The 72,089-nt window shown below is 33.9% G+C and overlaps 4 protein-coding genes across 4 annotated transcripts; 1 reads left to right on the top strand and 3 right to left on the bottom strand.

The window, feature by feature from the left end:
• Positions 1 to 8,679: 8,679 nt before the first annotated feature.
• On the bottom strand, positions 8,680 to 10,585 carry LOC116109002 (cytochrome P450 78A9-like). The gene is made up of 2 exons (XM_031395251.1): positions 9,566 to 10,585; positions 8,680 to 9,466 (listed from the first exon to the last, which is right to left on the bottom strand). Exons 1-2 carry the CDS (start codon positions 10,535 to 10,537, stop codon positions 8,840 to 8,842), a joined length of 1,599 nt encoding a protein of 532 aa, XP_031251111.1. The 5' UTR covers positions 10,538 to 10,585; the 3' UTR covers positions 8,680 to 8,839.
• Positions 10,586 to 17,076: 6,491 nt separating this feature from the next.
• LOC116109076 (uncharacterized membrane protein At1g16860-like) lies at positions 17,077 to 19,833 on the bottom strand. Its single transcript, XM_031395333.1, has 4 exons — positions 19,488 to 19,833; positions 18,163 to 18,318; positions 17,470 to 17,681; positions 17,077 to 17,373 (listed from the first exon to the last, which is right to left on the bottom strand). Exons 1-4 carry the CDS (start codon positions 19,800 to 19,802, stop codon positions 17,160 to 17,162), a joined length of 897 nt encoding a protein of 298 aa, XP_031251193.1. The 5' UTR covers positions 19,803 to 19,833; the 3' UTR covers positions 17,077 to 17,159.
• Positions 19,834 to 35,265: 15,432 nt separating this feature from the next.
• LOC116109008 (homeobox-leucine zipper protein ATHB-12-like) lies at positions 35,266 to 36,855 on the bottom strand. Its single transcript, XM_031395262.1, has 2 exons — positions 36,238 to 36,855; positions 35,266 to 36,133 (listed from the first exon to the last, which is right to left on the bottom strand). Exons 1-2 carry the CDS (start codon positions 36,760 to 36,762, stop codon positions 35,768 to 35,770), a joined length of 891 nt encoding a protein of 296 aa, XP_031251122.1. The 5' UTR covers positions 36,763 to 36,855; the 3' UTR covers positions 35,266 to 35,767.
• Positions 36,856 to 68,835: 31,980 nt separating this feature from the next.
• Positions 68,836 to 69,752, top strand: LOC116108881 (auxin-responsive protein SAUR32). The gene has a single exon (XM_031395118.1). The coding sequence runs from the start codon at positions 69,140 to 69,142 to the stop codon at positions 69,470 to 69,472; it is 333 nt and encodes a 110-aa protein (XP_031250978.1). The 5' UTR covers positions 68,836 to 69,139; the 3' UTR covers positions 69,473 to 69,752.
• Positions 69,753 to 72,089: the final 2,337 nt, after the last annotated feature.

Here is a 72,089-nt window from a genome sequence, read left to right on the forward strand (position 1 = left end):
CAAACAAACAATAACATATAATACAAAACTACAAAAACCAACCAAAATAAACAAATACAAAATCACTAATACACAATTACACATAACATAAACAAACAAAATAAGTCAATAAACTATAAATACCAACTAAAATAAACAAATACATAATCCAATATTAAACAAAAAAACATTCTTAAGACAGCAAATGTTCATCCTACAGTGGACGTGATAGAGTTTCTTGATTCCACAGTCTCGAGATTAGTTAATGGCACATCAAGATCATCATCCGAATCATCATTCACCTCATCATCTACAAAACAATGATCAACTACAAATATTAATAAATGTAAATAATAAAATATATGAAATATTATATTAACATGTTACCTTCAAACTCATATCCATATAGCCAACGTAGTAAAATTAAATATTAAACATAAGCAATTCCAATTCCAATTCCGTTTATGTTTCATTTTAATTAGTAGAATAAAATAAAATTAAGCCAGCTTAATAGCAATTTGTAACTGACCAATAACTTCCAATACTGTCAAGTCTGTATTAATCACTGTAAATGAAGACCAATTAAGTTGATCGTGTTGCAAAAAGTTAATCTAAACCTTTGATAACATCTACTGGGTAAATGAATTAAGACCAATTAAGTTGATCATGCTCTTCTTCAATTGACTGGAAATGCAGAAGGTTTGCCCGTTCCAGTTACAAATTTCCTATTAGTACTTAAGAGTTTCTATAGTTAAATTTTCATTTGGGATTTTGTGGATGAAAAAGGGAAAGCTTAAGGCAAAGCATTGAAGCAGAGGAAACTAAAAGATTAAAGGATTTCAAGAAGGCGCTTCAAATTAAGAACAGCTATGCACAGAGATTCTATGGACAAGATAAACTAAAGAAGAATATTGAATTCTTATTATTGCATTAAGAAAAAGAGAACAATATATATAAGAAAGGATTAAATTTCATTTAACACTGGAAATTATGTATAAACAATCCATGGAATGTAGATTTAGAACAACACTCACCCTTTCGAAATCAAACAGACAAGAACCTGCTCTTTATTGATCTTTCATTCTAAGGGGAGATAAACCCACGTTATTGGCCATGATTTCACCATCGAAAAGAAACCATTTTGTTTGTATCAATTGAAAAATGTTTTTGGATCATTGAAAGGGAAACACAAACTTAAAATTTATGTATATAATTTAATGTGTTCAAGATGCTTTTGTCTAGTTTATGTGATGAGTTTAGTAGTATTGGTGAACAGACTTTGAGCACAATCAAATAACATATTATACATACTGCATACATGATACATCAATACATCATACATCCCTCGCTCAGGATTTAGATTACACATGTTGATACCTATTTCTATTCAATGCAAAGATCTACACAAAGGTGAATAACACTCTGTATGAATGCTGCACAGGGAAATTTGGACCAAGCCTCACTCACAATGTCTAGCCCAAAAGAGTTGTACATGTTTTGCAACAAATTAACTCAATTCCGATTAACTCTGCGAAACTGAAATTTTAGTACCTCTGTATCAAGATTAGGGATCTGTGAAGAAGGTAATTCCGATTCTGCCTTGCCAAAAGAGATTATCCTTCCACACTTCACAGTATCTTTTACTTGGAAGTCTGTCTTTATATCAGTGTAATAATCTGCAAAGAGGAAACCCATCAACCAGGGGAACCCAACACAAACACACTCAACCCAAACAACTCTACAAATCTACGTATAAGGAAAGCTCAACCAGACAACAATATAAGTGTAAACAATGTTAATCTCACAAACAAAAATTAAAATACAAAATATTAACCATTCAAACAAAAAAGAAAACACAAAATCTGTCAAAAAAACAAAAACAAACACACAATATTAGGGGTTAAGGACTCATTACCAGCCGACGAGTAACGAACTGACTATTAATCGAAGATGGAGACACCAAGATAGGGAGTTGATTCAGTTGAACTTCAGACGAAGAAAAATGATGAGAGATTGAGATGTGACCGCGATAAAGTTGCTGAGAATCTGAGAGTGAGAGATCAGAGATGAGATGAGAGTGAGAGATCAGAGATGAGATGAGACTGAGAGAGTGAGAGGCATGAGTGCGTGACTGCTTTGTGAATGGCTGAATGGCGAATGCGTGAAAAAATTAGGGATTCAAAAAAATTCATTACTGCAAATACAGGTGCCCGCGGGTTCACCCGTATAAACCGTGTGTTTTTGGGTCGGGTCGGGTACGGGTCTAAAAAAAGGGTTTAATAAATTGGACTCATATCCTATATTTTTTACCCGGGTACGGTCCAACTCGCGCGTCCAGACCCATTTTACCAGGTCTACTCATGGGTATATGTGCTAAGAATAAATTTTTCAGACTCCGTCAACCTTCTACAATAAACCCACCACTTGCACTTTCAGTCACAACATGCAACCGTCACAATCGATGAATTAGACTTTTTGATGATGAACTCAAAATTACCTCTCACGACAACAAGTTTTAGCTTCCTCACCACTTCCTCTTTGTTGTCAAATAAATACCCTATGCGTAACTCCGATCCATCCGTAAAAACATGAGCTGATTCACTACTACCTGCAATTGCCCCTTCTGAACCTGCATAAAGGACCATAGTGCTCTCTTCCTCAGTAACTACACCTTCTACATAAATTGTATTTAAAGGAATCTCTACATCTGCGGGAACATGTATGGGGTCCTCCTCCTCAACATTTTCATTCTACCGCACATGACCAACTTCTTCTACAGTGTCCTCCTTACCACCCAAATCACCACCTACTCTTGATTTTTCAACTAACAAATCAATGCCCTCATAGTTCAAATTAAAACCAGCCAAATCTCCGCCAATTTTCGTTATCCTCTTTCTTTGAACCAACTTCCAACGGTTTATCTACAAAAGAAACCTTTAAAATCAGCCTCGAACTATTATCGGCCACATCAATCATATATAACTTCACACCTTCATCCGACTTTAATATAGCATGAGATATCTTATAATGTTCAGGAACTCTGCTTAAAACATACTTCACAACTATATCACTACGTGAGCAACTCAAATCATCTCTTCTAATTATTTCATCAATCAACTCATCAAAACTAACCTTTATGCTCACAACAATTGGTATAACTTCTTTACTCTTCCCAATCCACTTCCAACAACTTTCTTCTACCACCCACTCATCAAAATATTCAACACCCAAAACAACTTGTCCCACGTCTAATAATAGTCAAGTACCTATAATGCAAGAAAAAAAATATATTATTAACTGATGTATTAAGGGTTGAAAGATTTTAAAAAGTATCTGCAGAGTCGCTTGAGCGATCTGGTGTATCGCTTAAGCGATCTAGTATATCGTTTACTAGATCACTTATGGATCACTTAAATGATCTGGTATAAATAAGTCTGATCGCTTAAACGATCTGCTGCCATACACCAGACTTATAGCAGATCACTTAAGCGATCTTCTGTCATATACTTGATCGCTTAAGCGATCTACAAAGTGCTGCATTATACCTGACATACCAGATTGCTTAAGCGATACACTGTATCGCTTAAGCAATCCATCATATCCAGAACACATTTTCAATCATCTCTACCTACAATCGATGCTACCCATAATGCAAGAAAATATTCAACAAATTTCACTCCTTTCAACTTCTATTACATCAAACACAACCCAACAACCTAAACAACTAAATCAAAATCATAACCCAAACCCAATCTATCATTAAATCTGTGTAAATCAGAATATAAAATGGAAAGGGGAGATACACATACTTGGACGAAATGTCAGGAGGAGGAGGAGGAGGAGGAGGAGGATCTGTGGCGGAGAAGATGTTAATAGCGGAGGAAGAAGATAGTGTTAATGGCGGGAAGAAGAAGATGTACAGGACGGAGGAATAAGAAGATGTACAGGAAGAAGAAGATGTAGACGAAGCTTAGAAGAAACAACAACCAGGGGAGGGATGCGTTAATGTGGCGAGAGGAAGAAGAAGAAGGTGTTTGGGTTTGTTTGTAAGAATTTCGGATCTTTGGGGACATATTATAATTTTTAAAAGATCACACAATACTTTATTAATCATAATTAACCCTTAATCATGTTTAATTAACCTTAATCAATAACAAGGCTATTTACTTAACACTTTCAAACTATATGGCCTTTTAATTAAATTTGAACTTTATAGTCTTTTAATAAAATGCCCCTAACAACTGCCATAGCAATTCCTTAAGTCATTTGAGGATTGAGATAGTCCTATTAGGTAATTATGTCTGGTTTCGTCTTATTTTATTTCCGGCCCATTCAACTTGTTCGAATTTTGTAATTTGTGGAACAGCAATGCAGGACAAAGGTTATTGTCAATTTGGGCTGCCTCTGAATTTGATTTGTTTCGGCTTTAAATCCAAACCTCAGGCCCAAGAGCGCTATCTTCTGATATGAGCCCGGCCGTCTTTTAAATTTGTAGAAACAGAATGTCAAACAAGAAAAGAAGATTAAAAAAAAAAAAAAAACTACAGTAAGCAGAAATTTCCTATTTAGTAGTATTATACATCAATATTAAGGCTTTACCATAAAGTTTTGGGTCAATCAATAAATTAATAGACATAATATACAAAAACTATAGGTTTCGTATTGTAGGTTCCAATGTATCCATAATAATAAATATCGTGTTCTATCATATATATCAATTAATGTGAAATCAAATGATTATATATGAGCAATGATGGAGCCGCAATCAGAAAGGTTGGCAAAACGTGATGTTTTATGAGCAATGAGCATAGCTTAGTAGGGGTATTAATAAAGCTTTATAAGGAAATTGAATTTGAATGGGTTAAAAACATTTGTACGTGGTAAACTGCTGATAATATAGATGATTGCAGAGACATGCAATAAATTCACAAAAAAAGTTATCTCCTATACACGGAAATAAATTTCACCAAAGAAAAGGCTAAAGATGTGGGTGGGGGTGGGGGTGGTGGTGGTGGTGGTGGTGGGCATGTGCAATTAATGACCACTGCCAAGTGCTGTACATCTTGGTTTGGAGAAATTCAGAATTTATGTTAAAAGATAAAAAAGGATATACCTCACTCTCTACAATCTCCATCAATTCTCAATTAATTGGGTTCTGGAAGAATGTATAATGAAGATTTTATTGGGTTTATGATTTGTACAATAAATAAGCGCGATCTGTGGGATATGCTGTATTGATGTCAGGTTGACAAATCTTCAACAACTGTCCTTTAGATATATACATGAAAGTAATAAGACATACATAAGAATGCAATTAGTCTTTGTCTATTTAATCATAATTAGTCTGAAGCATTAGGTTAATGACATGATGTTTGTTTTTTTCTATTATGAATTACTGATTTGGGCAAAACACTGATTAAATATTTAACAACATATATTACATATATATGGCTGAACTGTGTGGTGCTAGGGTTTTTCAAGCAATCACATCATCAATCAACATAATTTGATTTTAAATGCATCTTCCCGACACAATAATCTCGTTTACGCTCTCACCTTTAAAACTTCCATTCATTGTATAATATAATTATAATTTTCTGCTGATTGATACCAACCACAATCTATTCTCAAGTGGTCCTTGCTCTACAACTATAAGGTCCGTAGATCTAACTCCTACATTAATTGTAAAATGCAAAAAATTAATACAATATGATCCTGGCTGAAGTTGAAGTGTTTAAAATAATTAGATTGAAATACCATGTTAATGTTATATCGTACTGAACAAGAACAAAAGAATCCATGTTGTTTTCACTTGTATTAATTTGGATGAATGAAGTCATATAGCTTTGTTTGTTGTGTTTAGATTTGTTTTCCCAGTCACAATCTGTGTCTACGAATCCTGGACAAGCCATGAAGAGGTTCTTGCGGCTTTGATTGAATTAATTTGAAATATATATATATATATATATATAGAGGTAGTAGGCTATATATCTTCATTGGTGTTTTATCTCATTGAATTGGTGGGTAGTCATTTTCAATTTCATTAAGAGAAGAGACTTGAATTCTTTACTCATAGCTGTCACTGGCTCCATATGTTCCTCTCATTCGTCTTAATTGCATGAGCCAAATGGACGACAACAACTCATCACCATTCTACACGTATGATTTTCTTCTTTTATAACTTTCTTTTGTTGTCGGTGTCTTCCCGTAAACTTATATCATTTGAAATGACTGTATTTTAGCTCTTACACTTTGCCTAATTAATATAGAAAATAAAATTAATTAATAAGCCAGGCAGCCGGGTAATGGGAGTTTCAGATTTCAATCAGTCAAAAGCATAAGTGAGTAGGATGATGTGATGCAGGCAGAACAATCCGTCACAAATATTATAAAGTGAGAAGGGACCAGTTCCATTTTAATAAAATCTAATCAATCAACCCTTATCAGTGACGCATTCCAAACCTACTAATCTTTTTATCGGGTGATGTAATAGCCATTTTGTTATCAACACCAAGTCGACGTGGTACACCTTCAACTCTTCAATTTCTAGTGTCCAATCTTCATGATTGGTTGCTACCTTAATTAATTATTTTTTACTAGTTCAACTTATATCACCATACAAGACGAAGTGGATCTTATATAGATGACAAAGAGTTGTAGTTGTAATTCAGTAAACAATGTAAATAAATGCCCTAACCACTTCATATTATGACAAAATAATCAAAATCAGACGTAATTATAAAAACTAATGAGACACAAAAAAAAAAAAATAACTTTTTTCTGTGTCACCTACTGTAATATATATATGTGTATAGATATAACACGTCCACTTCGTTGTTCATATTTTTTTTTCCAAAAAATTTGGAATATGATATTTAATATTTTGGATTATAATCAAGGCCAATCCATTTCTGGGGCCCGTCCCGTTACTTCACAAACGTGCTGGTTGTTCAACTTCAATCTTGACGGCTAGGCTAGCTCTCAAGTAGATTTGTGTTCTTTAATCTTATCTAATTAAATAGTAATTGGGCATTAACCGCAATCAATGTTTAACCTATCGTATGATTATAGATGTGTATATCAATCGACTTGTTTAGATAGAAAAATGAAAAGCATTAACTCCATCTTCCAGAATAAATCCTGAAATTCATAAAGATGTTTTTCAATATATCAAATTAAAAATCAACAAGGTTAATTTTATCTGCTACACACACTGTAGATAGACATGATATGTTATTTTGACACCAAGATTACACATAAACAAAGTGTTAAGAAATTACGCATGAGATGGTTATGAAATGTGTTTATGGTGCAGTGATGATGGTTTTTAGTCAGTACGTAAATAACAATTTGACAAAAAGGACTTTTAGAGTGATTCGGATGTTGTGAGCAAGACCCACGTTCACTGTGATTATATAATGATTTCTTTTGTGATCGCTAATAAAGATTACAAATGTTTGAAGTGTTCTAAGATAATAATAAGTCAGTATTTTTCTAGTAATGTATCTTTGCTATTTTTTTATAGAACAAGTGTCTAAAATTGATAATCAATCCCGTTTTGAGAAGTAGAGTTGTCTATTTATACTCTATTCAGTCCAAAGTAATGAGTGATTTCATAAGTTATCTTGATTTGGTAAAGATCTTTCTTCATTCTAATTCGTTGAGGGTTTTAATCCTTATCCTTAATTTAATGAAATTCTGACAGTTGTAAGTGTACAATATCCTTCTAAGTTGGTTTGAGAATTAGACAACTATTATACTTTGTCTTCTTGTGCTTGGTGAATCTTGGTTGGTTGGGAGCTAATTGGCTGAGAAGTCTGCTGAACTTGATTGGTGAAATGACGTCAGCATATAATTTAGGCGTAACAAACACAAATGCTTACAACTTTCGTTTTCATTTTGATGATAAAACCAATCCATTTGGCAATTTCAGCTTAGTATGCCACCACCACCAACCCAAAAAATACACACATGGACTTGTACGATGATATTATTGTGACAAAAGTACGAGAAAATAAAGTTCAGTTCACCGCATGCAATTTTATTAAGATGACAGGTGATTGAACAATTTTTTAAAAAATAAATAAAATAAAATAATATTTCAATGTCATACGTCAATGTTGGATCATACATGATATTTTGTTATATTCTTTGAAAACAGTTAAATTATCTTGGGAATTAACAATGAAGATAATCTAACAGTCATAAGAGTAATTGGATTATATCCACACTATATGAGTCATTTGATTGACACGAAATTTATGCGAACCCAAGACTAATGTCAAATCAATTGAACATGTCAACGAGTTTCGCTAATTAGAATGCCTCAAACATTTATATGTATTGTATAAATTCAATTATTGAAAATTAAAAAATATTTTGATTTTTAAATCATATATCAAGCGTCAAAGTTAAGATTGTGAGATTTCCTATCATTTACCTTTTAAACTTTTATCTATTAAACATTTAAGCTATCTGTTAGTCCTAATATTCAAACGAAATAAAAATAAATAATGTAAGAGCAATAATGATTCCTTCATATATAGTTGCACTTGGTTATCTTATTTAGAACAATTAATAATTGATGATGTATTATGATTGTTTAGTCTTTATATTAATCGATTATTTAAGTTAGTATAAGGAAGATAGATAGTTTATGCTAAGAATGAGAAATGCAACTTGAAACTTGTATTACTTCTTTGATGGTATTTACAGCATTCAAGAGACACCTTAAAACTCAAGTTCAACTATAAGAATAAAAAGCCTGACCCAGTGACCCCCGAAGGAGAGACAGACCAGAGACAAACATGAATATTTAATAATATTGCATAAACGGCACAAACAAACTACTACGTCGTTTTTAGGTTTCCATATTACGCCTTGGGCGCACCTTAACTGTTAAAGGATTCGCCATCTCACAAGAAAGCCTTAGTACCTCTGATAGGTCAACACTTTTCTCATCAAAAGCTAACCATTCATATTCCTGCAATAATGACGCTACCCAGAAGCTTACCGTAGTCATTCCCAGGTTCTTTCCAGGGCAAACCCGTCTACCTGACCCGAAAGGAGCCAGCCTTAGATCTGATCCCAGAACAGAAAATTCCACCTCACCCTCTTTAGCCACAAATCTATCAGGCATAAATTCAAGAGGGTCCATCCACACGTGTGGGTCCCTAGATATGGCCCACATGTTCACCATTGCTGTGGTCCCTTCAGGCACGTGATACCCATCGATAGTTGTATCAGTAATGGCCAAACGGGCCCACGAGAGAAGTGGCCCAGGAGGATGTAACCTCAATACTTCCTTAATCACAGCCGTTAGATAATTTAACTCACCAATATCAGATTCGGAAACTGCACGTGATCTGCCAACGACCTTGTCAAGCTCATCATGCACCCTTGATTGAACATCAGGATGAAGCACCATCCTTGCTAATATCCACTCGATCAAAACCGCCACTGTATCGGTGCCTCTAAATATCATTTCCTGCATCCAAACATAAAGGACAATATTTAGTACAACTTTTAAGTGTACTAGAAATATTATTAAAATAAAAAATATAATACTATCTGTGTGCTGGCTTACCCAAAGAACGGCGATCATATCGGAGTCTGACAATTTATCTGAGCCTTGAAGACACAGTAAAACATCGACAAAATCCAGGTTGTTTTGGCTTTTTTGAGCTCTGTGTTCAGCAATAATTCGGCTAACGAACCGGTTCACTTTGGGTACAAGTTTTGAGCATCTAAACCGGATTTTTTGAGGGTCAAAATCAGCTAACCAAGGAAGGTGGTCGGTCCAATTTAGAGTGCCTAGTAACTCGTACCCTTCATCTACTAATTCTCGTAGTTGTTTCACTTCGTTATTCAACGAATTTAATTCATATTCTCGTCCAAAAACTGAACACATCATATTGCTTAGTGAAGCTCGTTTAAGTACTTCACGTACGCAAAAACAACCTTGTTTCTGTTCACCAAACACGGTAACCATCTGAGAAGCTATTACACGTCTCTGAATCTCAGCTCCTTTGATTTGTTTTGGGCAGAAAAAGTGAGTAGCAGCGATTCTCCTTAAGGTTCTCCAGTACACACCATAAGGAGCGAACCCAATTGCTCTATTGAACATTAAACTATAAGCAGACTCTTTCACAGGACGATCAGCAAACACTGAACTGTTGAGTATTTCTTTTGCTACATCTGGATTACACGTTACTATTACGCGAGTATCACCCAGACTAAAGGCCATGAGCCGCTTAGCCTTGCATGCTTCAGCTACAGCAGCAATTCGGTGGTGTGCCAGTGACATCATGAGGTGCATGCTGCCAATTACAGGCAATCCTCTAGGACCAGGAATTGACTTGGCCGTACCAAAAGATGAACCTCTTTTAAACCTATATTTTCCCCAAGCTGGACCACCAGAGTGAACCCAGTAGAAGAGGGCCATGGCTAACCAAGCTAAAAACATGATCAAAAGTGAGCATGCAAAGTTTTCTTGAGTGAAAGCTCTGCATTTGGAGGCAAGAGCAAAGACCCAGAGGCTCTCTATGTCGGTTGTCATGGTTGGTTGAGAATGAGAATTAAGTGATAGTACACAAGTTTTGAAAAAGGAGACTGGCTTTTTGATTCTGGGGCTAAAACGAGAGAGTTCGGTTTGTATATATAAGGAGGAGCAAGGCCCAAAAAAAAAAAAAAAAAAATAACCGTTACATATACAGGGTAGTAGGACCGTATAACTGAAAATTAATAATATGTAGCTGTTAATATAATATAAATGTGAAATTAGTAGGAAATAACTGCGCCGCCACGAATGCATGACGATATGTAGAAAGGTACGTTTGACATTGGAGAGCGTGTTTAACACGCTCCAATCCTCTGGTGATAATGTGCTTCGTAAGCTGACGTTTATTATGTTGGCAGTGGCCTCGTATGTGTACTAATTTTCAGTAGAAAGTCTCTTCAAATTCACAAGTTGACCAACTTAACCATATGAGCTGTTATTTTGATGCATGATCAACTTAAATCCTTCAATTTTTTCATAATAATAATATTCAGATGATGTAAATGTCCAAGAAATAAGGGTTGACATTGTGTAAACACAAATAGAGAAATAATTTAAAGAATAATACTTAAGAATGTAATTTATTTATATAATTTAGGAATTGTCATTCCAAATGATGTAATTGAGTTACTAAAATTAATAATATCTAAATATCAATAATTTTCTTAAGTTCAATACAATAATGTCACTTTCAAAACACTGGATGATTCGTTGAATTTGTAAACTATGAAACATCATTCTCTTTTAAACGTCATTTCATCTTGATTAAGGCTGTCAACCTTTTTCTTCTTTTTAAAAATAAAATAAATAGATCAAAACATAACATATGGGTTTACTTTGAATTTGAAATAAAGGAGGTGGAGCGTGACCTGAGAAGGTAAAGAAAAGCGCGTGAGAAAAGAAAAATGGTTGGACAAGTTAACATGGGGTGAAGTAAATTTCAAGTAGCTGTGTGTGACACCTGGTGGTCGTGTGGCGGGAAAATGTCGGGTAACAAGTAGGCGGGTGCACATGAGACCCATGCACTCGTGCTCGCTCAATGAATATGAATATGAATATGAAGATAGGAAGGGTATGGCACTGCCAAGTTCCAAGAATCCAAGTGCCATACACTACCCTTCATTATCAAATCTTATATGATTTATCAACCATCACTATTGTACGAACACGTGTCAAATTTAATATAATTGATTGTGACAACACCTCCAACCCGTGTACCCACGTTCCTGTGTGTGGTTAATGCTCTTCCGTACACGTGGGCTTTAATTGCAGTTAAAAACCACGTTACATTTAATTTATGTCGAGAAGATTTCCTTTTTAACATAATATATTTGTGGCCAGGGTTAAAATGGTCTTGTAAAAATGAACAACACACGTGGTCTCGTATTCTACGGCTTGGGGACTGCGTGATTTTAAAGCTATTTTTTGGGACCCAGTTTATAACGATTTGGTGCTTTGGTACAACGGTTTGTATCGTGAAGTTGCAGCATGAACAATCCCTGACCGATGATGTTGTTGCTTTCTGAGGAACCAGGTGGTCAAAAGTGTATGAATTTTTGGAATTTAGAAAAATATCACTACTTTGAAAGCCCAACACGGCAATACCAAGACCAAGACCAAGGTCACTGGCGTAATTTACAATTCATTTTTGGAATTTCTAAAACAATTAAAATTATGTAAGTAAAAGATGGTGATTATCGTAAACTAATTATTTGTTTATTAATTTGATTAATCCAATCTGGTGTGGATAATAAATTTAAGGGATGGAAGTCATAGGTTTAGGTAGGTTAAGCAAGATATTTAAAAGAAAGAACCTTAAACAGTGGAATAGGAGGGAGCATAGCAAAGATATATAAATCCTGAAAAGCAAAATTCATATCTGCCACAAGGCCTTTGAATATTATAAAGTAAATGACCATAAACAAAAATAAATATACCTATTCTTGTTGTGTTGGTAGGAGAGGCCAGCAATAAGCTTCAAGGAAGCTTCCAGTTGTGTCATTCATTGATAAAATCATAAAAATAACCTCACACGAAACTAATAATTCGAATCTTTCAAAGATGCCTCTTCACTCATCAGCATTGGACAACTGTTCTGCAGAGAGAGACATAATGTAAAATGCTATAAAAATAAACAGCGCATTAAACACGTTAAGCTTATATAATTTGGTCAATATCATTATTACTAATAAAAGAAGACCCATAACAATAAGAAAAACAAAATCCAATCCCCATCTGGTAAACCCTAAAAACAAATGAAGCCCCATTGAATAACTTCCTTAGATGTATTAAATTTTAATTTGTGAAATGGAAGACCCCAGCAACCTTCATTAAACTCATAATTCGGGAAGTTTCCAGAAAACAGTTGAATAGGTCTCTTGTGGTTACAGTTTATTATTGAATAAAGTCAATTACAGAGGTTACTTTCAACTTCATTTTTTCGTTTTCTGAAAGAAATCACTATCATCATTTGTTGATAGTACCTAATTCCTCTATCAATCTCCATCTAGTTAAAGCCTGCTGAGGCATTAGATTGTGTCTGAAATTAAATTGACTTTGACATATATAAATTTATCCTATAAAATCTTGTACGTTCTTAATATAGGATCGTATTAAGCATCAACGAAGCTTTTAATTTGATACTGGCGATCAGAAGATCTTAAAAAAGTAAATCTAGCAACAAATGACTGAAGAAGAAAGCATGATGTAGATAAAGCCAATTTTGGTAAACAATCCAATAGTGTAGTGCGCTAGTTAAGGCCTAACCCACTTGGCTCAAATAACTCGAACGATGATTGTATTCGATGCCATAATCTAAGTCAGGATTTTCCTTTCTCACTGGCTTCGGTGGGGTGGGGAATGCCTAAAAGATGACTTTTTTTATATATATTTTTTTTCTTCAAATTTTGAATGTTTGAATGATTATAAAGATATGTGCAGCTTTGATCCGTGGTCCTGTATCATGCCCATTTTCTGGGTTCTCTGTCACAGCCCACGACTTGGTGCTAGATTAGATGCAACCATTTCCACTTCTGCTTTTGACTAAACTTAAAAAGAAAAGTTGAATACCAAGCTAGCATTCACATGTTTGGGGTCCTACATTTATATTTGCTGGTACTGAAATATCCCATTAAAATACTCCACCATTTCTCAAACTTGTTAAATTCTTAATCCATGCAATTTTAATTTGAAAACGCTTTTACATAAATATGAAGTTGGTATAAACAAACATATTATATATACCAGCATTGAGACGAAAGGGACTAGAAAGTGAAGCTATAGAGACCGCAGTAGATGCTTTACTATTATATTAAAGAAGCGCCAATCTTTTAGTCTTGTAACTAAGCAAAATAACAAGGCACATAACCAAGTGGATAAACAATAAAAGCATAATCTTTATTAGCTTATATTCCCTTTTCCTCGCAAGATTTTATTCCACTTAGAACCTGTTTCTATAATTATTTTATGTTACTCCAACTTGCAAACTCTCCCACCTATACACAACATCTAATCTCCTTCTCAAAGTTTTGAATTCTCCACTTAGGAAAAAAAATTCTGATATATATTGTTTCCTTTTAGTGATTTTAATAGATATTAAAATTAGTTGGTGGTGAACAACTCAATTGCTCGATGTAATATATTCCTACTGGAACATAGTCCATGTAGGGCCACCAATAAGGAAATATATATCACCTTTTATTATTATTATTATTTTTGTTTGGATAAATATCTTCAGTATCAGATGAATAATTTCGTAAACAAATAAATTTTATATTCTACTACTATAGAAGTAAATTGCTTCTGCTTGTTAAATATCTAAACATAGGTTGAGGATCAATTCATTTTATATTGTATAGTGATCGTGATTAGAATAGTAACTTTGTTGCTGCATTGGAGTGAAATATTGATTCTAAACCACCCAATAGGATTATGTTATTACCGCTAATATATATTTCCTTTTTATGGAAGGAAAAACGATTATCTTTCTGTTTTCTTTGAGCTTGAGGTTCCAGCACGAGAGAGGGAGAGTGATTGAATAAAACGATTATTATTACATCATATTATTTGAGCCCTAAAGACCTGTTATGCGGGTACGTAGTGCAGTCGGCTAGTATTGTTTTGTTAAGTTGATTCTGGTTTAAAATTACATTACCTTTATTATTATAGTATAATCAATAATGAGCAGGAAATTAGGTGGACTGAAAGAGTTGTGTTGACTGAGAAGATAATTAAAATATAAGGTTAAGTCAACTTGGAAAATAACTTAGGGTTATATTTAATGAAAGTTTGTTGGGATGTTTGAGTCGTAGAGGAAGGCAATTGGCAGTGACATCTATTCCTCAAATATCACAACCAATATATTAAATATATATATATAGTGAAATCGATGGGCACCATAGCCCATAGGCTAAAAATCAAAAAGACAAGTGGGTTTATTTATATCATTAAGGTTTTTTTCGATTTTTTTCAACTCGTCAACTTTGATCTGCATGTTGCAGGTATAATCCAATCACAACTTCCAACGATTAATAATTTTTATAAAATAATCTTTTATAAAGGGACTCTTCTTTTGCTCCAAAGGGTGCTTCAGCACGATGATATAAATCTTATATCTTTTTTACAAATATTCTCACAGTTTTATTCTCCGAGTCTAATAAGTATCTCTATGAAATCTGAGATCAACAAAACTTAAATATCTTTTAAGTACACAAGAATTCTTTCTTATAAAAATTATCTACTATCCAACAATTACGTTTACTTGGAATATGAAAAGGGTTTTTACTCGGAAGCCTAAAATTGGTGGCCCAAATTTGTTGTTTACAATTATATTTGAATACAGCAACTCAATGGGCTATAAAATCCATTAACAATACCCTAACTTCCGGCCCGTTGATATATATATATATATTAGAAAGTAGAAATTTAATAGATGAAATTTCAGAAGTTGAGGAGAATCCTAAAATGTAGATGTACGTGAAAACCAGAACGGGGAAGATCATTTCGATGGAATCCAGAGATTTCATCGACAATGTGAAGGCCAAGGTTCAAGATAAAAATTAATTATTATAAATAAATAAAAAATTAAAGGATATTCATGTTGGAAAATGAAAATGAAATTGAATTTTTGTTTTTTCATGTAAATGTTAGAAGGTTTTTTTTTTTTTTTTTATTTAATGTTTCTGAAATGGGGATTTTCTGCTTCTAGTTGTTACTAAGAATGTTAACTGGGTTTTTGCGTAGAGACCAACTGCGTTTTTGTGTAGAGTCCACCCTGGATCTTGTTTTCAATTTACTAAGAATGGTTTTTTCTGGTTTTTATTACAATCAAATTGATTTTCAGTTGTTAATAGGGATGCACTGAAAAGGAAAAAAATTGTGAAAATGAGTGAGAGTATTCAGAAATGAAGCAGGAAAAGTGTACGCATATCTGAGTTTATCTATTCGAGCTATGTCTTTATATGAGTTGGATAATTTTCAGCAGAACGGAGTCAATTTGAATACGAATAACTGCCCATTAGGGGTAGGGATGGTACAGATTCAGCTTCACTATGATCTACAAGAAATTTAAATTTTAGTGATTACATAAAATTGGTTTCCTCATTCTTGTTTATGTCCTTCAGTACGCAGGTGCTATGCTTGATTACACCCCAGTGACGTCAATTGTGGGCACAGCAACCAGGTGCTTTTGAAATTCTATTCTCTTCTATCATTATTAATCTGCATATGGCTTTTTTGTGCTTGTCAAACTTCGATTTCTTCGGCCAAAAAAAGTAGATCAACTAGACGAGATCGTGAAGTTTACAATTGTTGTTGCAGATCAGTGGTTGCGGGAGATTGCAGTCTGAATAATTATTAAAATTGGGTTTTGAAACCTTTTGTTGGATTGGACATGCTGTTTGATGAAGTTAGTGTAGTGACGATGCCCAAATTCCCAATCCTCTGTCAGTTGTTTTATCAACCATGTTGAACAATGAAAGTTGCATTGATTGTGCATACAATTCTCAGAGCATTTATACGGCCTTGGAATGCTAATGCTGTTCTGTATGAATCAGAGAAAACGGACAGACGCCATATGAGATAGTATACTGATGTACCCTGTTAAACGCTGCTGTTAGGAAATTGTAAATCAGAGATAAGACACAAACACCATATTACAAATTTGGTCTATATTAACTCCAGATTTCAGCTCCATGAAATTTACAGCTTAAAACACTTTTGCAAAGCTATGGTTTTGATTGTTTAGGTATTTGGAATAGTATTTTTGAAATATTATTATTAGGTAGAGTTAGGTGGTTATTAGCAGGTAGAATTTAAAAATTAAAAATAGTTGAATAATTTAGGATATGATTTTAAGAATAGGGAAACAAATGTGCATTTTGATTTGGAAAATAGTTGAATAATTTAGGATATGATTTTAAGAATAGAAAAACAAATATGCATTTTGATTTAGAATACGAATAGGATAGGGAAACAAACGCACCCATATTGAAAGAACTTTAAAAATCAGAAGGATTAACTACTAAACAAAAGTTCAGAGGTTAAATTTCTGGAAGAAATTAATAATGGATATAAATCTATAAAAACTATATAATCCTAATCTGTAACTCCCGGCAAGTAAACATTATTGTTCTGGGTGACGCATGGGGACTGGGTTGGTTACCGGGCCGGTCAAATCAGGGACCCCCATAACCAATCCATCAATTTCAACTGGAAGAAGAAGCCTTTTCCAGAGACATCCTGTGGAAATGAGCTGTGGTGGCTGAACTATCATCAACGCATCATTATCTTTATGCAACATTCCAATAACAGTCACAGAGCTGCCTTCCTGAACATACCTGCCAAAACCCATGCAAATCTCCATCTCAAGAAGCTCTTAAAATGCACCATGAAAGCATCAGAAATTGAAGTTTCTCTATGTATAGGTCAGTTACCCTTCTTCCAGACGTAGCTGTCGGGCTTCAGCCGGGAGATTTCTGTCTCTTAACCATTTCCTAAGGTGAGAGGACAGTACACTGCAATATTTATTAATTGTGACAATTTTGCTCTCAAAGATCAAGGGAAGGACTTTACAACCAGAACCAGCTTTCACCATTGCTCTTATGCCAGATTTCCTATCAGTTATGTAAAAGTCTGTTGAGAACCTCTGCAAGTGGACAGACCAAGCAGAATAACATTACTTTCAAAATAGATGCATGCCAGTAGGTGATGCTATAAGATTATAAAGAAGCAACCCAAAATGATAATGGACGCAACCAGTTATCAGGATTCATAACAAATAATGCTGAGCGGCTAAAAAGGCACTTATCTATGATATGAGTGCATAAGGATATCAAAATGAAGGAGTAACAATAGCGAAAGGGTAATAGAAAATGACCGATATGCAAGAACTATAAAGAGCGGTCAATTGACTACAGAATATAAAAGTCAGTGAAGATTCTTCTGCTATGTACAATGAAAGTAGTAGCCCTGTGCGAAAAAATGGTGGTGCTATGTAGAATGAAGTGAAAGAGAATGTAATATGAGGCAGAGCCCTAAATAGAACTAAATGGAAAAGGTTACGGAAACAAAGTGACTTACTACTAAGTGTATATTAAAGTTCTCAATCAATATAAGAATTTACATACCTCACAATATGCTAAACTCCACTGGAAGCAAGATTTCCTAACATTCACAGGCTTGAGACCAAAACTTCCATATTCATACAAAAGAGTTGAGGTATAGATACATCTGGTGGCCCTTTCATATGAAGATTCCAGGGAGAGACTCCCACATGACGCTGGCTGAAATTATCAGAGAAAGAAAAGTAGTTGGCAATCCATTAAGCAGAAGTAATATGCTGTCTACTTTAAAGAGTAACAGACTCTAAAATGAGTAATGAGAGTGCAAGGATCTGATCAATAAAATAAATTATTGGAAGTTAGAGATAAATAACATAAAAAGATTCAAGTAATCAAATTATATATATCTTCAGACAGCTATAAAGCTGCACATTTTGCTTCTTGGAATATAAACCCAAGTTTAAGGTCATCACAAGTATCTGAAACAGTTAGTTGTTGCACATTGAAATACACAGAGCATGTTAAGAATGTCAAATCCAAGTTGTGATCTAGGACAAGACTTACTAGCATAGACTTTTAGCTGCTGCAGTACAGCTATTTTACTAAATCATCATTCTACACCGAAAAATCAAATGGGTGACTGGAAGCCTGTGCTTGCTATGTGTATATGCACGCTATACATTAGCTGGTCTCAGATTACTGTAACTGCATTCTTGTATCTCGAATCTCAGTAGTAGTAATTAGGAAAGTGAGTTTATTCAAGGCCTTCAATAAGAGCATGACACATTGCACAAACCATCTGACTTCAAATGAAGTCGATGAAATCTTTTTCATTTAGATATTTTCTATAAAAGACAATTTACATATGGCCAAAGAATCAGATTTTTATCATGCTTTCATCTCCACAATCCAATTCATACAAAATTCAGATTTTTAACCACTGATACCTCGAAATTAGCTCTACATCGATCAAATGCACCTAATTACTTATTGCTCTGAGAATCAGAATGCTCATAAACCTGAAACAGGTCTTTCCATTTAATGATATCAAGGCTCAGAAGTAAAATCCCTAAATGTATGCAATCCACCAACCTATTAACGATAACAAAATACAATTCGAAGGGTACTTCTAACAATTTTCTGCTTGATTGGTAGGAAACCACATAATTTCCCTATCCTAATAAATTTGCATTAAATAATTAAAATTGTAGGAAAAAAACTCTCTATATCATTTCATTCTCATTTTTCTTCTTATTAACTTTCTGGGAAACAGCAACCAAACACAGCATGTTAAATAGTCAACAGTACTCGAATAATTAAAAGAATGCACCAGATTTAAAACCACAACAGAGCCACAAAATGTAAGAAATTAAGGTTGTAAAGAAGATTACCCCAGTGATTTTAACAATCTGGCCGTGACATGCTACAGCAAGGTCAGAGTCGGGGAAAGAACGGAGAAAATATGAAATGGAAGCTATTTGCCTCCGGTTAAGAGTGTTCCAAGCTATAAAAGATAAAACAAAAGTTGACAAGAAAAGAAAAGAAAGAAAAAATGCAGCGTTGTGGACTACAATGAGAATGAAAAGAGAGACTGAAAAACCAATAAAAAAGAGAGGAATGAGAATGTATGGAGCAAAAGATGGTATGGGTTTGCAAGTGAAAGCAGTATGGTGTTCTAAAAGAGCTGCATTTGAAAGGTCGTTCATCACTTTCTTCTCTCTCTAAACCCAGGGACAGTGAGATTCCAATCCAGGTCCAGCAACCAAAAGTGCAGCGTTTTGGTTATTTCCAGTAAAACGACGACGTATCGTTTTAGTGTCAAATAGTTAAGAGTCTAGCGCATTTTGCTTCTTTTCTAGAATGCTGTATACTGGAGAATGTTATATTAACAGGTATATAGATCACTCAAAGATTATTAAAATATTTAAGGAAATGTGTTTAGTTATGTTAAAATAAATTAGTGAGTATGTTATATTAATATGTTTGTTTAAAAAAAAAAATTAATGGGTATTTAATATAGATTACTAAATTACATTTTTTTTAAATGTTAATGTAATATTAATTTTTTAATTATTTCTTTTAACCCCTGTATTTGAGATTTTGTTAAAACACTTCAACCACATAAAAGTTTAATTTCTAACAAAATTACCCTCACTCATCCCAAGCCATTGTGGGCCGTCTGTCGCCAGCCACCACCACCGGTCGTCGTCGATAGTAGTCGAAACGACCAAATTTGGTCGGTCATTGACTAATCTAACCATTTCCGATCAAATCAATAGCTATTAACAGTTATGGATATGACTGTTAACAGAAATAGTAAGAAAATAAAGGTATTCAGATTATCACTTATATAACCACCAATAATTGCTATTGGTTTCTAAATAATAATGTAGATGATGTTAAAAGGGAGGTGCGAAGTTATATCAAACACCAACATCTTGGAGACACCATTTGTAGATTTGGGTGCGACGTTATTTTCTCTATTAATGAAACTCTTACATCACACTAGAACAACTTAAGTATCCTCTGCCTCCATGTTAAAGATGACCAAGGTCTCATATAATGATTCAATTATTTGATACAGACGGAATCCACTTAATCTTTTTTTCTATGAATTATAAGATAAACAAATTAACATTTAATTATCAAGATGTACAAGTTAATTCTTAAACAATTAATTAGTATGGGCCACAGAGTTAGAGTGCATGATTTTGGTGATTGAAGGATCATGTGCATTCCCTGGACAATATCAGATATTGTACAACAAATAATGTAATGGACAGCAAAATAAAGGTTTTCCAACCAGCAATTCATTAATTTTTTTAAAAGCTAAAGCATCAGAACGCAAGTAAAATCAAAACAGAGACAACCAATGTGGATTGGAGTTCGATAAAGAAAAAAAATCCTTGGAATCATTATTACGGCTTTTTATACTATCACTATCATAAGATGGATATGTCATACTTTAATTATTTACATATATATGATCTGATAAATTGGCCGTTGATTTATATGTTATACAAGTAAGTACTTTAAACTGATCAATCACCATTTACATTCAAGTTTATTGGTACCTCAAAGTTTGATTAATTAGATTGAGACTCCAAAGTTTTAACATGTCAAATAAAACTTTTGGTTTTGGGTGTGTAGGTAAAGGTATTAAAAGGAAAGTAAATGTATAAAAGTATCCCGATTATTTTGTCTTACATTGGTAAGTTGGCAGTGGTACTGGGTGCGAGACTCGGAATGGGAGTGGAAGTGGGACGTGGGACGTGGCGGAATCGTCTTCTGCGCAAAGCTGCCTACATTCTGGACGCATCCCCTTTCTTGTCTTTGTGCTCCGTAAAAGTCAAATGTATCTCCGTTCTACAATATCTTTTATTTTATTCATATCCTAATTTTTATTTGAAAAATATTAAAATGATCAGCACGTGTTTAACTGTGAGTTTGTGATCCAATACGCATTATTGATACAAAAATCTATATCAATTAGAGAATTTCGATTGACCCTGTCGAAATCAGAATAGATGTGCATGTGATTTAATAAAAATCAGTAATAAATAAAAAAGAAAAAGTCATAAATAAAAACACAAGACAATTTTTAAAGTGGTTCAGCTAGTTAGAACTTGAGCCTTCGTCCATTGTTATCTTATTACTTTTGAGAGCTTACCAAAAACAGTATAATTCCTAAGAAAATTTGCTTAGAACAATTGTCTAGCCCCCCTAAAAACAAGTTATGATGAGTTTATATAGCACCCATTTAAATTATAGAGTTGAGATAAAATTCAAATACGTAGAATTAAGAAGTTGCATGAGCTTCGGCTATAGTTGGAGTTTAAGTCAATCTTGAGCAAATCTAAATATCTTCTCTCCTAATAAGGAATTATCCTCTCCGGATTGACCGCACAACAATAGCCCCCTAGTTTTTGGAGTGCATAATCGTGCTTCAAAAACTCATGTCTTTGATCTGGATGGTTGCGCACTATAGGTTGTAGTCTCGAACTGAAGACTTGAGTTATGTCTGGCGCGATCTAAGAGATCTGAGAGATCTTGAACACATGATCTCAAGCGAATGAGCGAGCTTAGGAGCTTAATCAAAGAGCATAAAGAGCTCGATCTGAGGGTGCCAGGAGTTCGATTAGAAAGCGCGGAGAGCTTGATCAGAGAACATAACTCGATTAGAAAGCATGGAGAGCTTGATCTGAGAGCATAGCTTGATTAGAAAGCATGAAGAGCTTAATCTGAGAGCATAGCTTGATAAAAAAACATGGAGAGCTAGAGAGTTAGCTTGAGAGCTTGATAGCTTGGGAGCCAGAAAGCTTGAGAGCTCGATAGCTTGGGAGCTAGAGAGTTAGCTTGAGAGCTTGAGAGCTAGCGAGCTCTTTCTAATCTGAGCTATCTGGCCACGGGATCTGAGAGCTCTGATTTGGAACAAACTTTAGTAGTTTGATGATAACTTGAGTTGCAGACCTTGGATTTGGATAATTCTTGGACTGTCAAAAAGCTAACTCGAAGGGCTAATATTCTTGTGTTTACTGCTTAGCCAAATTCAAACTTTATCCTACTCAGATTTTCACATTTGATAACGTGATTCTAGAAAAAGAAGCTGGGATTTGTTGAAGAAGTTGAGACGTGCTAGAAAACCATGGAGAGTTGATGTGAATCAGACCCTTCTTCTAGGGCCAAAATGTTGATACAAAAATCTGCACCAACCAGAGAATTCCGATTGACCCTGTCAGAACTAGAATAGATGTGTGCGTGATTTAATGAAAATCAGCAATGAATAAAAAAGAAAGAGTCATAAATAAGAACACAAGACAATTTTTAAAGTGGTTCGGTAAGTTAGAACTTGAGCCTACGTCCACTGTTATTTTATTATTTTTGAGAGCTTACAAAGAACAATATAATTCCTAGGAAAATTTGCTTAGAACAATTGTCCAGCCCCCCTAAAAACAAGTTATAATGGGTTTATATAGCACTCATTTACATGATTGAGTTGAGATAAAATTCAAATACGTAAAATTAGAAAGTTGCATGATCTTCAGTTACCTTAGTTGGAGTCTAAATCAATCTAAATATCTTCCTTTCAAATTAAGCAAATCTAAATATTTTCTCTCCTAATAAGGAATTATCCTCTCCGAATTGACCGCACAAATCGCATAAAAAAATGTTTTGTCATCTTTGTTTCTTGAGCTGAAGCAGTAGCCAAAATGCAGAGGATATAATTAAATGCAAGTGAAACAAATTAATGTGTTGAAAGGCTGTTAATTTCACATGTGAAGAACCAATTTGTAACTGTTTAGCAGTCTGTTGCTTAATTTTCAAGAATCTATGGGTTACTTTTCGGTCTCAAATCAACTTCAAAATACTAGGCCTGAATCTGTCAATGGGATAATGGACATGGTGATACGTAGACGAAGGATATTCTTTCTGTTGTGTTTGCTAAGAGGTAATGAATTGATGGTGGGTTCTCCACATCATTTAGAATCCAATTTATGACCGTTAGAGAAAACTTATAACTAAGCAAAATAAAAGGCACATAACCAAGTGGATAAACAATAAAAGCATAATCTTTATTAGCTTATATTCCCTTTTCCTCGCAAGATTTTATTCCACTTAGAACCTGTTTCTATAATTATTTTATGTTACTCCAACTTGCAAACTCTCCCACCTATACACAACATCTAATCTCCTTCTCAAAGTTTTGAATTCTCCACTTAGGAAAAAAAATTCTGATATTATTGTTTCCTTTTGTGATTTTAATAGATATTAAAATTAGTTGGTGGTGAACAACTCAATTGCTCGATGTAATATTTCCTACTACATAGTCCATGTAGGGCCACCAATAGGATATATATCACCTTTTATTATTATTATTTTTTTGGTTTGGATAAATATCTTCAGTATCAGATGAATAATTTCGTAAACAAATAAATTTTATTCTACTACTATAGAAGTAAATTGCTTCTGCTTGTTAAATATCTGAACATAGGTTGAGGATCAATTCATTTTATATGTATAGTGATCGTGATTAGAATAGTAACTTTGTTGCTGCATTGGAGGGAATGTTGATTCTAAACCACCCAATAGGATTATGTTATTACCGCAATATATATTTCCTTTTTATGGAAGGAAAAACGATTATCTTTCTGTTTTCTTTGAGCTTGAGGTTCCAGCACGAGAGAGGGAGAGTGATTGAATAAACGATTATTATTACATCATATTATTTGAGCCCTAAAGACCTGTTATGCGGGTACGATGCAGTCGGCTAGTATTGTTTTGTTAAGTTGATTCTGGTTTAAAATTACATTACCTTTATTATTATAGTATAATCAATATGAGCAGGAATTAGGTGGACTGAAAGAGTTGTGTGGACTGAGAAGATAATTAAATATAGGTTAAGTCAACTTGGAAAATAACTTAGGGTTATATTTAATGAAAGTTTGTTGGATGTTTGAGTCGTAGAGGAAGGCAATTGCGCGTGACATCTATTCCTCAAATATCACAACCAATATATTAATATATTATATATAGTGAAATCGATGGGCACCATAGCCCATAGGCTAAAACTCAAAGAGATAAGTGGGTTTATTTATATCATTAAGTTTTTTTCGATTTTTTTCAACTCGTCAACTTTGATCTGCATGTTGCAGGTATAATCCAATCACAACTTCCAACGATTAATAATTTTTATAAAATAATCTTTTATAAAGGGACTCTTCTTTTGCTCCCAAGGGTGCTTCAGCACGATGATATAAATCTTATATCTTTTTCACAAATTTCTCACAGTTTTATTCTCCGAGTCTAATAGTATCTCTGAAATCTGAATCTGAGATCAACAAAACTTAATATCTTTTAAGTACACAAGAATTCTTTCTTATGAAAATTATCTACTATCCAACAATTACGTTTACTTGGAATATGAAAAGGGTTTTTACTCGGAAGCCTAAAATTGGTGGCCCAAAGTGTTGTTTACATATATTTGAATACAGCAACTCAATGGGCTATAAAATCCATTACAACACCCTAACTTCCGGCCCGTTGATATATATATATATATATATATATATTAGAAAGTAGAAATTTAATAGATGAAATTTCAGAAGTTGAGAGAATCCTAAAATGCGTTGTTGAAAAATGTTGACGTGAAAACCAGAACGGGGAAGATCATTTCGATGGAATCCAGAGATTTCATCGACAATGTGAAGGCCAAGGTTCAAGATAAAAATTCATTATTATAAATAAATAAAAATTAAAAGATATTCATGTTGGAAAATGAAAATGAAATTGAATTTTTGTTTTTTCATGTAAATGTTTTTTTTTTTTTTTTCAATTTAATGTTTCTGAAATGGGGATTTTCTGCTTCTAGTTGTTACTAAGAATGTTAACTGGGTTTTTGCGTAGAGACCAACTGCGTTTTTGTGTAGAGTCCACCCTGGATCTTGTTTTCAATTTACTAAGAATGGTTTTTTCTGGTTTTTTTACAATCAAATTGATTTTCAGTTGTTAATAGGGATGCATGAAAAGGAAAAAAATTGTGAAAATGAGTGAGAGTATTCAAATGAAGCAGGAAAAGTGTACGCTATCTGAGTTTATCTATTCGAGCTATGTCTTTATATGAGTTGGATAATTTTCAGCAGAACGGAGTCAATTTGAATACGAATAACTGCCCATTAGGGGTAGGGATGGTACAGATTCAGCTTCACTAGGATCTACAGAAATTTAAATTTCAGTGATTACATAAAATTGGTTTCCTCATTCTTGTTTATGTCCTTCAGTACGCAGGTGCTATGCTTGATTACACCCCAGTGACGTCAATTGTGGGCACAGCAACCAGGTGCTTTTGAAATTCTATTCTCTTCTATCATTATTAATCTGCATATGGCTTTTTTGTGCTTGTCAAACTTCGATTTCTTCGGCCAAAAAAGTAGATCAACTAGACGAGATCGTGAAGTTAACAATTGTTTTTGCAGATCAGTGGCTGCGGAGTGATTGCAGTCTGAATATTTTAAAATTGGTTTTGAAACCTTTAGTTGGATTCATACTGTTTGATGAAGTTAAGTGTAGTGATGATGCCAAATTCCCGATGCTCTGTCAGTTGTTTTATCAACTATGTTGAACAATGAAAGTTGCATTGATTGTGCTACAATTCTCAGGCATTTATACGGCTTGAATGCTAATGCGTTTCTGTATGAATCAGAGAAACAGACAGACGCCATACGAGATAGTATACTGATGTACCCTGTTAAATGCTGCTGTTAGGAAATTGTAATCAGAGATAAACGCAAACACCATATTACAAATTTGCCTATATTAACTCCAGATTTCAGCTCCATGAAATTTACAGCTTAAAACACTTTTGCAAAGCTATGGTTTGATTGTTTAGGTATTTGGAATAGTATTTTTGATATTATTATTAGGTAGAGTTAGGTGGTTATTAGCAGGTAGATTTAAAATTAAAATATTTGAATAATTTAGGATATGATTTTAAGAATAGGAAACAATTGCATTTTGTTTGGAAAATAGTTGAATAATTTAGGATATGATTTAAGAATAGAAAAACAATATGCATTTTGATTTAGAATACGAATAGATAGGAAACAAACGCACCCATATTGAAAGAACTTTAAAATCAGAAGGATTAACTACTAAACAAAAGTTCAGAGGTTAAATTTCTGGAAGAAATTAATAATGGATATAAATCTTAAAAACTATATAATCCAATCTGTAACTCCCGGCAAGTAAACATTATTGTTCTGGGTGACGCATGGGGACTGGGTTGTTACCGGGCCGGTCAATCAGGGACCCCCATAACCAATCCATCAATTTCAACTGGAAGAAGAAGCCTTTTCCAGAGACATCCTTTGGAAATGAGCTGTGGTGGCTGAACTATCATCAACGCATCATTATCTTTATGCAACATTCCAATAACATCACAGAGCTGCCTTCCTGAACATCCTGCCAAAACCCATGCAAATCTCCATCTCAAGAAGCTCTTAAAATGCACCATGAAAGCATCAGAAATTGAAGTTTCTCTATGTATAGTCAGTTACCCTTCTTCCAGCCGTAGCTGTCGGGCTTCAGCCGGGAGTTTCTGTCTCTTAACCATTTCCTAAGGAGAGGACAGTACACTGCAATATTTATTAATTGTGACAATTTTGCTCTCAAAGATCAAGGGAAGGACTTTACAACCAGAACCAGCTTTCACCATTGCTCTATTGCCAGATTTCCTATCAGTTATGTAAAAGTCTTTTGAGACCTCTGCAGTGACAGACCAGCAGAATAACATTACTTTCCAAAATAGAGGCATGCCAGTAGGTGATGCTATAAGATATAAAGAAGCAACCCAAAATGATAATGGACGCAACCAGTTATCAGATTCATAACAAAATGCTGAGCGGCTAAAAGGCACTTATCTATGATATGAGTGCATAAGGATATCAAAATGGAGTAACAATAGCGAAAGGGTAATAGAAAATGACCGATATGCAAGAACTATAGGGAGCGTTCATTGATACAGATATAAATCAGTGAAGATTCTTCTGCTATGTACAATGAAAGTAGTAGCCCTGTGCGAAAAAATGGTGGTGCTATGTAGAATGAAGTGAAAGAAAATGTACATGAGGCGAGCCCTAAATAGAACTAAATGGAAAAGGTTACGGAACAAAGTGACTCACTACTAAGTGTATATTAAAGTTCTCAATCATATAAGAATTTACATACCTACAATAGCTAAACTCCACTGGAAGCAGATTTCCTAACATTCACAGCTGACCAAACTTCATATCATACAAAAGTTGCTGATATATCGATTGGCCCTATTCATAGGATATTCCAGGGTTATCGAACTCCCCAGAGCTGGCTGAAATTATAGAGAAAGAAAAGTAGTGGGCAATCCATTAAGCAGAAGTAATATGCTGTCTACTTTAAAGAGTAACGACTCTAAATGAGTAATGAGAGTGCAAGGATCTGACAATAAAAAAATTATTGAAAGTTAGAGATATAAAAATAAAAGATTCAAGTAATCAAATTATATATATCTTCAGACAGCTATAAGCTGCACATTTGCTTCTTGGATATAAACCCAAGTTTAAGTCATCACAAGTATCTGAAACGTTAGTTGTTGCACATGAAATACAGAGACATGTTAAAAAGTCATCACAAGTGTGGATCTAGGACAAGACTACTAGCATAGACTTTTAGCTGCTGCAGTACAGCTATTTTACTAAATCATCATTCTACACCGAAAAATCAAAGGGGACTGGAAGCCTGTGCTTCTATGTGTATATGCACGCTACTTAGTGGTTCAGATTACTGTAACTGCATTCTTGTATCTCAATCTCAGTAGTAGTAATTAGGAAAGTGAGTTTATTCAAGGCCTCAATAAGAGCAGCACATTCACAAACCTTCGACCAAATGATCGATGAAATTTTTCATTTAGATATTTTCTATAAAAAAGACAATTTACTATGGCCAAAGAATCGTTTTATCATGCTTCATCTCCACAATCCAATTCATACAAATTCGATTTTAACCACTGATACCTCGAATTAGCTCTACATCGATCAAATGCACCTAATTACTTATGCTCTGAGAACAGAATGCTCATAAACCTAAACAGGTCTTCCATTTAATGATATCAAGGCTCAGAAGTAAAATCCCTAAATGTAGCAATCCACCAACCTATTAACGATAACAAAAACAATTCGAAGGGTACTTCTAACAATGTCCTGCTTGATTGGTAGGAACCACATAATTTCCCTATCCTAATAAATTTGCATTAATAATTAATGTAGGAAAAAAACTCTCTATATCTTTCATTCTCATTTTTCTTCTTATTAACTTTCTGGGAAACAGCAACCAAACACAGCATGTTAAATAGTCAACAGTACTCGAATAATTAAAGAATGCACCAGATTTAAAACCACAACAGAGCCACAAAATGTAGAAATTAAGTGTGTAAAGAAGATTACCCCAGTGATTTTAACAATCTGCCGTGACATGCTACAGCAAGGTCAGAGTCGGGGAAGAAACGGAGAAAATATGAAATGGAAGCTATTTGCCTCCGGTTAAGAGTGTTCCAAGCTATAAAAGATAAACAAAAGTTGACAAGAAAAGAAAAGAAAGAAAAAATGCAGCGTTGTGGACTACAATGAGAATGAAAAGAGAGACTGAAAAACCATAAAAAGAGAGGAATGAGAATGATGGAGCAAAGATGGTATGGGTTTGCAAGTGAAAGCAGTATGGTGTTCTAAAGAGCTGCTTTGAGACAGGTCGTTCATCACTTTCTCTCTCTCTAAACCCAGGGACAGTGAGTTCCAATCCAGGTCCAGCAACCAAAATGCAGCGTTTTGGTTATTTCCAGTAAAACGACGACGTATCGTTTTAGTGTCAATAGTTAAGAGTCTAGCGTGCATTTTGCTTCTTTTCTAGAATGCTGTTCTGGAGAATGTTATATTAACGTATATAGATCTCAAATATTAAATATTTAAGAAATGTGTTTTTAGTTATGTTAAATAAATTAGTGAGTATGTTATATTAATATGTTTGTTTAAAAAAAAAAAATTAATGGGTATTTAATATAGATTACTAAATTACATTTTTTTTAAATGTTAATGTAATATTAATTTTTAATTATTTCTTTTAACCCCTGTATTTGAGATTTGTTAAAACACTTCAACCCATAAAAGTTTAATTTCTAAACAAATTACCCTCACTCACCCAAGCCATTGTGGGCCGTCTGTCGCCAGCCACCACCACGGTCGTCGTCGATAGTAGTCGAACGACCAAATTTGGTCGGTCATTGACTAATCTAACCATTTCCGATCAAATCAATAGCTATTAACAGTTATGGATATGACTGTTAACAGAAATAGTAAGAAAATAAGGTATTCAGATTATCACTTATATACCACCAATAATTGCTATTGGTTTCTAATAATAATGTAGATGATGTTAAAGGGAGGTGCGAAGTTATATCAAACACCAACATCTTGGAGACACCATTTGTAGATTTGGGTGCGACGTTATTTTCTCTATTAATGAAACTCTTACATCACACTAGAACAACTTAAGTTCCTCTGCCTCCATGTTAAAGATGCCAAGGTCTCATATATGATTCAATTATTTGATACAGACGGAATCCACTTAATCTTTTTTTCTATGAATTATAAGATAAACAAATTAACATTTAATTATCAAGATGTACAAGTTATTCTTAAACAATTAATTAGTATGGGCCATAGAGTTAGAGTGCATGATTTTGGTGATTGAAGGGTCATGTCCATTCCCGGACAATGTCAGATATTGTACAACAATAATGTAATGCAGCAAAAAAAGGTTTTCCAACCCAGCAATTCATTAATTTTTTTAAAAGCTAAAGCATCAGAACACAAGTAAAATCAAAACAGAGACAACCAATGTGGTTGGAGTTCGATAAAGAAAAAAAATCCTTGGAATCATTATTACGGATTTTTTATTACATACTATCATAGATGGATATGTCATACTTTAATTATTTACATATATATGATCTGATAAATTGGCCGTTGATTTATATGCATTAGATTGTGTCTGAAATTAAATTGACTTTGACATAAATAAATTTATCCTATAAAATCTTGTACTGTACTTAATATAGGGATCGTATTAAGCATCAACGAAGCTTTTAAGTTGATACTGGCGATCAGAAGATCTTAAAAAAGGTAAATCTAGCAACAAATGACTGAAGAAGAAAGCATGATGTAGATAAAGCCAATTTTGGTAAACAATCCAATAGTGTAGTGCGCTAGTTAAGGCCTAACCCACTTGGCTCAAATAACTCGAACGATGATTGTATTCGATGCCATAATCTAAGTCAGGATTTTCCTTTCTCACTGGCTTCGGTGGGGTGGGGAAGGTCTAAAAGATGACTTTTTATATATATATATATATTTTTTTTCAAATTTTGAATCTTTGAATGATATATAAAAGAATATGTGCAGCTTTGAATCCGTGGTCCTGTATCAATGCCCATTTTCTGGGTTCTCTGATCATCCACGACTTGGTGCTAGATTAGATGCAACCATTTCCACTTCTGCTTTTGACTAAACTTAAAAAGAAAAGTTGAATACCAAGCTAGCATTCACATGTTTGGGGTCCTACATTTATATTTGCTGGTACTGAAATATCCCATTAAAATACTCCACCATTTCTCAAACTTGTTAAATTCTTAATCCATGCAATTTTAATTTGAAAACCCTTTTACATAAATATGAAGTTGGTATAAACAAACATATTATATATACCAGCATTGAGACGAAAGGGACTAGAAAGTGAAGCTATAGAGACCGCAGTAGATGCTTTACCATTATATTAAGGAAGCGCCAATCTTTTAGTCTTGTANATTATCACTTATATAACCACCAATAATTGCTATTGGTTTCTAAATGATAATGTAGATGATGTTAAAAGGAAGGTGGGAAGTTATATCAAACACCAACATCTTGGAGACACCATTTGTAGATTTGGGTGCGACGTTATTTTCTCTATTAATGAAACTCTTACATCACACTAGAACAACCTAAGTATCCTCTGCCTCCATGTTAAAGATGACGAAGGTCTCATATAATGATTCAATTATTTGATACAGACGGAATCCAATTAATCTTTTTTTCTATGAATTATAAGATAAACAAATTAACATTTAATTATCAAGCTGTACAAGTTAATTCTTAAACAATTAATTAGTATGGGCCACAGAGTTAGAGTGCATGATTTTGGTGATTGAAGGATCATGTGCATTCCCTGGACAATATCAGATATTGTACAACAAATAATGTAATGGACAGCAAAATAAAGGTTTTCCAACCAGCAATTCATTAATTTTTTTAAAAGCTAAAGCATCAGAACGCAAGTAAAATCAAAACAGAGACAACCAATGTGGATTGGAGTTCGATAAAGAAAAAAAATCCTTGGAATCATTATTACGGATTTTTATACTATCACTATCATAAGATGGATATGTCATACTTTAATTATTTACATATATATGATCTGATAAATTGGCCGTTGATTTATATGTTATACAAGTAAGTACTTTAAGCTGATCAATCACCATTTACATTCAAGTTTATTGGTACCTCAAAGTTTGATTAATTAGATTGAGACTCCAAAGTTTTAACATGTCAAATAAAACTTTTGGTTTTGGGCGTGTAGGTTAAGGTATTAAAAGGAAAGTAAATGTATAAAAGTATCCCGATTATTTTGTCTTACATTGGTAAGTTGGCAGTGGTACTGGGTGCGAGACTCGGAATGGGAGTGGAAGTGGGACGTGGGACGTGGCGGAATCGTCTTCTGCGCAAAGCTGCCTACATTCTGGACGCATCCCCTTTCTTGTCTTTGTGCTCCGTAAAAGTCAAATGTATCTCCGTTCTACAATATCTTTTATTTTATTCATATCCTAATTTTTATTTGAAAAATATTAAAATGATTAGCACGTGTTTAACTGTGAGTTTGTGATCCAATACTCTGTGGTCCAATACTCATTGTTGATACAGAAATCTATATTAATTAGAGAATTTCGATTGACCTTATCGAAACCGAAATAGATGTGTACGTGATTTAATGAAAATCAGCAATGAATAACAAAGAAAAAATCATAAATAAAAACACAAGACAATTTTTAAAGTGGTTCGGTAAGTTAGAACTTGAGCCTACGTCCATTGTTATTTTATTGCTTTTGAGTGCTTACAAAAAAAAAGTTTAATTCCTAGGAAAATTTGCTTAGAACAATTGTCCAGCCCCCCTAAAAACAAGTTATGATGGATTTATATAACACTCATTTACATGATTGAGTTGAGATAAAATTCAAATACGTAGAATTAGGAAGTTGCATAATCTTCAGCTACCTTAGTTGGAGTTTAAGTCAATCTTGAGCAAATCTAAATATCTTCTCTCCTAATAATGAATTATCCTCTCCGGATTGACAGCACAACAATAACCCCCTAATTTTTAGAGTGCATAATCGCGCTTCAAAAACTCATGTCTTTGATCTGGATGGTTGTTGCACTATAGGTTGTAGTCTCTAACTGAAGACTTGAGTTATGTCTGGCGCGATCTAAGAGATCTGAGAGATCTTGAACATGTGATCTCAAGCGAATGATCGAGCTTAGGAGCTTAATCAGATAGCATAAAGAGCTCGATCTGAGAACATAAAGAGCTCGATCTGAAAGCATAAATAGCTCGATCTGAAGATGCGAGGAGTTTGATTAGAAAGCGCGGAGAGCTTGATCAGAGAGCATAGCTCGATCAGAAAGCATGGAAAGCTTGATCTGAGAGCATAACTCGATCAGAAAGCATGGAGAGCTTGATTTGAGAGCATAGTTCATCGGAAAGCATGAAGAGCTTGATCTGAGAGCATAGTTCATCATAAAGCATGAAGAGCTTGATCTGAGAGCATTGCTCGATCAGAAAGCATGAAGAGCTTGATTTGAGAGCATAGCTCCTTTAGAAAGCATGGTGAGCTTGATTTGAGAGCATATCTCGATCAGAAAGCATGGAGAGCTTGATCTGAGAGCATAGCTTGATCAGAAAATATGGAGAACTTGATCTGAGAGCGTTGCTCGATCAGAAAACATGGAGAACTTGATCTGAGAGCATAGCTTTATCAGAGAGCATGGAGAGTTTGATCTGAGAGCATAGCTTGATTAGAAAGCATGGAAAGCTTGAGAGTTAGAGAGCTAGCTTGAGAGCTCGATAGCTTGGGAGCTTGAGAGCTAGCGAGCTCTTTCTAATATGAGCGATTTGGCCACGGGATCTGAGAGCTTTGATTTGGAACAGACTTTAGTATTTTGATGATAACTTGAGCTACAAACCTCGGATTTGGATAATTCTTGGATTGTCAAAAAGCTAACTTGAAGGGCTACAATTCTTGTGTTTACTGCTTAGCCAAATTCAAACTTTATCCTACTCATATTTTCACATTTGATAACGTGATTCTAGAAAAAAAAGCTGGAATTTGCTGAAGAAGTTGAGACTTGCTGGAAAAACATGGAGAGCTGATGTGAATCAAACCCTCCTTCTAGCGCCAAAATGTTGATACAGAAAGCTGCACTAGCCAGAGAATTCCGATTGACCCTGTCGGAATCAAAAGGATGTGCGCGTGATTTAATGAAAATCAGCAATTAATAAAAAAAAAAAAGTCATAAATAAGAACACAAGACAATTTTTAAAGTGGTTCGGCAAGTTAAAACTTGAGCCTACATCCACTGTTATCTTATTGTTTTTTAGAGCGTACAAAGAACAGTATAATTCATAGGAAAATTTGCTTAGAACAATTGTCCAACCCCCTTAAAAACAAGTTATGATAGGTTTATATAGTGCTCATTTACATGATTGAGTTGAGATAAAATTCAAATACGTAGAATTAGGAAGTTGCATGATCTTCGGTTATCTTAGTTGGAGTCTAAGTCAATCTAAATATCTTCCTTCCAAATTAAGCAAATCTAAATATCTTCTCTCTTAATAAGAAATTATCCTCTCTGAATTGACCGCACAACACGCATAAAAAAATGTTTTGTCATCTTTGTTTCTTGAGCTGAAGCAGTAGCCAAAATGCAGAGGATATAATTAAATGCAAGTGAAACAAATTAATGTGTTGAAAGGCTGTTAATTTCACATGTGAAGAACCAATTTGTAACTGTTTAGCAGTCTGTTGCTTAATTTTCAAGAATCTATGGGTTACTTTTCGGTCTCAAATCAACTTCAAAATACTAGGCCTGAATCTGTCAATGGGATAATGGACATGGTGATACGTAGACGAAGGATATTCTTTCTGTTGTGTTTGCTAAGAGGTAATGAATTGATGGTGGGTTCTCCACATCATTTAGAATCCAATTTATGACCGTTAGAGAAAAGATTATTAATTTTTTGATTCCCTCCGATTTCTTAAAGGATTAAAGAAAATGAGAACTTGGAATATTTGTATAGCTGGGTGCTTATCATTTAAGATCTTGGGCTCTGGTTATTCATTAATGTTCCAAAATTTCTGCATTTTCTTGGATGTATTTAATTTTCCTTCCTGATTTTCTTATCGCATTCCCTACAACACTCGTTCAATTTTATTATTGATTAATATGTGTTCATATGCAGCTCAGTTGTTTAAATTATGTATCTGTAGAATCATATATATGCAGTATGGATATGGAAACTTCTGCGTAAAAATATTTCTAACATAAAAAATAAAAAAGGAGAACTAAAATTTAAGTTCAGGCACTAGCTAAAACAGGATCTGGCTTTATTGCTGGACACCTTTCCACTTTCTTTCAGAGTTCTGGATGAACGAGTACATCTCTTGGAGTGTAAAATAGCTGCGCAGAATCAAACTCTCCCTCTCTGTGTCTTTCCGCCTCACTTGTTGCTCATTCATCTCCATCTTCCAGCATATTACAAGACTTTCTACTTCCATGAAAACTAATTTCTCTTTATATTCGGATCTCTTCAATACAGTGGATCGTGGAAATTCACAGCTTTTAAGGAGTGGCATTAAGAGGACAGATGGAAAATCTCTTTGTAATCCGAAAATTCTCTGAAATGTTCCTCTACCCAGTCGTCTCCTCTAATTTTGTCACATCAACACAAGGAAGATTATTTGCATACAATTCCTTTATATGCTTTTTTGAGTCTTAATTATTCAAGACCAGAAATCCCACCACTGATATCCAGTACTAGACTGATCGAAGAGATCATCCGACTCGAATTTCCCCCAATCTTCTGGTGATGTTAATGAACTCTCGGCAGGTTCCACCATGGCCATAAGATTGGGCTCTTCTTCAAGTCCAAAGTACTCAGCCTTTATACTGCTATCATCATCAGACAAGACACCTAGTCTTTGTTCTGATATCTCAAGGGACAAGCTCGGCTTCACTTCTGATTCACACTTTGTGTTTGTGGCCTCTCCATTATCTAATTCGCTGTCCATGCTGTTTACAGCTTCAAATTGCCCACAACACTGCCTTTCTTCTCGTGGTTTTTGCAATAAATCATTCATTCTTTGCAACTGTCAAAAATCAAATTAATTAATACCTTTATATATATACATCATGCTTAAACCTTCATCAAACAATTAAGGGTTATTGAAATTAAATAATGACATATAAGTACCTGAATCACCAAGGCCTGCTTTTCTTTCTTCAGAGATTCGAAACGGGAAGCCAAATTATCGTAATTGGCTTGCAGTATGTTGTAGTCTCGTTCGAGCTGCTTCGACTTCCATCTAGCTCTCTTGTTTTGAAACCATATAGCTACCTGACGTGGCTGCAACCCAAGTTCTCTAGCCAACTGTAGTTTCTTTCGTGGCTCAAGTCTAGTTTCATTTTCAAACATCAGTTCCAATGATCTGATCTGTTCATCACTGAACCTTCTCTTATTATTCTTGTTCCTCTTTTTTTTCGAAGTTGCAAGCTCGTTTAAGCAGGAAAAAGGCTCAGACGCCTGAGAATATTCGTCTGCATCAAACATCTTTTTTGAAATATGTGCGGACAAATAATTAATATTCTCGTTTTTGGAAAAAAAAATGGCTTCAAATTTCACTGGTGAATGTTGAAGGGAGATGATGATTATGATGTGTTGAAGGTTTGTGAAGTGAATGAATTTCTTAGCTAATTGTGATATGCAAATTATATGCATATCATGGTTTTCTAAAGTCTGACTGGGGAGTTTCTCACTTCTGCTTTATATCCTCTCCGATAGCGTATACTGTTTCTCCTCTTGTGCCTTGTAAACATTGTCAATTTTTTTTTTCTTGATAAATTCTATGATTAAAAGCTCTAGCTATAACAAAACAATCTTAAGGCGTCTGTGACTGCACATGCGGTCCAAGCCGTTTCTTTGGTAGCTTGCGTGGCTTGCTTTTATTTTCATATGCACATAATAATATGATAACATTTTTAATTTTATTATAAAATAATAAAATCTCCATTGTCATCATCGTCATTGTCATAATTTTCAGCCTAGTCTTGTCGTAAACCATATAGGGTCGGCCGCGTGAATCACGTTCTGCCTTTACAATTATTTCATAATATACTATTTTAGTTTCTATGTATTTAAATGTAGCGTTTGCTTTGTTACCACAGCATTGTTAAAAGATTAATTCATTTTCCCAGGTTCATTGGAGAGCCACGTATGCTGTAAGTTTCGATCAATATACTATATACAAATTTATTAGAATTAATCAGTTGGCCCTCCCTCGACTAGACTAGTCCTTATCCTCCCAATTAATTCATATGTTTTTTTTCTTTCTAAATGAAACCCTGGATTACGCAAAAGTTATTTGGATCCATGCACCCTTGAGCAATGAGCATCAGCTAAAATGTAAAAGTTGGATCAATCAATAATCCATGCCACAAATGCGTAATTATTTTAATATGATAATTTTTGTATAAAGGTATACGTACTTCCGGTTCTGGCAGAAGAGGAATTTAGGTGCACTATATCCAATAATTAGGAGCGGAGGATGGTTAATCACAGTCATTATTGACAAGCCTAACAAAATGTTTAACGCTGAATTCTATGCTAGGCCTTCTTGGCTAAGCCTCTGACTAAACAAAATAGGCTTGAGCCAATGAGCCATCGAGTCACTTTCACACCACACACTCGACGTACCCAACTTTGTTTCTCTGTGAAAAACTCCATTAAATATTCATTTAATCTAATAATTTTATTATTTTCAAATAATAAAAATTATTTGCGAGGCGACAAGTATCTATCACCCATCACACTTGATCCAATCTCCAAGGGACACCTAGATTCAGTCAACACTCATTAATTTCCCATACGTCGTCTTTTTCTTCAGAGCTTTAGGTAGTACTTCATGACGTGTCCAGAAATGCTCAGACCTTAGAATAAAGATTGTTTTTAATATTGAACACGTGTCATTGATTTGATAATTTAGAGTCGCTGGTGGGACAAGTCTTCTGTCTTATTGTGCTTTTTGGTAATCTCTGTCTCTCCGCCACGTGGTTTTTCAGCTTTCACAGTCTGTCTCTCTGCGTCTTCTCCGGTTCTTCCTTTTCTAATCTTATCCCAAAGCCCAAATAAAAAACTGTGGGTTTTCAATTTTCCTTTTTCATTTAAAAGTAGTTTTAAGCAGAGTATTATTTTTAATTTGATATTGGTTAATAGATTCCTTATATAAATTATAACAAAGCAGAACCAATTAGCTAACAACATTTAGGCTACCCCTCAAGATTAAATAAAGATTAATTGGCACATCTAGGACTAAAGGAATGTGTACACGTTGTTTTAGATTCTTTCTTCAGGGGACTTGGTCCAATATTTATTTTCTGGCTAACAGTTGGAAGGCTGGGATTGGTAGTTGAAGTCCATATTTATCTTATTGTGTAATAAGGAGGACTTATAGGAATTAATATTATGGGGAGAAGAAAAAATAAAAGTAGAATAATAAAGTGATGTGAATGTTTGATAGAGACTTGATATTTTATTTGTATTAGGCGAAGTTATGATTAGCGATGAGCATTTTTTTGCGTCTGGGTAAGTGTAGAGGAATGGACCAATGTTAAGTAATAAAGTGGCAAGTAAAGGGTACATCAAACTTATGTTAAAGATGCCACGTTAGCCATATCAGAATAGGAGGCGGCGAGATGGCTAGATTTTTTTCGGATTGTACACTTCAATTGTGTTTGTGTGTAGAAATTGAGTTGGATTAAATTGCAGTCACATTCATGGAATTTAGTGGATTTGAATTCAAGGTAACATCTCCTATCGTATAATTTTGTGGTGATCTTTATTCTTTAATTCTTGCTTTAAAATAGAAATAAATATCATTTAATGCTCTATTAATTATTAATCTCATATTTACTTCTTGCTAATTTTAATATGTTCGTGGGCCGGAGAATGTTCCTGTCAGTGTTCTGCACAAAGTTAGAGAACTACTAGGCCTGTTAGGTCTGACTAAGCCTGTATTTTCAGCTCATTTAATAGGCCGAGCCTAATAGGTGAAAATTCGAGCCTGGCCCAATTCCAAACCCTCTTCTCACTTCTCAGGTATTATCTCCTCTCTCTCTCTCTTTTGTAGTGCCAAAGATCATTCACTTGACCTCAAATTTAACAGGAAGAATTCCGGTAGTCCTTGGAGCTAAATTTTCAAAATAAATGAATAATTTAAATGGGCTTCTAAGTTATAATATGGGTCGAGCTTAAGAAATTCTTAAATTAAAGCTATAATTTACAGAACATTTATAACTGCAAGATTCCAGTTCAGTAAGTAATTTTTTATTAAATCCATCTCATTAATTACGATAGGACATTTTGAAAATTTTACTTGTGTGTACAGCTACTTTTACCACACTTAAATTGAAATAGAAGAGTATAATTTATTAACTTCAACTGGCGCTACCATTTTCATACCTGCATCGGTCAACTTCTCTCTAGTACCTAGAAGTGAGGTTCTGTTGGGTCAAATCACATTAAATTTTTGTCTATACGTTTTTATTATGTGTCCATAGTTGATGTATTTTGGCGTTGATACAAATACCTAATTGATTGTCATGTACAGTGATTCTTATATTTCCAATATTCCAACATCAATATTCTTGCTTTTGTGAGTGTGTTAAAGATGAGCGGTTGACGCACGAGGGTTGTGGGATGTGATGTTGAAGTTTTGAAGAAAATGTCACCAGGAAATGGTGAAGAAAATAGTAAGCTATGTGAATAGGTCTATACTGAAATGACACACCAAGAGTGCAGCCACTTAAAGGTATCCATGTCCGGCAAAAATGAAACCTTGAGACGCGCAAAAAAACTCTCACATGGAATGGAAAAATTAGGCTTCAGGAGCTATCTGGTAACACATTTTTACTTAAAAATGTAGGATGGCAGTAAAATCACCATAATAAAAATAATATACATTGAAAATTGTATTTATTTTATATTATTTGACAAAACTCACATGAATAATAGTATACAAAATAGATGATATCGTCAAGACAAATTTCAGAGTCCTTCAAATTCAATAGTATGTAACAATTTTTGACTTCTTGCTTCTCCTTTTCTCTTCTGGATTCGCTAATTTCTTATTGCCATTGTTTTTCTAATGTCGGCGAATCAAGTCTATATATGCAAACTGGTGATTGGATATATAATATGTTCACATGACAATCATATGGGCTTTAATGGTTCATAGACTGATATTTTAGTCAATCAAATATAATCATATACGATAACTTAATTGTAATCAAAGCACAGATCGTCTAAATATATTTGCCAATTATGGGAGTTGATGAAATTTAAATTTAAAAGCGTGCCCGCCTTGTTTGAATATATCCACAGAGAGTAGTTAATTAACAGCAACAGGATGACCTGGATTCACTTTGAACAAACAAACAAAGAGGACCTATTGTACTTACTCCCACTTTCACTAATTACAATGCTACAACCTATACACAACAACTCTACTTGCTAAGTTTTAAATACAATTTTAGTTTAATAATTTAATTAAGCTTATGAAATTATACTCCAACCCACGTAAGCTTTACTTTAAATTTGTACGAATTGTTTTGCTTTACAGAGTATTGAGTGATCTCTCTTTCTCGATGCAGACACAAAATTGACTTGAGTGGCAAAAAGCTAGCTCAAAAGTTTTCTAAACCTTTTCTTGCTTTTCAACCACTCCTCTTTCTCCATCTTTTCTTAAAGGAAGAGAAGAGATACCACGTGACCATGCATATGGAGTAGAGAACAGTATACACAAATGTATATGAATCAATCCAGGTGGTGTCGGAGGAAATTAAAATCAATCTGCTCAGGCAGGCCAGAGAGAAAATATTATGTAAAGAGGAAATTATTAATACACTGTACTGTATTTTTGAAATTATATATGTATTTATATTAAGAAGTGGACAACCTGGGTTGGAGATGCAGGATTTGACATTTACGTGTTGTATCTATCTATAGACACAAGTTTCAAAAACTTTTAAAGCGTTGAAATCTGTAGCCAGTATCGTCCTCTCCGTTTGTCACTCTGATGTACAGTGACGAGAAATGAAGAGAGAGAATGGTAGGTTAGGTTGTAACATTTTGCAGCACATCTTCCGGGTACCCCGTTAACTTTTATATATATATATATATAACAGTTTCATTACACCCTCAGAAAGTATCTATCGATCTCTTTACCCCAAAGAGTTTGAAAATAGTCACTTACATCCCCTACCATCTATTTTTGCCGTTAAAAGATGATGGAAAACCAACTTTGATGACTGCAATAACAATTTTACCTATGACTCATTATCATCTTTACCATTTTACCCCAATAAAATTGATGAAAATGTTATAGTTGAGATTCCAACCCCCTAACCTCAAAGGGAAAAATAATATAGTTAACCATTCTACTAAGTACATTTAATAATTAGTATTTGAGACAAAATATATATTATAAACTATTAGATTTAATTTGTGTTCAGTTATATTTAAAATTTATGTTGTAGTATATACTTAAAATTCTAAATATAATAAAAATATATTTGAAATTTCTTTTAAAAAATATATTACAATTTACCCTGTAAAAATTATGATGAGAAATTGTATTTTTTATAATATTATTTAATTTATGTGGAAAAATATTTAAAGCTTTTACTATTATTTTTAGTAAAATACTTTTATGGAATTTAAAATATTTTATATTTTTATAATTTTCAATATAATTAAATATTGAATCTAATATAACAAATATTGATTTAAATATAGTAAGTTTAGTACTTTCAGATATCAAAGATTTTACAGGTGGTTTAAATATATTAAATTTATATTTTTCAGCATTAATAAATATTAAAATTAATAATAAACTATTGATTAAAATATATTGAATTTGTTACTACTAAATATAAAATAATTTGACAGAAATTTTCAAAATAATAAGTTAATTCTTTTTCTTAAATTTTATGTTTTTACATTGTACGTTACAGCACATTAACATATTGTCTTTAGCAAGTGGTTAATATGTTTAGTTTAAGTAATTTTAAGGTCTTGGGTTTGAGTAATGAATGTGTCATTTTAATTTTTAAGTGATGATAAAGTGAACTTGAAATGGCTAAAAAATTACCCTTTCTTCCATCCACTTTAACAGCAAAATATAGATTGGTGGGGACAAAGTGTTTTTATGGATAGTTTTGGGGGTGTAAAGTAATTATGAATAACCGTATATAAAAACAAACACCAGGTCTATTTTATGGATTGTAACTTGCACTATTTCCGCCGATCCTCTCGTCTTTTCATTTTCATTAAGGTTAAAAAATTAGAAATCTCGTGAGATTCTTTTTAATTTCTGTTGCGTTGATTATTAATAAGTGCTACATCGTAACCAACCTTCTAGGGTATTATTCATTATTTTCATTGACTTTGATTTCTAGATATTGAAAAGAATAATTAAAACTTTTAGTGATTAAATTTCATTTGTTTAATGGATTAATGTTGATCGCGTGTGGAATATAGGAAAGTAGCAACCCTTTTAATGATAAAAATATATATTGGTAATCATCAAATGTCTAAAGTCTATGATTATAATTACGAGACTTGACATTCAAGCTTCGATGTAACGACAATAATTAACAGCAGGCATTTGTGATATCACAGTGTCAATGTCTGATTCAATTTAAATTAAAAAGGACATAAAAATTATTGAGTAAATTAATTAATTAACAAAATTTGCATTACTGAAACCTGCATGGTCCCAAATGAAAGAGACTAATTGCCCACCTGAAAGGAAATTGTAAAACAATTGGATGGATCTTTTAAAATATAACATGGAATGGAGGTACCTGGACAGACTGATTATAGCCGTGCCAAGTCCCTTTCTCGACAACTAGGAGTAGAACATTGTTTCTACTCTTCCAGATATATAAATTATCTCAACCTCACTTTTCTGTTTGATGCATGTGCTTCTCATTCAACCCATTTATGGCATAGAGTAAAGCTTGAATTTGGTCAATTTTGAAATCTTAATGCATAATAATTGGATTTCATTTTACTCTTTCATACTTCACAAGCCCAAATTTCAATTAAAAACTAAAACGTAGTCATTTTGACCAAGGCAAATACTCGGCGAGGAATTGTGATAGGGTAAAAAGGCAAAGTAAAAAGGAAAGCGTGGACCCCTGACCCTATCTGTCGGTCATCGCCTCGAATTCCTCGCCTTCCCTAAAAGTGACACGCCAGACGAGGGTCCTTTTTCATGAAAAAACAAAAGTTATTAAAAAAAAAGTGATGAATAATTTTTTATTATTAAAACTTGAGATTAAATGGCGTTGTTATTATCGGGCTGCTCAATTACTCAACTAGTCCTCTGACTCACATCTTGGCCTCGTTTACTTTGATTCCTTTTTCATTCAATTATTTTTATCATCATTACAAAATTTATTTATTATTTTCTTTTTCGATTGTACCATAGTACAATCTTTCTAATCCTACGGTCCATAATGGGTGTTCATATCAAGGCTACAGACAACTGAGTTTTTTGTTTGATGACACCATCAACCATCATACTCTAAATCTAATGGAGGAGATTTTCAACTTTTTATGTACAATTTTAATCCCATGTACGAGGTGTTAACTTCAGAAGGATCTGGTAAATCCAACGGTGGATATTGGGAGTTCCAAATTTTGATTTACATACATGCATTACACTACATACATAGTTTGACAACATAATGCATACATACAGAAACAGCGTGTGCATGGGGTCGTGGTCATTTCTGGAACTGAGAAAACCAGCTGGTAGGGTCGAGTCTGCACCAATGTTTTGTCTTTTTTAACGTTGCCTTCTCACTCCTTTTACTCTTCTTATAACCCCCTTACCCTATCATTCTCTTCATCATCATCTCATCTTACAAAATCCAAAACCCCTTCATTTCTTTCTCTGTCTTTCCTTTCATCCCCCTTGAAGGTAGCCGAGACTCTTGGGGGATGGATAAACACATAAAACCCCTTTTACACTAACACGACCATTGAAGATTTTTCAAGTTTTATTTCATGGGGAGCTTTTTCTTTTGAGGGGAATGTTGTCTGGCTCGAGGACACTTCTTTTGATCCATCTAGATCTGGTTCTTTTTTTTTTAAATTTTTAATTATCTAATCGATCATGTGTAGGGTCGTCGGACCAGGCTTCATTCCCCCCAATTATTGCTTCCAGATTCATCCATCCTTGCATTTACAGGTTTGCTATCTCTTGTATTCTTCGTTTTTATATTTTTTCCTGATCGTTTGAGTTTTGGGTAACAGTTATCTGTTCAAAATTATGGGGTTTAGCTTGTGCAGAAATTACGATTGGTAAGGTATATGTTGATTGGTGTAATGATTAAATATTTGACTATTTGTTTTATCAAAAGTTTCAACATTACTTTTTTTTTTTATGATGAGGTTATGATGGTGTTTTTGTCAGTCTAAACTCTTTTTGATTCATTATTAGGAAGGATTTTTTTCATGATAGATTCCAGGATCTGATCTGTCTGTTTCTGCTATTCTCAGATCTGGCCTTTTAACTTTGTTAACATTCTCTTCTTTTTCCTTTTCTCTTTCTCTTAGGGTTTCATGTTTACAGCAATTGCCTCTACTCACTGAATAATCTTTTGTAAAAGCATAAAGCTAGTTTTACATGTAAAGCCAAGAAAGTGTTTCCCTTTCTATCACTGTTGGACTATCCCGTTTTACCGATATAATCACACATAGCCATAGATTATTTATTTTTTTCTTTTATTTTATCTCAAACGGGAAACTAGAGATAGAAATTATGGACTTGTTTACACATTTTCAATAAATTTTATTTGTCGAAGATTTCTCAGCATATTCCTTAATGGTGTTTACTCCATAGCACCCATCGCCTCGGGTAAGAACCTGATTCGTTTATTTTTTTTCTATGGCTTGCCTTCCATTGCCATATCATAACTTGCATTTACGATTTGAAAGTATATGTTAAAAAGAACCTGGTTCGTTTATTTGTCTCCATGGCCTTTCTATTAACAAAATGAAAGACATTTTTAGTGTCATTTAACTTATTCATTTATTTAACCCGGTAAATTGTACATAGCATGTGAAGTTAAGCACAAGAAAATGACAGCTCCTGCAAGGAGACTTCTAAATCCGTGATGGTTGTGATGTGGGTATGGTGGTGTGTGTGTGGGAATTGACTACTGGCCTCAGCTTTGTCATCTCCCATTTTAAAACCCTAATTCCTTTTCATCCACATATCATTGCTTAATTTTTTTTTTAAATACTATGCATTTCATGTCAGTTGTTCCATAAAATGTCCTTTCCCTTTCTTGGTTTCACCTAATCACTTTGTTTCAGGGTTATTGGACAAAGGTTATTGAGTTGAAGCATTTCTACAATCACTATGTCAGGTGATTGAATGGTTTTCATTTTGCTTATAAAAGAGGTAGAAATGCATATCTTTATGAGCAATAGATAGCGATATGTCCTTTAAGGAAATGGTTAATGCAATTTATTAACCAGATATGGTTAAGAGAGAATTGGAAGAGAAAATACTAAATTACATGTGCTTAAACGAGTAAACTGTCATTTGAAGTTCTATTTCCTATGCTAGTGCTTCATTAATTAGTACATTCCAGGAAACTAATGATTAAAACCCAGATGCCAATATTGTGGTGAAATTAAGTGAGCTTACCCCATAATTTACTTGATTAATAACAGAGGAGACGAGGGATACAAATGCACGCAAAATAGTTTATTGGTAAGCAGAGTGAAGGCGTGGAAGAGTTATCTAGGCCTTTAGAGCATAGGTAACACGTATCCCGGTAGCTCTAGGCCTTCACGGCTACTGCTTTCTCTATCTTATGTCTCACATTTACCACACGTCAGCAGAAAGATGAGCCATTGGTTTTATGTAATTTACCAAGGCGATGACCAAAATAAATTTCTTAATATAAAAATGTTTGGTTTGGAATCTAGGAAGCAAGTGTCAGTTTCTCTTTCCTTCGTTTGAAAATCAATTTATCACAAATATGTAAATTCTGCGGCCTTGAGAGTAATGAAACCATTACCAATGTGTTGAATTACGTGGATGTTTATCTCCTTGATCCATGCTGAAAAGGGCTTGTATGAATGCTGTCTCATAAAGAAGTGGCTTTTGGGAAATTGCATCTTTTTGACCTTAGCTAACATAAAGTAAAACCCTTGTTGCTTTGCTTTAGTTGTTGATTTTCGAGGATTGCTGCTTTTAGTACCATTGTTTTACAGGAGAGAGTGTAAAGTCTTTCCGCCGTTTCTATGACCATGGGCTATGGCCACTACTTTCTTTGAATGATTGGTGTGTGTAGTGTCTGTGTACAACTTAACTAAGATATCTTAAGCCTAGCTATTCGAATTTTCATGGGTTCTTACTTATTAAGGAGTTTCATAAATACTTGTACAATCTTACGAAGTTGAAGATGGAGACTTTAGAATTTGACCTTGTCAGGTGGGATCTATATCTGCTACGATAATTTGTTTTACTCTTCATCCTTAGTAGCTTCTAAATAAAATTTGCCTTGTGGTTGATCCGTTAGTATTTCAAAATCTTATCTATATGTTGAACAAATAGTTACCAAGTTATAATAAAATTATGGCTTGCATTGTACACAAAATTCAGCAGTCCCCACAAACAGAGTCTCGAGTGGTCGTGATGATAAAATTATTAACAAAACTCATCTTTATCCTTCCCATAAATATAAATCAAATAGGAATTCACACTTCAAATAAATTCCTTGGGGAACTTTTTTTTTTTTTTTTATGATCTAAGATGTTCAAACCATCACGATATTTTAATTAATCCTTTAAAACTTTGAAACTACTAACTTGATAAAAACTTTAATAATTATCCTTATTAACAACGAGGAGATCTTGGCAATATACATGGTGGAATTGAGATGAGCATTAATCTCTTTAGTCTGAAGAAATCAAGTATGCTTTATAATGATGGGCCTTCCAACCCAAACCCCATGTTTATGAGTATAAACTATAAAAGAGTAGTGTTATATAAGCTCTAAAAAAACTCTTTTTCAAGTCTCATTATTGATATTTTTGAAACTAAATATACATTTTAGATTGAAATTAACAAAAAGGATATTTGTAAGTGAAATAGTTTATATAAATTATAACTTTTATTCTTGGATTTTAATCTCTGTCTAACTCTTTCAATGATGAAATTCTTTTGGATTTTTTATATATTTATTGATCACAAGATATTGAGTTTGAGATTGTTTTACATCCATTATTGTTCAAGAGTTTCCAGTAGAGATGTATTGATGTTGGTTTTTTTTTTTTTTTTTTTAGAATTAAATTAAATAAAGTAAATTATTCCAATTCAATCGCAATTCTTTCCAGGCGATTTCTAATTTTTGAAGTTGCAGAGAAAAAAAACTAAAGTTGATTCATAGACTGAAAGATATAAGAGAATTAGGAAAACGGTTGTTTAGGAATTAATCATGATATATTTAAAAATTAACTTTTAATTGAATTTTATTTAATAATGGGGCTTTTTTGGGTTTAAATAACATCACTGGTGCACAAAACAGAACCCACTGAACGTGCGAGTTCCAGTTTACTTCAAACAACCACCTTATTAATGTAGCTCATGTACAGAAGCGTAGAGCATAAAAAATAATAATAATAATAATAAATAAAGATTCAGAATTTTTTTTTTTTTAGTAGTGTTATTTAAGCCTTATCTAAATTATTTTTTTAAGCCCCAAAATTAATTAAATTTAAATAAATTTTAGTTCTTTTTAAAATTAACCTTTTCTAATCCTTTTTAACTTTTCTATTTCTCTAATTTTCTTTAACTTCTCATTTAGATAATTATGATTAATAAACAATAAATTCCTTCAAAAATCAAATCCTTCTTGATTTTTTTTCTTTTTTTAATCGTTTATTATTTAGAAGTGAATGAAATTTTACTCAAATATACTTGTGATTTAGAAATGGTTATGCAAACCATGAAAACAAACAAAACAAAGACTGAAAAAAGTATTTCTTGTGCAAAATCATGACGATAAATATTTTTTCCAATCTTGTTTTGGCCTTTTTTTTTTATTTTATAGATTTCTAAATCTTGCGTTTTTAAGAAAGAAAAGAAAAAGAAAAAGAAAATTAGAGAAGTTAAAAAAGATTAGGAAAGTGAATAAAGTGGAAATAGAAATGTGGTAGGTGGCCATTTATGGGACTCAAACACAAAAGTTATGGGTAATATAAGATCTTGTCATCCGGCCCAGCTAAGTGGTTAATAACACCACTCTTTTTCTTTTTTATTAATGAACCTTCTGTTTATTAGATGGGCTACCCTTTTTTAAGTCAATATTTAGAACCAGCGGTAGCTAGCCGACTTTGAAAACTTTTCCAGAGTATCAGCATGTATCGGGCGCTATTCAATGTAGCTAAGCCCATAAGCTCAAGCTTTTGGCAATGGCTAAGTTGGATAAATCCTGAATCAATGTGGGCTTTCTTCCTTTGGACGGTCCAAGATCTCTGTAATAACAATTTTCTGCATTTGATTATGTTTTTGAGTGTACTTTGAGTACAGAGGCCAAATCAGAGCAGGATACCTGATTTGCCTATTTTTGTACTTGTTGAAAAACATAACTCTACCAGTTCAAACTCTATTTTCAATTAAACAAAGGATACAGAAGTTGCACTTATTATTATAACTGGTTTGGTTTTTAATTTGTTTAAATAAATACAGATTCCATTCCATAAAATATTTAGTTTGATTAACTGAATTTAATATAAAAATCATATTGAATAGCCAGGTTTATTAAATCATAATAGAAGCTTTTTTATTTAATTTTTGCGGTCCATGTACTTAGGGGTCGTAATATTGGTAATGGAATTGGCGATAAGCTCCAGAGGTTGAGGTCAAATGATGTTGTGGCAATACAATTATACTCGAAGAAAAAGTAAAAAGTAAAGAGAGAATATGATTTCAAAAACATCTTTTTAAAATTAAAAACTTTTGCTTTGTTGAAAAAGTTTCAGTCACTCCTCCACTTTGGATTGTTTTCAATTTCCCACTTCCTTGACTTTGCATCTCACCCCACCATGTATGTCCCATAATTTATCTTTTGAAATACGAATAAAATATTTAAAAGTACAATATAAGCAGCTGCTTCTTGATGACCTGTTGCCTTGGTTGAAAGCCATTCAAAATTCAAAAAGTTGAATAAAATTATTGAGTAGATGAACATAAATAACTTGTTACAATCCTCCATTCATTTTGGGATTCCCTGTTAAGATATTCATGTTGTTGGCCACATACTAAGTATTTTCTTTTATGCTCTAAAACTATTGCTTTAACGTGCAGCAACGGCCGTTGGGTAAAAAGACTGAGTTGGGCACTCGAAGTTGATGGGATGGGTTCCCACAAATACCTATTGCTTTTAAAGTGTCGTTCATTAGTTACACCGCCAATTTTTCACTCTTAAATCCGATTCAATTCACAAAATATGTAACTAAAGTGTTTAGGTTAGTTTATACACACTTTAACTAATCCTTAAGAAGAATTTTACAATCCCAAACAATCTATCGTTATAACCCCTTAAGTAAATCATGGGCAAAACCCAACGGTGGAATTGAACCTGAGATTATGGGTTGTACTATTTGTTAACAATCCAAAGAAAATAAAAAAAGAGGAGGTAGGTTATTGATATTGCACAATTCAATTGAATACAAAAAATATGATTTAACCTAAATACAAAGGATATATCGTTCAGTTTCTGCAATCTGATATTCGTTGGTATTCATTCAATTTGGCAATCTGGTATTTCGTTTTGTTTCTTTTTTGCATTCTGGTTTCTTGTTTTTTTTAATATGGCTACTGAAAAGACGATTCGCTTCAGTCTGTAAGTGTGAGTGTAGATGACAAGAATTCTGTATTGGAGTTAGTGATGAGAAAATTCTTAAGGGTAAAAAGATGTGGGGATATGTTAGTGGAACTTCTGTGAAACCTAAGAATACTGAAGAGGGTTATGAGCTTTGATAGATGCCTGGGAAGCAAACAATGCAAAAATTATACTTGGATTAATAATCTGTTGGGCATTCCATAGGTACACAGTTAGCGAAGTATGAGACAGCAAAAAGAGGTTTGGGATCATCTACAAAGGTTATTACTCAGTCAATTTTGCAAAGCCGTATCAATTGGAGAATGACATACGAGCTCTTCAGCAGAAGAATATGAGTGTTCATGAGTTTTATTCTGCTATGACAGATCTTTGGGTCAATTGGCTCTTACAGAATCTGCAGAATTAAAAGCATGTGGTGCCTAATTGTCATAGGGAGCAGCAACGGTTGGTACGTTTTTAAAGGCACTCGTAGTGATTTTGAAGGACTTAGAGGTGAATTTTGCATCGTTCTCCAATGCCTTCTGTTGACTCAGTTGTCAGTGAGTATTGGCTGAAGAAATACGGCTTAAGTTCATTCTGAAAGGGAATTCTTTCTGCTTCGACTTCTAATCCTTGTGGTAGCAGTACCTTCGAAGCCAGTCTTATAAATCAGAATAAACCTTACACAAGGGTGCGCTTCGACGAGTGCAGTTTCTGTAAGCAAAAAGGTCATTGGAAGCCAGTGTCCTAAGTTAAGACAGCAGAATCCATCGCAGTGCAATCTCAAGCTTGGAAGCGGCAATCAGTCACAATCGAATGCTCATAGACCACCTCAGGGTTACAAACCACCACAGTCTAATATGCAGCAGTAGTTTCATCAGGTCCTTTCACCGATCCTAGTACTCTGGTGAGCAATCAGAAGTTTCTCTCCTTACAGCCACAAGCTATGTCTGCTTCTTCTTCGTAGGTCAGTTACCTCATAGTTCTTCAGGTAGTCACATTCTGTATGGGTTTTGGATTCTGGTGCTTCACATCATATGTCTCCAGATTCTTCATCTTTTGCTTCTGTGTCCCTTTCGTCTTCTATTTCTGTCATGACTGCTGATGGCACTCCTATGCCTTTAGCAGGTGTTGGTTCTGTTGTCACACCTCACTTGTCTCTCAATGTTTATCATATTCCAAAACTTACATTAAATCTTGCTTCTGTTGGTCAGTTATGTGATTCTGGTAATTTAGTCACCTTTTCCTCTTCTTTGTTATGTGCGGATCTACAGTCTCAGAAGTGATTGGGACAGGCCGTAGGAAGGGGGGACTATATATTTTGGAGAGTTAAAAGTGCCAGTTGCTGCTGCTGCTACTAGTGCTGATGTGCTGCTACTAGTGTTGATTTGTCTTCTTTTCGTTTGAGTCCTTCTTCTTTAGTTTTTTTATGGCATTCTCGTTTAGGTCATGTTTCGTCTTCTCGTTTGAGATTTTTGGCATCCACAGGGGCTTAGGAAATTTGCAAACTTGTGATATTTCTGATTGTAGTGGATGTAAACTGGCAAATTTTCAGCTTTACCTTTTAATCGAAGTATTTCTGTTCTTCTTCTCCATTTGATTTGATTCATTCTGATGTATGGGGACCTTCTCCTGTTGCCACAAAAGGAGGGTCTCGATATTATGTTTCTTTTATTGATGATTATACTCGTTATTGTTGGGTTTTTAATGAAACATCGTTCTGAATTTTTGAGATATACACGCCTTTCGAGCTCTTGTCAAAACTCAACATTCTACTATTATCAAATGTTTTAGGTGTGATTTGGGTGGGGATACCTTCTAATAAATTTTGTGAGTTGCTTGCATTAGATGGAACTGTTCACCAAACCTCGTGTAAAGATACTCCTGAACAAAATGGTGTGGCTGAAAGAAAACATAGGCACATTGTTGAAAATGCTGTTCTCTCTTATTGTCTTCCTTGTTTAGTGTGTTTTGGGGTGAAGCTGTTCTTACTGCGTAGGTTTAATTAATACAATTCCATCTTCTCATATTTCAGGTTTTTCTCTTTCGAAAAGTTGTGGGTATGCCCTGATTATTTCCCTTAAAGTTTTTGGTTGTACTTGTTTTGTTCTTCGTCCTCATGTAGAAAGCAGCAAGTTGTCCTCTCGATCTGTTATTTGTGTCTTTCTTGGTTTGGTGAAGGTAAAAAGGGGTATCGTTGTTTTGCCAATAACTCAGAAAATTATGTGTTCGTATGTTGTTTTTCTTGAGCATATACCTTTCTTTTCTATTCCATCCACTACTCATACCTTGACTAGATCTGATCTAATTCGTATGATCCTTTTTCTGGGATTTGATAGTTTGTCATCTCAGGTTCCTAGTATGATCATTCTGCAGGTACTGACACTTACTCTCCAGCACACCTGAAGCTCCCTCTTCTCCTATGGTCACTCAAGCTTCGTCTGAGATTGTGGATCCACTCTACGTCAACCCTACGCATTCGTAAGTCCACAAAGTTACCAGATTTTGCTTATTCTTGTTTCTTCATCTTTTGCTTCTTTTTAGCTTCTATTCATTGTCTCTCTGAGCCCTCTTCCATAAAGAGGCAATTCTGATCCTCTTTGGCAGCAAGCTATGGATGAGGAACTTTCTGCTTTGCATAAGACAGGTACTTGGGATTGGGTCCTCTACCTCCTGGTAAGACTGTTGTTGGTTGTCGTTGGTGTATAAGATCAAGACTAATTCTGATGGATCTATTGAGCGATACAAAGCTAGGTTGGTTGCAAAAGGGTACTCTCAACAGTATGGTAGGATTATGAGGAGACATTTGCTCCTGTTGCAAAAAGACTACTATTCGTACTCTTATTGCAGTAGCTTCGGTTCGTCAGGGGCATATCTATCAATTGATGTTGAAAATGATTCTTGAATGGAGATCTTCAAGAAGAAGTTTATATGGCGCCCCTCCTGGTGTTTCACATGATTCTGGGTATGTTTGCAAGCTGAAAAGCGTTATATGGGCTTAAACAAGCACCTCGTGCTTGGTTTGAGAAATTTTCTATTGTGATCTTTCCCGGATTTGCTCTAGTAGTCATGATTCTGCTCTTTTTGTTAAGTGCACTGATGCAGGTCGTATCATTTGTCTTTATATGTTGATGACATGATTATTACTGGTGATGATATGATGGTATTTCAATTTTGAAGACAAAGTTAGCTCAACAGTTTGAAATGAAGGATTTGGGTTCTCTACGATATTTCTTGGGTATTGAGGTAGCCTACTCACCTAGAGGTTATCTTCTCTCTCAGTCGAAATATGTTGCAGATATTCTTGAACGGGCTAGACTTACTGATAATAAGAGTGCGATACATCCGCATTAGGTTAATGCAAAATATTCTTCTTCTGATGGTTTACCTTTGTCAGATCCTACTTATACCGTACTGTTGTTGGGAGTTTGGTATATCTCACTATACTCGTCCAGATATTGCATATGTGTTCATGTTTAGCAGTTTGTTGCTTCTCTACTACAGTTCATTGGGCAGCTGTTCTTGTATTTTGCGGTATCTTCGGGGTACAGTCTTTCAGAGTCTTTTACTTCCATCCACCTCTTCCTTGGAGCTGCGTGCATACTCTGATGCTGATCATGGCAGTGATCCACAGATCGCAAGTTGTTACTAGTTTCTGTATCTTTTTGGGTGATTCTCTATTTCTTGGAAGAGCAAGAAACAATCATTGTTCTCAATCTTCAACCGAAGCAGAATTCGGCTATGGCATCTACTACCAAGAGATTGGTAGTGTTTTCGTGGTTACACAGATATGGGCGTTTTTTCTCATCCCACTCCTATGTATTGTGACAAACAGAGTTCTATTCAGATTGCTCACAACTGGTTTTCACTGAACGAACTAAGCACATTGAGATCGATTGTCACCTTATGTCATCATCTAAGCATGGCACCATTACCTTGCCCTTTGTTTCTTCTCTTTGCAGATTGCAGATTTCTTTACCAAGTCGCATTCTATTTCCCGTTTTCGTTTTCTAGTTGGCAAACTCTCGATGCTTGTGCCGCCGATCGTGAGTTTGGAGGGAGATGTTAAGAAATATGGGTTATTTTGTTTTATTGTTTATTAAGGGTAGATTTGTCTTTTCATTATTTCCTTTATTTAGCCTATATATATCTCTTTGTTTTAGGTTAAATCATACTTTTGTATTCAATTGAATTGTGCAATATCAATGAAACCTAGCCTCCTCTTTTTATTAAAAAAAAAAACAAAGAAACCAGAATGCAAAAGAAAGGAAAACGAATACCAGATTGCCAAATTGAATGAATACCAACGAAATATCAGTTGGATCCGCGCAAGCTGGTTAAGATTAAGCCTCGTCCCATGAAACTTTGCTCTGATACCATGTTAAACATCCAAAGAAATAATAAAAAGAGGAGGCTAGGGTTTCATTGATATTGCACAATTCAATTGATACAAAAAGTATGATTTAACCTAAATACAAAGAGATATTATAGGCTAAACAAAGGAAATAATGAAAAGACAAATCTACCTTAATAAACAATAACAAAAATAACATATTTCTTAACACTATTTACAAATCCTTGGTTCACTTTATGTGGGCATATAGGTGGGTGATTCACAAATATTTAAAAAAAATCATTAATTACTAACAATCAATGTGTTAATAAGAATTTGATTATTATTTTATATAAAATTTACCTAATACTAGATTGCTATCTTGTTGCAGGTATTTAATTCAAACATAATTATATCCCATGTCATAGTTGGTAGTTATACTTTACTTGGTGTCAATCAAGGTCAATTCTTAGTAATTTAAGCAAATCATCCTCTTAACTTACAGGGGTTTGGTTGGGTAATAGAAGATTACTAAGGTTATGTCATCTTATACTTGATACATTTGTTGTCAAGTAATATAAGATACCATAATCTTACATTACAATAGTGTTATGTTAGTAATATTGAAAGTAATCTAATTACCTCCATTTTCTTAAGTATTATAAGATTACCTTGATAATCTTACTTTTATACAATTATATCTCTATTAATAAAAAGTTGGAAATAATACCATGTTTTAAAAAAATTACATTTATATACAATTTCAATTTTACCCTTTTTAATTAAGTTTTTGACAATAATACCCTATATTTAAAAAAATTACACACCACACCGCGACAGCGGGCCAACAGCACGATCGCCGTCAGAAAGTTGCCAAAGTCCTAAAAATGACCGAGATTCGCTGGGAGTTCGATATGATCGTTTTGGCCATATTGATGGTCGAAAAAAGGCCATAGCAGGCAAATCCCTAGTCATTAGCGGGCGAGATCTGGCTAGATATAGCCGTTTTCGACCATCAATAGGCCAATACGGCCATATCGGAGCCTCGGTCAGTGAGTCACTCATGGGACTTGCGAGACTTTGACGGTAGTTTGCGGTGGCGGAGGGGGGGGTGATTTTGTCATAAATAAAGTTTATATAAAGGGGTGTGTTTACTAAATTTGAAATATGGGGTTAAAAAAAATTAAAAGGTTAATAATAAAAAAAATAATATTATATATATTTAAAAGAGGTATTTAGTAATTTAAATAATACCATCATTTATTCCCCTAACCAACAATATAAATATTACACACACCAATCAAAACATATTTTCCTAAAATCCCAATAATCTTCAAGATAATAAAGATTCAGTAATCCAATTCCATAAACAAATGCACCACAGTTAAGTGGTAATTATACAAGGAATCATCATATTTTACAATCTATCAATCTATTAACCTTCCATCACAAGGATTAATTAGCAAAAATCATCTTTATTAACATTAAAAGGACGAAAAAATCCTCACAGCTAGCCACTAAAACATGAAAAAAAATATTCGAGACAACCAATCGACATAATTATAATTGAAATTCAAATAATTTGTATGCAGGTGATTGGTCACAGTAAGTGTGCAAAAACGCAATGTGTAGATACCACGATTCTAAACCAACTTTTCACGGTCCATTTCTGCGTTGGACCATGAAATCCACCACATCTACCAGCCAGATTCTGGGTCCCATATGAATACTATAAAAAACCTAAAGAAAAGGACTATTTGTCATTCTAACTTCGATTTTATTCCGTCCAACTGTTTGCGCCATAATTAGTCCGTGCAGAGTACGTCCTCCACTCCTCCTATCCAAAAGACCCCCACTATTTTAAGATTTAAGCTATTGATTCCCTGTAATGTATGTATCTAACGGTCAGAAACTGAAGATCACGTGCTTTTAACGGCATACATCAATATCATTCCTTCTTCTATAACTTGAGTTTGATAACAATCAGTTTTCTTAAAAATAATTTATTTGTTAATAATATTATATTTTTTAAAATGATTACTCAAGATAATTACTTAACTATTTGCTTATATAAATTATCGTTTTCTAAAGTTGATTTATTTATTTGTAAAATTATATTTGATTATTCATCATTTTGATATTTAAAGGCATGTTATTATAACAAAATAAAATATAATGTCTATATATAATAACGTTACCTGGGTGTTTAAAGAAGTAATATGTTGATATAAAGATTTGGTTGAAATTTTAAATGATAAGAATATTTTTTTTGATTTAGCAATTAATTTGAATAGGAGTTGGGATCTGCAAGTACAAAAATGAGTGAGTTAAAAAAGAAGCATAGTGCCCCTAATCATCGCTACAGAGAGAAACACCTTAGACGTTACATGGACATGTTCAAACCTGCTATTGGTTGTCCCTAACAATTGCCACATGTTAAACGACACCTCATTGTCGGCTATTTATCATTCATTCACCACCACCATCCACGTGTCTTGCTTTTCCTATTTAAATTTACACTTTTGCCATTGCAACTACAACGGCCCTCTATATCTCATAATCATCATCTCACTTCAACTTTAATCAACGTCTCAAATCCTACCGAGCGTAAAAAACAAGAAACTCCACTGATACACTTTATAAAACCCTTATTGTGCTCTCAATTCTTGTATATCTTCTCTTTTATGGTTGGATGTGTTTTATATTTGGTGTTATCAACCATGAATACGTACCAAGGTCTCTCAGATACTCTTCTCTCACCCTCTCAAGCAAGCCATAACAGCAGACCTTTGGCCTTTTTCTTGTACTTTCTTGTGAATATCTCATCTTCAAAACCAGAAAAAAAGATAGAGGGTTCTGTTTTATATGGTTTCCTGATTTCTTAAAAGAAAACTAGAGCAAAGAAATGGGTAGTGGGAGAAGAGTGTAAGAGGGTTTCATCTACACCTGCCACATCATCACGGGAAGAAAACAAGTAATCAGAGATATTCCAAAAGGGTGTTTGGCAATCAAGGTTGGGCAAGGAGAGGAACAACAGAGATTTGTAGTGCCAGTGTTATATTTAATCACCACTGTTTATGCAGCTGTTGAAAGAAGCCGAAGAAGAGTATGGATTTGATCAGAAAGGAACAATTACCATCCCTGTATGTTGAAGGTTTAGGTACGTTCAAGGCATGATGATAGGGAAAAGTCCCTCATCCACCATATCATGTTGGGTGTTTTAGAGTTTGATTCAAATCCTTATGGGGCCCTAACGCTCATCATATAACACAAATACCTTATCTTTTTCTAATGAGCCTTTTGGTCTTTGTAAATTGGAGTCTTTTAGGTTGTTTTTGTTCTGTTTTCTTACTAGACCTAGATGTGTTAGGTTTGGTTGGTTTCTGCTGTGATGAAAAGAATGTGTGATGACGACAAAATTTGCCTGCAATTGTAGTGATTTTGTTACGAACCTACGTAATGGAAAAGAGAAGTAAATACTTTTTTTTTTTTTTTTAAAAAAAAATCTTTCTTGATTTCTTTACTTTGTTAAAGATGAATAATTAATGATAAATTAATTAATATAATCGTTTTGGTTTTGGCATCATACCAGTCATTGGTACAACAATGAGAGTGAGCGAAATATCGACAGCCGACGGTAGTAGGACCAAAGCGATGCTTTAAACCTTGCCTTTAAAATTCATTTCAACTTCCACAACATCTTTATTCCTACCACTCAAGCAATAACATTATTTGCTAAGTTATGAATTAATTTTCACAATTAAAGTTGTTCCATTTTTGCTCTGCTTCATGCAAAGAGGAAGTAATTATACAAAGGAGTATTCCCAATAAGGCTTACAGGGAACTGAAATCAATGAAATTCTTTGAAATGGGTGATAGCTTGTGTTTTAATTAATGGAGGAAATATGGTAAATAGTAAACGCCAAAATGGTCTGTTGCTATTTGGAAAGCATTGAATTGAGTTAGGTGATGAGGTTACATAGTCAAGAGAGTAAGTGGTGGGGGGTGCTCTCCACGTTTGGTAATTATCAAGGTTTTGTAACTGTAGGCCTATCGCAAGACCAAAGCAAAATCAGTTTCAACCTTTTCAGACTGTATTTATAAGTGTTATAGTTCAGAAATAACAAGTTTCTCTGGCAACTTTTGGCTCTATTATGTTAACGCACACCACCTGTGGGCCTTGTGGCTACTGGTGGGGTTTCACTGTTCTGATTCTTCATGCTCATCGCCTGTACCAATTCAATCTGGCTTTTTATCTGCTTAATTATTTGATTTGAGGGTTGGGACATTTTTGTATATTTATTATGATACACAATTGGAAGTCTTAATATCGTCATATTGACGCAGAAGCCTATAAATATCCTGGAACTATTTGATTTGGTATTTATTTGAATTTAGAGATTGCAAATTGCTCATGTTTAATTCAATAATTTCAAAATTATGTCGTCATATACCCAACAATATTGGGCTGAATCTCTTGTAAACAGTATAAATTCAATGTATGCATCAATATGACAAAAGCGGTTTTCAACATTTTACGGCGGAATTCAGATGTATGCATATTCTCTATCTATCTATATTTTATTTATTTGTAATGTTAGAAATTGAGAGTGTTTTCATTTTTGTTTTTGATTTTCTATTAATGCAAGCATGAGTGATGCATGTCGTAACAACAATAGTAGACTGGTTTATTTTCGTATGTATTCGTATTAATGTTGCACTCCTGTAAACTAAAGATTTACAGATTGCATATGTACTCGTGTTTGACAAGTTCGTGTATTTAAATAAGGTGATATTCATAGAGTATTGACTAAAAGTCAATTGTCGGTTGTTTTTAATAGTAACAACTAATTGATGAACTCCTTTATGTTCCTAATAACATGGATAATTTATATAATCAATCAAGCGTGCACTCAGCAGTCAGGACAGCCGATAGAAGAATTGGGCTGCGACTCCAGGGGGTTGGTTGACTCGTTGAAATAAAAATATATCATGTAATTGGTTCAAAAGTCCTTCATTTTGTCCATTTCCTCTTGGGGTCAACCCATACAAACCTTGTGTAAACATGCAATAAAACTTGTAGATTTGTGGCATCAATTGGGTCTGATCAACAAAGTAGCATACTTGTAATCAGCTGTGTTTTCATCCTTTAAAATGCCCGATCACACTCATCCCATATACCATTTTTAGCTATTATACAAGAACATAAGTTTTGAGAGATATTCCCATGCCACTTTGAAACTCTATAATCTGTTCATTATAACGTAACGTACAGTTTCTTTTTGCAGTATAATTGTATAAACAATACTATAAACATGAAAACTCGTGAGCTGGGTCGAACGGAAAATTGTATATGTAAGTTGCAGTTGATCAGATTGGTTCATATCGAGTTCATTATGGGAGTACTCCTTGCACATATAAATTGTGAGAATAGCACCTGCGCGCTGTGTAATTAGCAGGTAGTTTTATAGAAGGACTAGCAAGTACATGCAGATAAGGGGTGCCTGTTGTGACCTGAAACCGCAACCTGCTTTGTGTTCATCGTAAGATTCTTCATAATTTATCGAACAAAATAAGGTTTTCGCTTTCATAAAACCTGAGAAACGTTTCATTCAATAATTAAGAATAAAGGACGCGAACTCTGAACAGTCTCATGCAAAAAAGAAGATAAAAATGAAACCCTAGATAGGAAGCGGCCATTTTTTTTATTAAAGCATCTACCTTGAAAATTATTGCCTAAAATTTAACTCCGCTACTGAAAGTAGAGTTATTTCCCTGAGATAACAAATGTTCTAATTAATTGGTCTGTTTTATGTCGTTCTCGAGTAGAATAGAGATTTGTTTTATTATAGACGACTTACCGTCTTCTTTATTATTAGAACTTTAGCTGTAAACAGTAATAGAATATGCGTTAAACATCGTATGTAATAGGGAGCTTACAGGATACTCTTATAGTTTGAGAACATTTAATGTGCGGTGCATATAACTTGCTTTGCGGGTAAGAGTACAATTTAATTGATAATAATTTTGACGTCTGTGTCAATTAAAACTTATTTTATAGACTTCGGTTCATGTTTCATATCTAATTGGACGATCAAGTCAAACAGCCAGTAGGTTTTCTTTTACAATAAAATCATATTAATTAAACATCTAAATTATGTTGTATGATCCTGACACTGACAGTGATTGGTCAGCAACTCTGATTAAGATCCAAAACGAGAGGCTATAGCTAACACTTGAATGGAAAACTTGTTTCTATGAGTTTTGTTATAGTTTTATTTTGTTTATTTCAGTGTCAAAGTCAAACAACTCTTCCAATCAACGAAAGTTCCCCAATTTATATTCAGGTGATTAAACCGTTCTATTAAGATCGAGAATCTTTCCAAACTTTAATCAGTTTAGCTTTCTTTCTTTAGTAGTTTGAACACGTGGTTGGTGGTGGGGTTAACAAGAGCAAGTCAACGTTGTAATTACAAGGTCAACTAGTTGACATGCTCGGATATGAAACTTTAAAAATTATCAGAAAACACGACTTCCATCAATAATTTAAGCAATTTTCCAATTAATTAGCTTTGGACTATCATATACTTTTAATATATTTTTCATTGTCTTTTACAATATGGTAGAACTATATAGCCTAGCTTCTACATTTTTTGAGGGATGAGCCAGTGGCGTACGAGCTAACTTATTATAAACTTTATATATGCAATATAGTAATGAATGATTTAGTAGGGTTGAATACTTGAATTGGAGAATTGGTGGGAAGCGTACAAGGCAGGCAACATCCTGAAACCTGCAATTTCTGTCCACTTGAAAAAGATGATGATGATGATGGTGTGTTTTAGTTGAAGAATATTTTCTCTACCACGTACTTTTCCACGGAAATTAAATGGTCTAAATCGGCTCCTTGTCCTTGGGTGATAGTCATTTAGAACATGATTACTTACACACAGCAAAACCCAAAACGTTTTAAAACAGTAGATATAGATATGAGTATCGTTTATGATAATTTCTGAAATTGGTCAAATCTGAAAATGCAAACATTACAGCCTATCAAAACACCAAATTATAACATGTCATCAATCCACTCACTACTGCTTGTGGAAGCATTCATCGTGCTGTGTTGGGGGGGCCTAAGCCTAATTGAGATACATAACAATGTGAATTTCCTGGCTGTCACGTACGAGATGAGGGATTCATGGCTTTATTTTCTTTATTTCTTGCTTATTCACATACACGGACACAAACACAATGCGTGGTCCAATTTTTTAGTGCATGCCCAAACATGTTCATGATAATTTAGCACTAATTTTATGAGATTTAGCTGTGAGTTTGATAATTGGGGGGCCACAAACTTGCTCAATATTATTTGGTTTTATAACTGGACAAATATCAACCGTGCTATTGGATATATATTAACATTTAAAAAACTTATAAGAAGTCAACTCAGACACCAGTTTCATCTAAATATATATATAGTGGCCGACCATCGACATATTGAAAACTGTATTGTAATTACTATATATATATATATACAACCTAATTGACTTTGAATATTAAATGCCTTGACCAGCTATTATAATTATCGAGGAATGTGTTTTATACATGCTCATGTAGTATTCTATGTATATTTATACGAGTAAAGATAGGTTGATAAACTTCTCACAAACGTTAATATGACATCTTGTAATTAGTCAATTCGCATTTAATCAAATAGAACCTATTATTGGGCAAACGAAACTCATTGCGAAGTGACAAATTATAAATTGACATATCACATTTGTTCAAGAAAAGTTAGTGAAAATATTTGTTAGTATAACATTACTGTATTTATATTCTCCACAAACCATGATTAACTTGCCTGATTAGTAAGACTGAAGAATTGGTTCCAAGAAAAAACCACGCACTCTTACCATTAATAACTATGATTTTCTAAAACACGATGGCTGCCAACCCTGAAATGTTGTCCAATTCCATTAATTTATAAATTTGACTTTTTTGACTTTCAATTCCAAATGAACCACGGTAATCATATCAATTTGCAATTATTTTTTAATTAAACGAAATTTGGTTAATTATCATAAGTAATTAGAAGGTATATATAACGGGTGTCCCATAACTTAAGGGAGTAACTGAAAGAAGGGATGTGCTCCACCCACCAAATCCTTAAAGAGTAATACTAACTTTACAAAGAGACAAATCCAACCCTTAAAAGAAAAGAAAAAAAGATAGAGAAAGATAGAGAAAGAGGTAGGGTTAGATTTGTCTTTTTATATACCTCTTTGTAAAACTAGTATTACTCAATCCTTAAATCATCTCACAGTTTCAAATCACATGATACGCCAAGAATACAATATTCCAGAATAAACACCAGTAAACAAAAATGAAAACAGCTGTTATAATCTTTTGCTGTCCATTAACCTTTTGGCCTTCATAAATTAACCAATAATCACAATTTCAGCTCAAACCCATATTCCCTAATATGGTTTGCAAAAATAGGGTATGAGCAAAGAAGAAAACATTTCACTGTAAATTTGCCTCAACAATCTCATGACTGACTTTTGACTAACATTCATTTATGCACATCTTTCTGTACCCCAACCCAGAAGGATTAAAAAAAAAACCCTTTATTGTGCTCTCAATTTTGTATATCTTCTCTTTTATGGTTGGGTATGTGTTTTATATTTGGTGTTTATCAACCATGAATAACGTACCAAGGTCTCTCAGATACTCTTCTTCACCCTCTTCAAGCAAGCCATAACAGCAGACCCTTGGCCTTTTTCTTTGACTTTCTTGTGAATATCTCATCTTCAAAACCAAGAAAAAAGATAGTAGGGTTCGTGTTTTATATGGTTTCTGTCTTAAAAGAAAACTAGAGCAAAGAAATGGGTAGTGGGGAGAAGAGTGTAAGAGGGTTTCATCTACACCTGCCACATCATCACGGAGAAAACAAGTAATCAGAGTATTCCAAAAGGGTGGTTGGCAATCAAGGTTGGGCAAGGAGAGGAACAACAGAGATTTGTGTGCCCGTGTTATATTTAATCATCCACTGTTCATGCAGCTGTTGAAAGAGCCGAGAAGAGATGGATTTGATCAGAAAGGAAACAATCACCATCCCTTGTCATGTTGAAGAGTTTAGGTACGTTAAGGCATGATTGATAGGAAAAGTCCTTCATCACCATCTCATGTTGGGTGTTTTAGAGTTTGATTCAAATCCTTATGGGGCCCTAACGCTCATCATGAATAACAACAAATACCTTATCTTTGTCTAATGAACGCCTTTGGTCTTTGTAAATTGGAGTCTTTTAGGTTGTTTTTGTTCCTGTTTCTTACTAGACCTAGATGTGTTAGGTTTTGGTTGGTTTCTGCTACTGATGATGATAAAGATAAAGTGTTGATGACGACAAAATGTTGCCGCAAATTGTAGTGATTTTGTTACGAACCGTAAGTAATGGAAAAGAGAAGTAACGACTTTTTTTTTTTTTTTTTCAAAAAAAAAAAAAATCTTTCTTGATTTCTTTACTTTGTTAAAGTGAATAATTAATGATAATTAATTAATAATCGTTTTGGTTTGGCATCATACCAGTCATTGGTACAACAATGAGAGTGAGCGAAAATATAGACACGGCTAGCCGACGGTAGTAGGACCAAAGCGATCGCTTTAAACCTTGCCTTTAAAATTCATTTCAACTTTCCACAACTATCTTTATTCTACCACTCAAGCAATAACATTATTGCTAAGTTATGAATTAATTTTCACAATTAAAGTTGTTCCATTTTTGCTCTGCTATCTGCAAAGAGTAAGTAATTATACAAAGGAGTATTCCCAATAAGGCTTACAGGGAACTGAAATCAATGAAATTCTTTGAAATGGGTGATAGCTTTGTTTTAATTTGGAGTAAATATGGTAAATAGTAAACGCCATAAATGGTCATTGTTGCTATTTGGAAAGCATTGAATTGAGTTAGGTGGAGGGTACATAGTCAAGAGAGTAAGTGGGTGGGGGGTGCTCTCCACGTTTGGTAATTTCCGTGTATATCAAGGTTTTGTACATGTAGGCCTTATCGCAAGACCAAAGCAAAATCAGTTTCAACCTTTTCAGACTGATTATAGTGTTATATGTTCAGAAATAACAAGTTTCTCTGGCAACTTTTGGCTCTATTTATGTTAAGCACACGCACCTGTGGGCCTTGTGGTACTGGTGGGGTTTCACTGTTCTGATTCTTCATGCTTATCGCCGTACCAATTCAATCTGGCTTTTATCTGCTTAATTATTGTTATGAGGGTTGGGGACATTTTGTATTTATTATTATACACAATTGAAGTCTTAATATCGTCATATTGACGCAGAAGCCTATAAATATCCTGGAACTATTTGATTTGGTATTTATTTGAATTTAGAGATTGCAAATTGCTCATGTTTAATTCATTAATTTCAAAATTATGTCGTCATATACCAACAATAGGGCTGAATCTCTTGAAACAGTTAAATCAATGTATGCATCATATGACAAAAGCGGTTTTCAACATTTTACGGCGGAATTCAGATGTTGCATATCTCTATATATCTATATTATTTATTTGTAATGTTAGAAATTGAGAGTGTTTTCATTTTTGTTTTGATTTTCTATAAGCAAGCAGTGATGCATGTGTAACAACAATAGTAGACTGGTTTATTTTCGTATGTATTCGTATTAATGTTGCACTCTGAAACTAAAGATTTACAGATTGCATATGTACTCGTGTTTGACAAGTTCGTGTATTTAAATAAGGTGATATTCATAGAGTATTGACTAAAAGTCAATTGTGTTGTTTGTAATAGTAACAACTAATTGATGAACTCCTTTAAGTTCCTAATAACATGGATAATTTATATAATCAATCAAGCGTGCACTCAGCAGTCAGGACAGCCGATAGAAGAATTGGGCGCGACTCCAGGGGGTGGTTGACTCGTTGAAATAAAAATATATCATGTAATTGGTTCAAAAGTCCTTCATTTGTCCATTTCCTCTTGGGGTCAACCCATACAAACCTTGTGTAAACATGCAATAAAACTGTAGATTTGTGGCATCAATTGGGTCTGATCAACAAAGTAGCATACTTGTAATCAGCTGTGTTCATCCTTTAAAATGCCCGATCACACTCATCCCATATACCATTTTTAGTATTATCAAGAAAATACAGTTTTGAGAGATATTCCCATGCCACTTTGAAACTCTATAATGTGTTCATATAACGTAACGTACAGTTTCTTTTTGCAGTATAATTGTATAAACAATACTATAAACATGAAAACTCGTGAGCTGGGTCGAACGGAAAATTGTATATGTAAGTTGCAGTTGATCAGGTTGGTTCATATCGAGTTCATTATGGGAGTACTCCTTGCACATATAAATTGTGGAATAGCACCTGCGCGTGTGTAATTGCAGGTAGTTTTTTTAGAAGGACTAGCAAGTAGATGCAGATAAGGGGTGCCTGTTGTGACCTGAAACCGCAACCTGCTTTGTGTCATCGTAAGATTCTTCATAATTTATCGAACAAATAAGGTTTCGCTTTCATAAAACCTGAGAAAAGTTTCATTCAATAATTAAGAATAAAGGACGCGAACTCTGAACAGTCTCATGCAAAAAAGAAGATAAAAATGAAACCCTAGATAGGAAGCGGCCATTTTTTTTTATAAAGCATCTACTGAAAATTATTGCCTAAATTTAACTCGCTACTGAAAGTAGAGTTATTTCCCTGAGTAACAAATGTTCTAATTAATGGTCGTTTTATGTCGTTCACGAGTAGAATAGAGATTTGTTTTATTATAGACGACTTACCGTCTTCTTTATTTTAGAACTTTAGCTGTAAACAGTAATAGAATATGCGTTAAACATGTATGTAATAGGGAGTACAGGATACTCTTATAGTTTGAGAACATTAATGTGCGGTGCATATAACTTGCTTTGCGGGTAGAGTACAATTTAATTGATAATAATTTGAAGTCTGTGTCAATTAAAACTTATTTTATAGACTCGGTTCATGTTTCATATCTACTTGGACGATCAAGTCAAACAGCCAGTGTTTTCTTTTACAATAAAATCAAAATCATTAATTACTCAACAAATCAATTGTTTTTAATAAGAATTTGAATATTATTATTTTTATATAAAATTTACCTAATTACTAGATTGCTATCTTGTTGCAGGTATTTAATTCAAACATAATTATCTCCATGTCATAGTTGGCAGTTATAATTTACTTTGTGTCAATCAAGGTCAATTCTAGTAATTAATAAGCTAAATCATCCTACTTAACATTACAGGGGCGTTTGATTAGAGATAATAGAAGAATACTAGGGTTATGTCATCTTATATTACTTGATTACCATGTTTGGTTGTCAAGTAATATAAGATAACATTAATTTTACATTACCAATAGTTTTTACTGTTAGTAATATTAGAAGTAATCTAATTATCTCAATTTTCTTAAGTATTATAAGATTACTTTGGTAATCTTACTTTTATTATAATTATATCCCTTATTAATAAAAATGTTGGATAATAATACTCATGTTTTAAAGAAAAATTTACATTTATATACAATTTCAATTTGACCCTTGTTTAATTAAGTTTTTGGACAATAATACCCTTATATTTAAAACAAATTACACACCACAACGGCCAACAGCGAGCTAACCAGCACAGACTACCGTTGAAAAGTCGTCGAAGTCCCTAAAAATGATCGAAATTCACTGGGAGGCTTCGATATGGCTATTTCCGGCCATATTGATGGCCGGAAAGGGCTATATCAGACCAAATCCCTAGTCATTAGCGGCCAGATCTGGGCAAATTTGGTCAGATATGGCCGTTTTCGACCATCAATATGGCCAAATACGGCCATATCGTAGCCTCATGGTCACGATGAGCTACTCATGGTGACTTGCAGAGACTTCTGACGGTAGTTTGCAGTGGCGACAGGGGGGTGATTTTGTCATAAATTAAAGTTTTATATAAACAGGGGTGTTTTAACTAAATTTGAAATATTAGGGGTTAAAAAAAATAATTAAAAGGTTAATAATAAAAATAATATTATATTAATATTTAACAAAAGAGTAATTTAGTAATTTAAATAACATACTCATTAATTTATTCCTCTAACCAAACATATTAATATAACATACCAATCAAACACATTTTTCTAAAAATTCTCAATAATCTTCAAGATAATAAAGATTCTAGTAATCCAACATTACATGAACCAAATGCACCCGTTAAGTTGGTAATTATACAAGGAATCATCATATTTTACAATCTGTCAATCTATTAACATTCCATCACAAGGATTAATTACAAAAATCATCTTTATTAACATTAAAAGGGCGAAAAAATCCTCTACATCTAGTCCACTTAAGACATGAAATATTTTTTCAGAGACAACCAATGGACATAATTATAATTGAAATTCAAATAATTTGTATAGCAGGTAATTGGTCACAGACACAGTCAAGTGTGCAAAAACGCAATGTGTAGGATAGCCACGATTCTAAACCAACTTTTCACGGTCCATTTCTGCGTTGGACCATGAAATCCACCACCACATCTAGCCAGCCAGATTCTGGGTCCCATATGAATACTTATAAAAAACCTAAAGAAAAGGACATATTTGTCATTCTAACTTCGATTTTATTCCGTCACACTGTTTGCGCCATATAATTAGTCCGTGCAGACTGCAGAGTACGTCCTCCACTCCTCCTATCCAAAAGACCCCACCCACTATTTTATGATTTAAGCTATTGATTCCCTGGTAATGGTATGTATCTAACGGTCAGAAACTGAAGATCACGTGCTTTTAACGGCATACATACAATATCATTCCTTCTTTCTATTAACTTGAGTTTGATAACAATCAGTTTTTCTTAAAAATAATTTATTTGTTAATTTAATATATATTTTTTTAAAATATGATTACTCAAAGATAATTACTTTAAACTATTTGCTTACTATAAATTATCGTTTTCTAAAGTTGATTTATTTATTTGTAAAATTATATTTGATTATTCATCATTTTGATATTTTAAAGGCATGTTATTGATACCAAAAATAAAATATAATGTCTATATATAATAACGTTACCTGGGTGTTTAAAGAAGTAATATGTTGATGACTAAAGATTTGGTTGAAATTTTTAAATGATAAGATATTATTTTTTGATTTAGCAATTAAAATTTGAATAGGAGTTGGGATCTGCAAGTACAAAAATGAGTGAGTTAAAAAATAGAAGCATATGTGCCCCTAATCATCGCTACAGAGAGAAACACCTTAGACGTCTACATGGACATGTTCAAACCTGCTATTGGTTGTCCCTAACAATTGCCCCACTGTTAAACGACACCTCATTGTCGGCTATGATTATCATTCATTACCCCACCACCATCCACGTGTCTTGCTTCTTTCCTTATTTAAAATTTACACTTTTGCCATTGCAACTACAACGGCCCTCTATATCATCATCATCATCATCTCACTTCACTTTAATCCAACGTCTCAAATCCTACCGAGCGTAAAAAACAAGAAACTCCACTGATACACTTTATAAAACCCTTTATTGTGCTCTCAATTCTTGTATATCTTCTCCTTTTTATGGTTGGAATGTGTTTTATATTTGGTGTTTATCAACCATGAATAACGTACCAAGGTCTCTCAGATACTCTTCTCTCACCCTCTTCAAGCAAGCCATAACAGCAGACCTTTGGCCTTTTTCTTGTACTTTCTTGTGAATATCTCATCTTCAAAACCAAGAAAAAAAGATAGCAGGGTTCGTGTTTTATATTGGTTTCCTGATTCTCTTAAAAGAAAACTAGAGCAAAGAAATGGGTAGTGGAGAGAAGAGTGTAAGAGGGTTTCATCTACACCTGCCACATCATCACGGGAAGAAACAAGTAATCAGAGATATTCCAAAAGGGTGTTTGGCAATCAAGGTTGGGCAAGGAGAGGAACAACAGAGATTTGTAGTGCCAGTGTTATATTTTAATCATCCACTGTTCATGCAGCTGTTGAAAGAAGCCGAAGAAGAGTATGGATTTGATCAGAAAGGAACAATCACCATCCCTTGTCATGTTGAAGAGTTTAGGTACGTTCAAGGCATGATTGATAGGGAAAAGTCCCTTCATCACCATCATCATGTTGGGTGTTTTAGAGTTTGATTCAAATCCTTATGGGGCCCTAACGCTCATCATGAATAACAACAAATACCTTATCTTTTTCTAATGAATGCCTTTTGGTCTTTGTAAATTTGGAGTCTTTTAGGTTGTTTTTGTTCCTGTTTCTTACTAGACCTAGATGTGTTAGGTTTTGGTTGGTTTCTGCTACTGATGATGATAAAGATAACGTGTTGATGACGACAAAATGTTGCCTGCAAATTGTAGTGATTTTGTTACGAACCGTACGTAATGGAAAAGAGAAGTAACGACTTTTTTTTTTTTTTTTTTTTAAAAAAAAAAAAAAATCTTTCTTTGATTTCTTTACTTTGTTAAAGATGAATAATTAATGATAAATTAATTAATATAATCGTTTTGGTTTTGGCATCATACCAGTCATTGGTACAACAATGAGAGTGAGCGAATATATCGACAGCCGACGGTAGTAGGACCAAAGCGATTGCTTTAAACCTTGCCTTTAAAATTCATTTCAACTTTCCACAACCATCTTTATTCCTACCACTCAAGCAATAACATTATTTGCTAAGTTATGAATTAATTTTCACAATTAAAGTTGTTCCATTTTTGCTCTGCTGTCATGCAAAAGAGTAAGTAATTATACAAAGGAGTATTCCCAATAAGGCTTACAGGGAACTGAAATCAATGAAATTCTTTGAAATGGGTGATAGCTTGTGTTTTAATTAATGGAGTAAATATGGTAAATAGTAAACGCCATAAATGGTCATTGTTGCTATTTGGAAAGCATTGAATTGAGTTAGGTGATGAGGTTAAATAGTCAAGAGAGTAAGTGGGTGGTGGGTGCTCTCCACGTTTGGTAATTTTCCGTTGATATCAAGGTTTTGTAACTGTAGGCCTTATCGCAAGACCAAAGCAAAATCAGTTTCAACCTTTTCAGACTGTATTTATTAAGTGTTATAGTTCAGAAATAACAAGTTTCTCTGGCAACTTTTGGCTCTATTTATGTTAAGCCACAGCACCTGTGGGCCTTGTGGCTACTGGTGGGGTTTCACTGTTCTTGATTCTTCATGCTTATCGCCTGTACCAATTCAATCTGGCTTTTTATCTGCTTAATTATTTGATTATGAGGGTTGGGGACATTTTTGTATATTTATTATTATACACAATTGGAAGTCTTAATATCGTCATATTGACGCAGAAGCCTATAAATATCCTGGAACTATTTGATTTGGTATTTATTTGAATTTAGAGATTGCAAATTGCTCATGTTTAATTCATTAATTTCAAAATTATGTCGTCATATACCCAACAATATTGGGCTGAATCTCTTGTAAACAGTATAAATTCAATGTATGCATCAATATGACAAAAGCGGTTTTCAACATTTTACGGCGGAATTCAGATGTATGCAATATGCTCTATCTATATATTTATTTATTGTAATGTTAGAAATGTAGTTTTCATTTTGTTTTGATGTCGTAATAACAATAGTAGACTGCTTTATTTTCGTATGTATTCGTATTAATGTTGCACTCCTGAAACTAAAGATTTACAGATTGCTATATGTACTCGTTTGACAAGTTCGTGTATTTAAATAAGGTGATATCTTAGAGTATTGACTAAAGTCAATTGTCGGTTGTTTAATAGTAACAACTAATTGATGAACTCTTTTGTTCCTAATAACATGGATAATTATATAATCAATCAAGCGTGCACTCAGCAGTCAGGACAGCCGATAGAAGATTGGGCGCGACTCCAGGGTGGTTGACTCGTGAAATAAAAATATATCAGTAATTGGTTCAAAAGTCTTCATTTGTCCATTTCCTCTTGGGGTCAACCCATACAAACCTTGTGTAAACATGCAATAAAACTTGTAGATTTGTGGCATCAATTGGGTCTGATCAACAAAGTAGCATACTTGTAATCAGCTGTGTTTTCATCCTTTAAATGCCCGATCACACTCATCCCATATACCATTTTTAGCTATATACAAGAACATAAGTTTTGAGAGATATTCCCATGCCACTTGAAACTCTATAATGTTCATTATAACGTAACGTACAGTTTCTTTTGCAGTATAATGTATAAACATACTATAAAACTGAAAACTCGTGAGTGGGTCGAACGGAAAATTGTATATGTAAGTGCAGTTGATCAGTTGGTTCATATCGAGTTCATTATGGGAGTACTCCTTGCACATATAAATTGTGAGAATAGCACCTGCGCGCTGTGTAATTAGCAGGTAGTTTTAGAAGGACTAGCAAGTAATGCAGATAAGGGGGCCTGTTGTGACCTGAAACCGCAACCTGCTTTGTGTTCATCGTAAGATTCTTCATAATTTATCGAACAAAATAAGGTTTTCGCTTTCATAAAACCTGAGAAACGTTTCATTCAATAATTAAGAATAAGGACGCGAATCTGAACAGTCTCATGCAAAAAAGAAGATAAAAATGAACCTAGATAGGAAGCGGCCATTTTTATAAAGCATCTACCTTGAAAATTATTGCCTAAATTTAACTCCGCTACTGAAAGTAGAGTTATTCCTGAATAACAAATTTCTAATTAATTGGTCTGTTTTATGTCGTTCCGAGTAGAATAGAGATTTGTTTTATTATAGACGACTTACCTCTCTTTATTATAGAAC

The sequence above is a fragment of the Pistacia vera genome, unplaced genomic scaffold (genome assembly GCF_008641045.1).
Source record: "Pistacia vera cultivar Batoury unplaced genomic scaffold, PisVer_v2 Contig570, whole genome shotgun sequence".
Classification (NCBI taxonomy): domain Eukaryota; kingdom Viridiplantae; phylum Streptophyta; class Magnoliopsida; order Sapindales; family Anacardiaceae; genus Pistacia; species Pistacia vera.

Bases quoted from the DNA above. Each gene is read 5' to 3' on its own strand.
- LOC116109002 (XM_031395251.1), bottom strand. From the start codon at position 10,537: ATGACAACCGACATAGAGAGCCTCTGGGTCTTTGCTCTTGCCTCCAAA. The intron at 9,467-9,565 runs GTAAGCCAGCAC...GTTTGGATGCAG, and splicing joins ATATGATCGCCGTTCTTTGG to GAAATGATATTTAGAGGCAC.
- LOC116109076 (XM_031395333.1), bottom strand. From the start codon at position 19,802: ATGAACGACCTTTCAAATGCAGCTCTTTTAGAACACCATACTGCTTTC. The intron at 18,319-19,487 runs GTAATCTTCTTT...TGATAATTTCAG, and splicing joins AGATTGTTAAAATCACTGGG to CCAGCGTCATGTGGGAGTCT. The intron at 17,374-17,469 runs GTAACTGACCTA...GGGTTTTGGCAG, and splicing joins CAGCTACGTCTGGAAGAAGG to GTATGTTCAGGAAGGCAGCT.
- LOC116109008 (XM_031395262.1), bottom strand. From the start codon at position 36,762: ATGCATATAATTTGCATATCACAATTAGCTAAGAAATTCATTCACTTC. The intron at 36,134-36,237 runs GTACTTATATGT...GATTTTTGACAG, and splicing joins AGCAGGCCTTGGTGATTCAG to TTGCAAAGAATGAATGATTT.
- LOC116108881 (XM_031395118.1), top strand. From the start codon at position 69,140: ATGGGTAGTGGAGAGAAGAGTGTAAGAGGGTTTCATCTACACCTGCCA.